The sequence below is a fragment of the Cupressus sempervirens genome, chromosome 2 (assembly GCF_028749045.1).
Source record: "Cupressus sempervirens isolate cs-2001-9-10 chromosome 2, ASM2874904v1, whole genome shotgun sequence".
Taxonomy (NCBI): Eukaryota; Viridiplantae; Streptophyta; class Pinopsida; order Cupressales; family Cupressaceae; genus Cupressus; species Cupressus sempervirens.
This window is the reverse complement of record NC_143119.1, coordinates 279,621,797-279,693,885: the sequence shown is the minus strand read 5'-3', so window position 1 is coordinate 279,693,885 and position 72,089 is coordinate 279,621,797. Positions and strand designations below refer to the sequence as shown.

The window sequence follows — 72,089 nt, the reverse complement described above, 5'->3', positions numbered from 1 at the left end:
TGGCCGCGAATGATGGAGGCTCTCTATGGCTAGAACAAGGGTGTAACTAGGGTTAAAACACCCATCCAAAGCTAATGGCGCTGAAAATTTGATGCCAAGATCAGAAGTTTTAAAGTTACGCAGTGATGCACCTATGAATTGAGACACATTGCAAGTTTTGGCATCAAGCGAGATCGTTGTGCCAAATTCAAACATAATGTGATCTCTCAGAAATGAGATAAATTATTATAGGCCTCAACATGACCATCTTAAAACATTCAAAATTTCATTGATAGCCCCCATGAGCTCTGAGTTACGACCCTCAAAAGATCAACCTCAAAACACACTTAGAGCACCTTGGAGACTCTTCAGTATGGGGTGGCCACGAATGATGGAAGCTCTCCATAGCCAGAATAAGGGCATTATTAGGGTTCACCTACCCATCCAAAGATAATGGCACTGATGACTCAATGCCAAGATTAGTAGTTTCAAAGTTATGCAGCGATGCACCTATGAACTGAGGTACACTACAAGTTTTGGCATTGAGTGAGATCACTGTGCCAAATCCAAACAGAATGTGATCTCTCATAAATTATCTATGTTATTGTAGGCCTCAACATGAACTTCTTGTATCATTTGACATTTCATCGATATCTCCCAAGAGATTTGAGTTATGACCCTTGGAAGATTGACCTCAAAACACACTTAGAGAACCTTAGAGACTCTTTGGTCTAGGGTGGCCGTGAACGATGGAGGCTCTCTGCAACCAAAACAAGGGTGTCACTAGGGTTCACTCACCCATATAGAGCTAATGGCACTAACAATTCGATACCAAGATCAACAGTTTCAAAGTTACATAGTGATGCACCTATGAATTGAGACACACTGCAAGTTTTGGCATCGAGTGAGATCATTGTGCTGAATCCAAATGGACTGTGATCTCTTAGAAATGAGATAGATTATTGTAGGCCTCAACATTTATGTTTTGTAGCATTCAATGTTTCATTGATAGCCCCCACAAGCTCTTAGTTACGATCCTTAGAAGATCGACCTCAAAATGCACTTAGAGCACCTTAGAGACTCTTCAGTATGGGGTGGCTACGAATGATGGAGGCTCTCCACAACTAGAACAAGGTGTCACTAGGGTTCACCCACCCATCTGAAGCTAATGGAATTGATGATTTGATGCCAATGTTAGTAGTTTCAAAGTTATGCAGTGATGCACCTATAAACTGAGGCACACTATAAGTTTTGACATTGACCAAGATCACTATGCTGAATCCAAATAGAATGTTATCTCTTAGAAATGAGATATTTTATTGTAGGCATTAGCATGACCATCCTGTAGCAGTTAACATTTTATTGTTAGCACCCATGAGCTCTGAGTTACGACCCTTGGAAGATCAATCTTGAAACGCACTTAGAGCACATTGGAGACTCTTCAATACAGGGTGGCCACAAATGATGGAGGCTCTCTATGACCAGAACATGTGTGTCACTAGAGTTAGTATGAAGTAAAAATATTATTTTTTACCTCTCTCAAGTTTTTGGCATTGGGCACAGTGCACGTTTGGTGCTAGTATGTATTAAAATCATCATTTTTAAGGTCCCTACACAAAAATTGCATTAAGTAAAAATATCTTTGTTTCTTACATTAAATCAAAAAGTTTACATTTACAATATCTCAAGTGTTTCATCATTATTACATCAATACACATCTATCAAAAATCGTAGTGTTAAAAATAGAATATATTATCTTCATTTTGCTCCTTATTTAGTTTTTTTTATCTTCATGCATGGATACTCTTCATGATGTACCTACATTCCAATATCATAAAAAATATTAGTAACTTATTATATTAAACAAGATAATCATCAATTCACTGAATCATTATGAACAAAAGAACATAAGAAGTAAATCTACATAGTCGAGTGTTCATGTAGGGTCTCCTCTCTGTTTTAGGGTCTCCAATAGGGCTTTATGATCAACATTAGTAATTGTAAAAAATTCTCTTACTTTTGGTCTTCCTCGATGCTTCAACAACTTCACATTTGTTTCTATAATAAGATGTGAATATATGAGAATTTTTTTGTGCTTCTGATAGTCTTCAAATGCAAGAATTCCATTCCTTCTAAGCATGTATGTCCATCACCATGTTCTAGCAAAAACAACTGAACCAGTAAAATATGTGAATCCATCATCATCTGTGATCAGTTGTGCAAGATTTTGTTGACCTCTTACACAATGTGCTAACCAATAATTTGATTTCTAATCATTCCCCTATGGTGCAACCAATGCAAAGACATGTCCTGGTTGAAGAAGATCTGATAGATGGTTATGCTCAAGTGAACTTTCCATGTCATCATTTTTGATAGAGGGTATGACAGACAATGGAGTATGATATTGTGGATCCCATGTGTCCACCCACTCACTTGATTCACAGTGATCCCAATCACACTTAAAAAACTAGGAAAAAAGTAAGCTAGTTGTTGTGTCCAAATGGTCCATATACTAGAATCAAAGCTCCAAAATGAATGCATTCTTTATGAGTCTCTAACTATAGCACAATCTAATCTATCACCTATGGACCCATCTTCAACCAACCAAAAGAACCTACGTACTACTGAATCAAGAGTCCCGCCCCGCTCCTCCCCCCTCCCCCCCTTAGTGATAATGTTGAACTGCACCAATCAACAATGCTATGAGCATCAAGAAGCTCTGCTTCCAAAATCTTCAATTTCTCCTTAACTAGAGCTCTCTTCACACATGCCACTACTCCATCATGTTATCCTTTCCCATGGCCGAACTCAAAAGCCTCAAAATATGAGGCACCCCCTCTCTACGTGCATCCTACACAACTAATAAAATATGCAAGCATTCTTGCATTTACCTATGCAATTATTTGACCAAATGATATGTCTATCCATAGCAATGTCATGCTCCAATGAGAAATCAAAATAATTCTCGAAACAATGTTTCACAAACTCATGAGAGTGAGATCTATCATCACTCATGTAAAAATGGTACTCTCTAATAACATTTTAATTATCTTCTACACTATCAAGGACATGTCTATATGTTATGTGGACAAAAATAGCAATTTGAATAGAATTGTAATACTAAGATTGTGTCTTATTTTGAGGCTGCAATATGTAGTTCTCTGCAAAGTCAACAAATGATATAATAGTGTTAATGGGAAAAGTCTCCTTACACATTCCAAATTGTTGATCCAACCACTTTAAACCTGTGACTATGCCTTGCATACTTGTAGAAAAGATTTGTCTTGATATCTGAAATAAAGCTAGGCACATTGATTTCTTTTGCAACCAATTCACATCTAGAGCCTTCGCCCCCACTCTTCAATGCGTATTTCACCATTTCATATGCCATTTTTTTTAATATTTTCCTCTCAAGATCTTGCTCACACCCATTATGGAAACATGTGTCAAACTTGGATAAGCAACCACATTCTGAACACTTCTCATTTAAGCAAGCATTTCTATAAAAGAAAAAACCATAAACTCTATGATATAAAAATTGATCTAGCAAGTCTCTTGATGATTTTGGAAGCCCACTAACACCACAATTATCTAACATTTCTTTACTATGCAAAGTAGAATGGATGGAGCATAATAGTTCATGGTGCATAGAAAATTCGACATGATATTTGCAACATGTATTTCAAATTTTAAGTGGCACACAATAAAATGGCTTCAAAGATTCAAAAGCCCTTTGTGATATATGCAAACTTGGATGACTCACTCTAAATTATTTTAACAACATAGTTTGGCTTACCTCCAAATAATGTTTAGGATGTGGCGTGCGGTCTTTGATGCCAATTCTCAATTTCAACACATCTTTAGCATTGCGTGATACTCTTGAGCTAGAGTGTCAGAACTATGTAATTTCTTCCTTCACATCATCGGATAGCTTCTTAGCAAAATATGGAAGTCTCCCACCAAAAGTCCATGTTTTATTTTGAAGAGGATCATCAATTCTCTCTTGTCTACAAAGTGATCTACTCAAAGTAGTACAATTTAAGTTCAAGTCAATACAAGTTTGTCTCATATATCTACCCTTTCTCAAGTGATGACTTACCAAAGAGGTTGTAATAACCCTTCAAGAAGCTCTCTTATCCTTCTCCCAACTATTTTTCTCAATTCTGTTGAGAGCACTAAAAAGATTCTTCCCAATAATGACATTTCTTTCCAATTTTTCATTAACACAAATCTTCAATTTGGAAAGAATGGGTTGCATATTTTGCATCTTTAATAAGTGCATAACAAGTTGGCATTGCTCCACCACTGCCTTGTTGTCGAAAAATATCTTATATAGTCTTCAAGCCCATAACTAAATGGTTTTTTGTGATTTTTTTCCCTTCAAAATTGGTAATAATCATTTCATCAATTTCAATTATCCACTTTGGTGTTCTAGGACCTTCATGTTGATTATAATTAGGAGATATGTAACGTTCATGTGCATTTTCATTTTTGACATGGTCAATCATGACATTTACATTATAAACTAGTAAAATTTTATTCTCCAAATTTTCAATCCTGACATTATCATTATCAATTGATACATTTCCAGTCCCTAATTGTACATATTCATTATCTAACTCTATGATTTCACCTTCGATCAATACATCATCAACTTAAGTCACATTTAACATACCTTGTCTCTTCTTTCAATGATTTACTTTGTCCCTTTCCCTATATGTTGCAATGTCTTCATTTGATACATTCCTTTTGTGTTTAGCCTTTCGACGACTACTGCTCCCCATTTAGACAATAATATCGGACACTTAAATCATACATTATAGCAACTTTTTTGATTGTATGGGCCCCAAGAAATCATTTTTCTCCAAACTTGTGAAAATGGCCCCCAAAAAATGTTATTTTCAAGTCTGCATTGAAAGAATATTTTGGAAAATGTGTGCCAGTATTTTGGGTACCCGATCCCATATTGGGTATCTGATCGAAGATTGGATACCCGATACGATATCAGGTATTCAAAATGGACGCCGAAACTTTGGAGGGAAGTCAAAATTTGGCAAGCGTGGGCAATGTGAAATTTTTTTTATATTATTATATATTAGTATTTTATGACTATTATTATTATTAAATATAATATAGTAATATATATTATTATTATTAAATGTAATATAGTAATATAATAATAATAATTATTATTATTAAATATAATATAGTAATATATATGATTATTATTAAATATAATATAGTAATATATATGTTTATTATTAAATATAATATAGTCATACATTATGATTATTATTCTATTTAATATATAGTCATATATTATAATTATGTCCCTAGGGGTCCTATGGACCTATTTGGTTTGATTGAATGAGTCAAAAGTGGTCATAGGATAACTTATGACCCCTTTCGACGCATTTCATGACAACATATGTCCCTGGGGGTCCTAGAACCCCTAGGGACCTATTTGGTTTGTTTAAATGGGTCGAAAGAGGTCATAGGTTATGATGCATTTCATGACACCATATGTCCCTAGGGGTCATAGGATAACCTTTGACCCCTTTTAATGCATTTCATGACAACATATGTCCCTAGGGGTCTTAGAACCCCTAAAAACCTATTTGGTTTGATCAAATGTGTCGAAAGGTGTCATAGGATAACCTATGACCCCTTTCAAAACATTTCATAACAACATATGTCCCTAGGGGTCCTAGGACCCTTAAGGACCTATTTGGTTTGTTTGAATGGGTCAAAAGGGGTCAGAGGATAACCTATGACCCCTTTCAATGCATTTCATGACAACATATGCCCTTAGGACCCCTAGGGATCTATTTGGTTTGTTTGAATGGGTTGAAAGGAGTCATAGGCCCTTTCGATGCCTTTTTATAACAACATATGTCCTTAGGGTCCTAATGTCAGAAACAATAGTCCACCAAGATAACTAAGAGGAGGGAAGGGCGAATTAGTTATCTGCCAGTTAAAACATTCATCTTCTTTAAACAAACTTAACCATTCAACCAAAGTAAACAACTATAATAAGATGCATATAGACAATTACACTAGATATGTCAAGTAGGGAAACCTCTAATGAGAGGGAACATCCTGGTGGGAATGATGCCCACAAGATGATGTACTAATATAAATATTCCTTGTTAGAGGATGGACCCTATTAGGAGTCTATTACAACATTTAGTACATAGAGCCCCTATTAGTAGACTTTGAATGACTGGTAGGAGATTCCAACTCTATTAGGAGTTGTGCCAAACCTATTATGAGTTGTAGTACAATGTATGCAAGATGAGCTTATTGTCCAAACATGCAATTTCAACTACAAGAAGAGCTCAGTGCTCAAATATGTAGTTTACTGTTATGTTCTTCTTTCCTTTATTCAGTCAACTGAACCAATCATTGGCATGCCTTGTATACCATGTCACAAACCTCAAATCCAAATGTCAAACCTCGGATCACTCAGCAAAACCTCGACAATGAAGTTTCCTTCACTTCCACACTGCTCTACTCAACTTTGCATTTCACTCTGTCTCTGCTTACAATCTCTTTGCATCAATACAATTCATGTCATACTTGATAAAGGAAAATGTCCTTCCTTTATACCAAGTCCTCAAAAAAATTCCTTGAGTTGGCTATTAGACCTTCTCAATTAATTATTATAGGACCACATTACAAACACATTACACTTATCAATACCATTAATCTTCCATCTTGCAACTTGAATAACTTTTCGTACACACAATATTATGACAAGCGAACTTAGCCACATCATCATCAACATGTCTCCTTCATGTCCTCAACCTTGATCCTCAAAATATGAACTTTACTAAGAGATATAACAAGTTTACCAAAACATGCCTTTGTAAACTCTATCTCAGAACAGACATCACCAAAACTTACATAACTTTTTCTAGACTTATTGTTTCTTCTACTAATGTTAACTGCACATACAAATATCCTGCGGATGCTATGGTTGTGGATTGTGTTCTCTCCGCGTCGGTGGTTGAGGAGGATGCTTTGGTCTCTTCCCCTGCTTTGGATGATCCTCCTAGGGATCATATGTAGTCTGATTCTTACAGGGAGTTTGATCTGGCTTCTGTATCCCTTGGTTTCCTCGGGTCTTTATCTTCTAAGGATTGGGTTGCTGAGGCAGCGAAGTTTGAGGATGGTTGGATTGCGGTTAAAAGATAGAAGACTAAGTCTTTTCCTCCCCCTTTAGATATGATCATTCGATCGCATAAGGACAACTTCAAATCAAAAGGAAAATCTTATATTTCCTTATGCTGACTGGTTTTTTAGTGATGGTGAACTGGCTAAGTTTCTGGTTTGCTGAAAATTGGTTTGGAAGGTTTGTCAGGTTGATTTGTTCCAGTATGTTGACTTTTCAAGTTCCAGTGTTCTTATGGTTGATTTTTCTGGTCACATCTATTGGTATCAGATCCCTATAAAACTTGGTTTAGTTGTTTTGCTGGTTTCAGGTCCTCTTATAACCTGGGTGTGCTTAATGGTTTATCTTTCTTTTTGTTGTAAAGAATTTTAGAACCCCTTCAAAACCTACTTTTACCTTAATCTAAAACTACATATACCAAATACACAAAAGTACTCAACTAGTCATCCATACCAACTTGATCTTTCCACTATTCTTTTGTCAGATACCACAAAAAATTGCTATGTTGACATCAATAACAAACTCAGTCATGAATGTAACATATCATCATAGTAACATATCTATGATACTCCTTCATAGGAATATCATCAGTATTCTTGGTTGCAACAATCTCCTCCTTTGGCATTGATGGCAACATAGATGAAAAACATCTAGTTCCAAGAATACCAACAAAAGATTGTTCATCTTTTCAAATCCCCTTCTTCAATCATTCTCCCCCATTGATATACCTCAATGTACTTTCTGTCAAACTATAATTTCATGTTGTACTTCTAAACATACTTTACTTATGTCGAACTTCTCCAACTATCGTGCATACTATTTTTCCATGCCAAACTTCTCCTCCATTGACATCAATGTCAAAGGTTTTAGCAACCAATTTTTTTGCACCAAACTTTGCAACAAATGATTCTTACTTAGCTTGAGCATCAAAAGACACTATTCAAAAAAACATTCAGCAAGAGTCCTAGATGACTCTGTCCATCACAAATACTCCCCCATAGAAGAAGCGTCAGCATTCAGTCCAGACAACAATTGTGCTCTGTTTCACTGAACTGATACACTCTTGCATCTTCTACTCTGATGGAGGAAGTGGCATAACCCCAAGCATAACTCGCAAATACTCAAAAGTCTCTTTGGGAGGAGGCTTAGTGAATATATCTATAATCTGCTCTTTAGGGCTCACATACACCAAACTAATTTCTTTTTCTGCAACTTCCTCTCTCAACATATGATACTAAATAGAAATATGCTTAGTCTTAGAATGCAACACTGGATTCTTAGACATATTTACCGTGCTTGTGTTGTCACAATGTATAACAACAGGTTCATTGATTTCTATCCTTATATCCTTTAGCATTTGCTTCATCCAAATGACTTGATTGCAATTTTTTTCTGCTACAACATACTCTACTTTTGTTGTACTTTGTGATGTACAATCCTACTTCTTGCTTAGCTAAGAAACCAATCTTCTTCCAAGAAAGAACGCACCACCACTGGTGCTCTTTCTATCATCCATATTGCCTACCCAATTTGTATCAGTATAGACACTTAGAGTAAAGTCATTATATGTTTCATATGACAATCCAAACTCAAATGTTCCTTTTAGATATCTAAATATCATTTTGACTATTGCATAATGTGCTTCTCTGGGATCACCTTGGAATCTTGCAACAATTCCAACTGCATTTTCTATATCTAGCTTTGTGTGATTTAGATATTGCAATCCTCCAATCATAGACCTATACTTTTTCTGCTCAAAAGTAGATGTCTCATCTTTTGTAGATAACTTGTGTCTAGTTACTATAGGTGTTCCAATGAGTTTGTATGTTTCCAAACCAAACCTTTTCAGTAAATCCTTTGAGTACTTAATCTAAGAAATAAGGATTCCTTCTTTATTCTCTACAATCTACAATCCTAGAAAATGTTTCATTTCTCCTATCATACTCATTTAAAATTCTTTCTTCATCTCCTCTACAAACTTCTCACTTTCTCCATCATTTCCTCCAAATATGGTATCATCAATAAATATTACCAAAATCATCAAACCATTATCAATTTTTTTCCAATATTAATTATTGTTTTCCATACCTTTTCTATATCCAAGTTTTGTCAAATGTTTGTCCAACCTTGCATACCAGGTTCTAGGTGCTTGATTCAAGCCATACAATGCTTTCCTCAATCTGCATACTATGTCCTTGTCATCTGTCAAAGGACATCCTTCAAGATGCTCAATGTACACTTCTTCAAGTTATCCATTCAAAAATGCTGATTTGACATCCATCAAATACACTTTGAATTTCTTCTATGTTTCATAGGCTAAGGATAATCTTATTGCTTCTATTCTAGCCACTCGAGCATAAGTCTCCTCATAATCTATCCCTTCTCACTATGAGTAACCTTTACATACCAATCTTTCTTTGTTTCTTACAACTTCGCCTTGTTTATTTATTTATTTTTTCTAAATACCCATTTAGTTCCTATCACATTCTTCTATGTTGGTCTGGGGACCAATTCCCATGTCTCATTCTTTACTATCTGATCCAATTCCTCGTTCATGACTTGTTTCCAATAATCATCTTTACATGCTTCATCTGTATTCTTAGGCTCAACTTGAGATATCAAGCAAAGTTCTTCATTTACTCTGCTTCTTGCCATCACACCTTTGTCTTTGCTTCTGACAATTTGCTCGGATAGGTTGTTCTTTATCATATTCTTTCCTAAAGTAGGAGTTTCTATCTCAACTCTTGACTCTGTTGAATGTTCTAAGCTTTTTTCCTACCTTAGCTCTCCTTCATTCTCCAAATCATTGTTAGCCTCAAGAAATACCTCATCATTCCTTGGCTTAGTAACAACATCATCATCTGAATTGTAATCAATTATTCTCTCTTGTATCCTAAATTTCTCATCAATTCTCACATTTTCAGTTTCCAAAATAGTCTTAGTTCTCTGATTATAACATCTATAAGCCTTGCTTTTCAATGAATAACCAAGAAACATACCTTCATCACTTCTAGCATCGAACTTACCAATATCATCATCTATTTTGATATAACACTTACTACCAAAATTTTTGAAATACTTAACTGTAGGTGAGTGACCAAACCATAGTTCATAAGGGGTCTTGTTTGTGTCTTTCCTAACTTGCACTATGTTCATAGTGTAGACTGTTGTATTCATAGCTTCTCTCTAAAACATCTTGGATACATCATTCTATGCTAACATAGCTCTTGTAGCTTCTGTAACTAACTTGTTCCTTCTCTCTACAAGGCCATTCTGCTTAGGGGTTCTCAGAGTTGATAACTATCTTTTAATTCAATTTTCTTCACAAAACATGTTAAACTCATTTGAAGTAAAATCTCCTCCTTTATCTGATCTTACATATTTAACCTTCATACCAAATTCATTCTCAACTCTATTCTTGAATATCTTAAACTTATCAAATGCTAAAGATTTCTCTTTAAGAAATGTAAACCACATCATTCTAGAAAAGTTATCAACTAGAATCATAAAATACCTTTTCACTGTAGAATCATTTAGTCTTTGTAGAACCACTGAGATTTGTGTGTACAATCTCCAACGTTGTTGTAGTGGTAAACTTCTTGTTGGGAAAAGAAGCTTTTTTATGCTTTGCCAAAACACACTCCTTGCAAATTGTGTTAGTAGGCTTTACAATCTTTGGAAGATCTTGAACTGTAAATATTCTACTATTCTTCACAATACTATCAAACTTTATATGACAAAATTTCTTATGCCATAACCAACTATCATCTACCTTTGCAACCAAACATGTCATTTCAATAGGATTCAACTGAAATACATTACCTCTCGATCTAGTTCATGTTCCAATTATCTTTTCCATCTTTATCACTGATAGTACATGTCTTCTCTATGAACTGCAACTGATAACCTTTGTCCGCTAGTTTTCCAACACTCAAAAGATTGTGCTTTAAACCATTAACAAATCATACATCCTCAGTGTTATTTTTACCATCAAGAGTTATAGATCCAATACCTTTAACTTGGCATGTTGCATTGTTTCCAACTGTGACAATGCCTACATTCTAACTTTTGAAGTTAAAAAACTTGTTCATATCACCCATCATATGATGTGAACAACAACTATCAATTATCCAATCAAATTTCTTCTCAACCTGTGACACCAAAGCTACTTTCTCTGGACTTTCTTCTTTAATTGCCACAATCCAATCTTATCATCACTAGCACTTTCTACTTGTTGATCAGAATCATTGTCTTCATTTGCATACAAACACTTTGTCATTTCTAAATTTGCAATTTCCCTTATACTTTTTTATCTCTCTTAAGACACTTAGATGCATAATGACCATATTCATCAAAAGTCCATCACTTAAATATTTTCATACCTCCTTTTTCTCTTTTTAGTAGAAGGGCTACTCCTTCAATCTTTCTATCCTCCTTAGATTTGTTGCTGCTAGAAAAATCTCCTCAAGCACTTATGCTCCTTAATAGACCAGGTTGAATATTCAAGGCACTAAAAGTTGTTTATGTTTTGGTCAATTCTCTGAATTGTCTGAGCTCATTCTCAACTACTTCAAGTCTTCCAAGAAATAACTCCTTTGTGAAATCTTTGGTACAAGATATCAATAATTGTATCATCTTAATTGCTGATTTAAATGGTGGTGTTAGAGTCTTCAATATCTTCCATATAACCTCATCATCTTCTTTGGTTCCTCTTTGAGATTTGATACCTATAGTGATCCTACCTATATATATTCTTACAAATTCATCTTGCATCATTTTAGCATCTTGAAATTCACAAATCCAACTGTGTAGCCTCAACCTCTTAGAATATGCATCACCTTCAAAACTATTTTTCAAAGTTTTCTAAATCAAATGTGAAGTAGCAAGTGATTTTACCTGATTGTACTCAATTTCAAGAAGTGCAGTCAATAGTGATTCTCTAGCTCTCATGTCGCACATCAGAAGATCTCTTTCTACTTTGGTACAAGTTTCTAGATCCTTCTCAGCAATTATTGTCTTTTTTTATTTTGTCAAGATCCAATATCCCAAACCCATACACAAAAAAATGTGTCTTCATCTTTTCTTTCTTGTTGTCATAATTTGTTCCATCAAACTTCAGACTATCTTTCCTGAACATGTTTTCCATGGATCTCCCAAAGTTGTTAAACTTTATCTTTAAGGACCTGATGCTTTGATACCAATTGTTAGAAACAATAGTCCACCAAGATAACTGAGACAAGGGGGCGTGGGTCAGTTATCTTACAATTAAAACATTTGTCTTCTTTAAACAAACTCAACCATTAAACCAAAGTAAACAACAACCATGAGATGCACATAGACAATTACCCAAGATATGTTAACTACAAAAAACCTTGATGAGAGAGAAAACCCTAGTGGGAATGATGCCCACAAGATGATATACTAATATAAATATTCATTTTTAGAGGATGGACCCTGTTAGGAGTCTATTACAATATTTAGTACATAAAGTCCCTATTAGGAGAATTTGAATCCATGTTAGGAGATTCTAGCCCTATTAGGAGTTGAGCCAACCCTATTAGGAGTTATAGTACAATGTATGCAAGAAGAGCCCATTGCCCAAACATGCAATTTAAACTACAAAAAAAGCTCACTACTTAAACATGCAGTTTACTGTTATGTTCTTCTTTCCTTTGTTATGTCAATTGAACCAATCACTGTCAGACCTTGTAGACTAGGTCACGAACCTCGGATCCAAATATCAAACCTCAAATCACTCAAAAAAAATTTGGCAATAAAGTTTCCTTCACTTCCGCACTGCTCTGCTCAACTTCACATTCTACTCTCTCTCTCTCTTCTTACAATCTCTTTGCATCAATACAATTCATGTCATACTTGATAAAGGAAAATGTCCTTTCTTTATACCAAGTCCTCAAAACAATTCCATGAGTTAGTTGTTAGACCTTCTCAATTAATTATTATAGGACCTGAATAATGACCTAATAGGTGATTAATGACCTGAATACTTGTGATTTATGCTTTTATTGGAATACTTGGATATCATGTTTAGATGATGTTAGTTTATTTGACGCATTCCCTTATTATGATGTTTAGCATATGTTAGATGATGAGTTTGATTGGTAGGATTATTGTATGCTTTACTTCTAGTATGTTAGATTTTCTTATTCTTATGTTGTAGTACATTTTAGTAGTGACATCCTCATAAGATAACACCAACAATCTGGTTGGTAGTTTGGGATGTTGTGTGCGAGGGATGGCTAGAACCCATGATGGTCTTTTGATGATATTATGGTTAGGAGGAACCACATACTTAGTTTGGTTGTTCTGTTCATTACGATGTTGTTTCAGTTTATTGCAATGTTGTTTGAGTGCATTGCAATGTTACCTTCTATTCTTTCCCTTCACTACCATGATAGATGGTTAGATGTAGTTTCCATCTTGTAGCTATTGTTTTGAGCGTCTTTGCCTCAACTATGGATTTGGTACTCCCCGATGTGGAGGTTTGATTTCTTGTTTCATCCATTGTTTTGGTCCTTAGAGTAATTCTTTCTTTTACTAGGCAACAGTGCATCAGCATTGGGCTATACATTAAAGTATCACACGCTCAAAGGAGAAGAATTGCGCGATACTGGAAAGTATCGCATGCCCTTGTAAACTTTATCGTGTGATACTTTGTTGTATCGCACGCCTCTTGGAGAAAGGTTGTACGATACTGATAAAGTATCACATGCCTTCTTGAAAAGTATCGCCCAAACCCTAATTATATCGCATGCCTTCATTAGAAAGGTCGTACAATATTGGAAAGTATCGTACTATGTTGATTTAAAGTATCGCCTAGGTTCTGGAAAGACCTGTCTGAATGGACAACAGGAACTTTTCAATTTGGCCGAAAGTTTTTGGGAGGTATTTTAGCTACCCTCTACGGTGTCCTTGAATCCCTTGGTAGTGTATTTTGAATTTGGAATGTTTTGGATGCAAAATCATTTGCGTTCTTCTGTAGTTTGTCATTTTTGTTTGGTAGTGGCGTTTGGAGATTCATTGGTTGCTGGGATTGTTGGTGAAATCTTCCATTGCGATTTTTATGATCCCTATATGATGTTATCATGTGCATTCATTCTTGTTTAAAAAAAATATATCTTGGCTTGTATTGAATCCTTGTTCCAAGGATCTTCGGGTGAGGCATTACAACTACCCTCAAGGTAATGGTTTGGTTGAGCCATCCAATAAGAATTTGATCAGAATCATCAAGACGACTATTGAAGATAATCAAAGGTGTTTGCATCAAAAATTGAGGATGGCCCTGTGGGTTGATAGAATAACGCCTAAAAGGGCTATTGGAAATTATCCCTTCATGTTAGTATATGGCAGGGAAGCTAGACTTCCTATCTCATTGGAGTTTCCTGCCCTTAAGTCCGCTCATCAATTAGAGTTAATTGAAAATGACACTATGACAATTAGAATGGAAGAACTAATGGAGCTAGAAGAGAAGAGACATCAAGCAATACAAAGCTTAGATCAACAACAGATGAAAAAGAGCTTCGATAAGAAGGCTAAGGTCAGAAATTTCAAGGAAGGTGATCTTGTTCTCAAATGGGAAACAGAGAGAGCAAAAGTAGGGAGACACTCAAAATTCGATACCTTATGGAGTGGTCCCTATGTAATTATCAATTGTAAACAGGCCAATGCTTTCTAGTTAAAAAAACCTGATGGTGAAATTCTGCTTATTCTAGTAAATGGAATATATCTCAAGCCTTATTTTTGATGAAAAGATGAGGTCTCTTGTACATAGTTAGAGTAATTTCTTTCTATTTTTTCATGTTTTCCAAGAAGTGTCGAGCATATGTTTTGTTGTAGAGAATTTTGGTTCCAATTTTGCAGAGTTACAGAGGTAGAAGGACATGTTTTATGGCTCAAAATGTGGTAGAGGTGATGAATTTGATGAGTTTTGTGGTTTTAGAGACTCCATAACCCAATGGATTTTTTAATGGTCACTGGTCATATGCCAAGCAAGCTTGCATCCCCACTAAGTCGCCAAAAATGTTAACCAAAATGCCCTTCTGCTAGAAAATCAAATTTAAACGATAATCCGTTCAATGGTCACCTAGGGTTTTTTATGAAATAATTTAACATTGGCTATATCCTTTATTTCATGTTATGCCTTAGAACATTTTAAGTCACGACCATGCGATTTGCACAATCACAGTAGGTTAAGCGTCAACCAAGGTCAGGGTGGCGAAGGCGTGACTGCCCTATGCTTGCATCATTGCAGAGTTAGTTGGCTCAACCAACATCAGGGTGGCAAAGGCGCAATTGTATTGTTTTTACCTAGCCGCAAGGTTATGTTGACATACTGTGGTTTAGGTTGTGATAGTGCGAAAAGGGAAACTCTTCAGTGTTTCAAGGATACATCTTGCACTGTTAGATCTTTCAAATCTATCACCAATGCATGGTCGTAGCAGGTTAAGAAGAAGTTAAGGTTAGAGTTGTGATCAAGCAATTTCCTTTGTTTTGATTGGTCTCAAGGTTAAAAGGTGAACTTTGAGTCAAGATGGCGATGGTGCAAATACAATCAGGATCTCAGCCTTCACAAGGTCATAGCGATTAAGGAAGAATGTCAAGGGTAGGCTGCAAAGCAGTGATAACCAATTGGTTGTGGTTTCACAAGCAAGAAGTGTCAATAAAGAAAGGTAGTGGCGAAGTTGCGATCATGGATGGTCAAAGCAGGAAGACTTCACATAGTGGCAGAATGGTAAAGGATGATTGGTCCACATAGCAGGGCTTGATGGTTTGACTCTAGTTGACCAATGACATGACTAATTTGGTAAGTTGGTGACAGAGGAAGAAACTCTTCAATGATAGATTCTATCTTTATGATCTCCTATAACCACTTTCATCATTCCCCAAGTCTGATACATGCAGAGGAGCACTCTATCGCTATTGGTTGATCCATCTACTCAGTCAGAAGTTAATAGTCATTATTCCTAACCTCTCAGAGCTCTATTTGGTGTACAAGTGAATTTCTAGCATCCAATTTTGTACCATGATTAGATTTTTTTGGATTTTCAATAATGGTTGGATGTAGTGGTTGTGAAGTGGTTCACAGTCAAAAATATCTAGTTATGCTTAAGCTATAAAAGTACATTTGGTAGCCCTTCTAAGGTAGTAGATTCTTCTTTTTTTTCCTTGGCATGTTTTGCATGTGCATTGTAAATTCCCTTTACCTTTGAGCCACTGTAACTCTCTACTGTATCTCTTTCTACCATTAACACACTGTGCAAGACTTCTTTTCTTCTGGTTAATGTTCTTGTCTATATTCTGCAATTTGCATGATTGTATCTATTTTGACATTTGAATGATATTGAGTGAAGTTTCTTCCTATAGCATTCCTTTGTTGTCTAATCCACATGTGGTTGTTAGATTAAACAAGGTCTGAATATGTATTCTTTTGAGGTTATAACGGGTTAACTATGCATATATGGGCAGAGGTAGGAATGAACACTCTATTTTGGTGGATCACCTCCTTAGAATAGATTGGGTAATTACTTTCATGTATTCCTTCTCCCTTTTCTCTTCAAGTGTAGTTTAGGTGCATCCTGATAGAAAAGGAAGTCAGCCTTCTTCGGAGACTCAACCTCATAGTTCAAGTCTCATAGCTTGGAGATTGTTTCCATGTTTCACAGGGTTGTCCTTAGGTAAAAAATTTGGACAAGGGTGCAAGTTTTTGTGACAACAATATCCACGATACATTTGGTGAACTCCGAAAAGTCTTGAACAAATCTCCTAAGAAAGTTTACTTGACCAAAGAAAGATTTGACCCTAGTCTTATTTGTAGGCAGACTCAATCTTTGTATAGCTTTGACTTGTTTTGGGTCGATTCTTATACCTTCCTGAGATATTATGTGGCCAAATAGTTTTCCTTCAGTCACACAAAAGATTGACTTCTTGGGATTCAAGGAAACCCCATGTTTGCAAAAGAGAGTTTCATTCCTTGTTCGAAAGTAGCGCCATCATTGATGAGGCCAAAGGGCATTCTATGATATGTGAAAGTTCCCCACGGGGTGATGAAAGTGGTTTTATGTTGATCTTTCTTCTCCACTTCAAACTGATTGTAGCCTGAGAAGCCATCAAGCATAGACATCATTTCTACACTTGTCACTATCTGTAATAGGTGATCCATATTCGGAGGTGTGTAATTATCTTTTAGTGATTCCTAGTTCAGGTTCCAGAAATGTACGCATATCCTTATCTCTCCATTTTTCTTCCTAACTGGCACTATGTTACTTACCCAACTGGAATGATGGATTGGGTATATGATTCTTTCTTTAAGCATTTTATCCACTTCTCTAAATATGGCATTAGCAACCTTCGGATTGTAGCTTCTTCGTTTCTGTCAAAAAGGAGCAGCATCTGGTTTTAAAGGAATTTCATGCTTGAAGTTTTCGTTCATTTTAAATCTTCATAACTCCATGCGAACACATCTTGGTAATCAAGAAAATATTTCTCAACTTCTTCCCTTTCTTCCTGTGTGCAACATTTTTCGTCATTAATCATTTTAGGGCTCTATTCACATCTAATGTTTGCTCCATATTCACTAGTGGTAGGTCCTTTCTCCGCTCTTTTATTCTTAATATAAGTATCATGGTAATTGAACAATTTTTCCAATGATACGAAGTAGGGGGGAATAGTATTACCTTGTAACAAGATGATGCCAGATTCCTTATTTTTTTGTTTTTCGTGGTGACCAAATTGACAACCACTTAAATCATTTTCACTAAAATTTCTAGCATTCTCTAGAAATAGTTGTAGGCTCTTATCATCTTCAAATAATTGTCAATCTTTTGCATTATCAGGCACAAATGGTCTATATATGACTTCCACATGATACCTTTTATCCTTAAATTTTGGGTAGGACAATAATAGGGATGTAGATACTGCTACTGAGTTTGCCTTTGAATTCAACTCTCTTGGCAAAAAACTCTATTGAAAGAGCATCCAATCTTTCAATCTCATCCCACACTCTGTTGCGGTAGTTTTTCAATTTATGATTTTTCACAGGATATTGACCCTTTACCTAGCCAACAATCAATTCAACATCCCCTCGAGCTTTCAGAATTTTCCCTCCCTTTTCTTTCGTGGCAATTATTCTGAGGAACGGGGCCTCATATCAGCTGTGTTGTTTGCATTCCCAAACTCTAGTTTGAATGCCATTGGTTTGAGTTCACCTTCTAGTGGTATCAATATGATTCTTGTACTTGAGCTAGATGAGGAGCAACTCCCATCAAATCCCAGTGTCCAAATTTGCGGTGTTTCTTTTTCAGCGAAGGTTAGGTTTTCTTCTTCATCATCTTTTTGTTTATCAACACTATCATCAGTAAATAACATGTAGTTGCCAAATTCTAATTCTTGATATAGGATTTGGGCCTTGGGGTCATCCAATTTCAGAATAGTGAATTTAGCCTTCTCTTCAGGTTCTAGCTTAACTTTCTTGCTACCCATCGAAATTATGGCTTGCGATCAGTCTATTTTTATTTATCTGCCTAAATCTCTGCAAAAACTTCTACTCAGCAATAACCCATAGCTAGTAGGAATATCATCAACCAAGATAGTCAACAATAGTTTCTTCTCCGAATGAACAGCTAGGGCTACCTAAGTATCTTTGATTTGTCCAAGCAATTGGACTTGTTTGGCGTCCATAGAGTAGCATTTACCATGAACCTTGGTGAGTGAGACCTAAGGCTTTAGCTACAGGGTAGGGCATAACATTATCAGAAGCTCCTGAGTGTATAATACAGTTGTTCAACTTGCAACCATTTATATAAAGGGATACATAAAAAGGCTCAAACTTTTGACCAGGAAAGGTGACTAGAACCGTAGGTTCCTCTTGTTCAAAAAGATTGGATGTCAAGGATTCATCTCCTAAGGTTGAGGCAACATTATGATTCAAATTTATATCATTGCTTTTACAATGGTTTATGAATCTCTTTAATTTAGCGAGGATTAGATTTAAATAATTAATAGGAGAAATTTGAATTTTGGAATCTTTGTAAAATTGAACGAAATCAAAGGGACCTTGTTCCTTACTCGATTGAAGAATTTGTATTCTTTGACTGGCATCTTTAGTACCTAAAGTAGATGGATCTATGGGTTCTTGAAGGAGAAATAGGAATCATGGTTTTGCCTTTTTGACTTCTAGTGAGCATGGCATATGCAGTACCATCTATAGTAGCATAGCATTCTCTATGCCTTTCTAAGTCGGACTTGTACTCTAAAAATAAATTTGCAAAGTCGCCAATCTAGGATGAATTCGTTTCAGCCCCTGACATTGAGGTACTCAATTCGTTAGTCGTCAACAACTACATCATGCGGACTACTTTTGGGCAACTTTCTCCATAATGGTCCATTGTCAAATGAAAGACACACGTTTCCTTTTTTACGGTTTGCTTTTATAGCCAATCTTGGTTTTGGACCTGTCAATTGTAGGGTTCTACCTTCATTATTTCTTCCATCATTATTCCTTCCAGTTTGGTGTTGGAAATTTCGTTGATAAGGGTTATTGAAGCACGACCCTATTCCAATCTAGCTTCTTCTTCAAGCAATTAGATAGCGTGTCTATAGTGTTCAATATTCTTTCTATATCTCCAAATGGATGTATTTAAGGAAGAAATTATGTCTTCTTGGTCGTCTCGAAAACCCAGGTTAGGTTGAAGCACAGGGAATATGTTTTCATGAGGTAACACCATCTTTCCTCATGATATATTTCTTCTAGTCTAGCAACTGTTCAAATCCCCAGTAGAGTCGCAAAAATTATGTTGGTAAAAAGATTGTTCTTTCTTATAATAACTCTCAAAGTGCCCAAATGTATAAAGAACAATAGAATACAACAATTGGAAAAATGTTATTTGATAACTAATTTCCCTCTGAATTATATGTACAACTCCCTTGTCTATGATTTTCAAAGAATTTGTTTATTTCTAATTCTACTATAATATGTTCTTGACTAGATAACAGAAGAGGCAAACCAAGTTAGGCCTAGTCAGGGCTAACTCAGACAATGGATTGGTCTTGGGATGAGATCAATTCTGAAAATTCACACATCTTATGAATCCACATAATTGACAATGCAATTGTGAAAACTTATAATGTGAATAAAATGTAGGATGAAATGATATGAACCTAAGATGTAAAAACTATAATTTACACATCATAGCAAAAGTATTTCTTTTAACTTTAGTAATTCTCTAATTACTTGTCAGTTCGTTAAATTGAAAAGAGAAAAAAAACTCTATTTGTCTTCAGATTTCTAATCTAACTTGAAAGAAATACACAGACTAACATATGCATGGAACAATAAATCAATGGTATCAAACACTTCTATTCGTCTCTGCAGCAAAGAGTATTTCACACCAAAATTTGCCAACCTTTCTATTCACTCAAAAAATTAAATATATAGGCCCCCCCTTAGGGTTCTTGGCCAGTTACAAATTCATTAGTTATATTAACAGAGCACTTGAATTGTTCAGAAATCCAACAGTCATCGATTACAATTCAATATATTAGAGAAGGAAAGCAGAAATGATTATAAACCCTCAAAATGGTTCATATTCTTCTTTGATCTGTAACAGTCACCTTGGCGCCAAAACTTGTATTTCATATCTTAACAGTCACAACAAGTTTGAATTACCATCGTTGATAGATCTTTCCTATTGCCTGATGGATGGTCACGATGCATTGATGATCTAGGTTATTGTTCGTAGCTTCGCAACTTGAAATATCTCGAATGTCTTTTAATCTGCGATGTTGTGATTCCTTTTATTCACCACTTCGCAACTGCTCACTGCCTCCTTTTACTAACCACAACAGAGCAGCGATTACTACACACTAACCATGTTCGCACCCTCGCAACATTAGAACTAATTGTTATTTCAAACCTACAAAAGAGTAAAACCTTTTGAATCTAACCATGTCGCTTCTTCGTAGTTGTTAATCACTAACATCTTTAACTATTGTGATGTTGCAATCACTATTTTGATTTACAGTTTCTTCACTTCGCAGCTTCACAACTAAAGACTTCAATTTTGACTGAAACCCTATGACGTCGCACCTACATTTAACTTAATTGTTCTGAATACTTTTCATAGCTTCGCAACTTGAAATTCCTTAATTGCATTACCACATATGATGCAGCGTCAGTTCAAACTTTGACTGCCATTTTATGCTCTGTGCACCATCACAACTTAGGAACCTTCAAACCAAGAATAAGTTGCAACCATGCGATCACTGTTTGATTTACTACCTTGCAACCTTGCCACAATCTAAGGCTTAACATTTCTTTCATTCACGACGTTGCGATGACTTCACACTTAACTGCGCAAGTCACTTTTGTAAATTTTGCTTTATCGAATTAACAAGATACTACTTCCTTTGATCACCTAACTCATTCGACCTTTTTCACAACCTCAAGCCTTAATATATTAACTTATTATCATTCTCTGCAATGGTGCGATGATAGACCTTTGCTGCTTTGCTGTCTTAACTCCTAGTTAACTTTAACTACCTGCGAAGATGCAATAACTGTTATGCCTTAACTGTTGTTGTCTCTCGCACCTTTGCAGCCTTCTTTGACTTAACATTTCTTTCATCTGCGATGTTGTGATGGTTTCACACTTAACTGTTAGATCACCTTTTGCAGCTTCGTGACCCAAATTTGAAAATCAGCTTTAACATCTATGACACTATGAAGAGTTTAATTGTTACCTTTTCGCACACTCGCAACTTAAAACTCTAACCCATCATGTAACTCTACAAAGCTACGAATACATGCTTTTGCTTTGTCGCAACATTAACCTCGAGTCAACTTTAACTGCCAACAATGATGTGATAGCTTTAGATCTTAATTGTCATGTTCATTCTTCGCATCCTCGCAACCTAAAAAGTCTTAACTATTTTGCCACCCTCAATGTTGTGTTAACTGTGTGAGATTGCCTATCACCTTGTGCACAACTTCGTAACTTGAAATTTTAACTTTTTGTTCAATTGTGCAGTGTTGTGATGACTACACACTTAACCACCCAGGTCGCTTTTCACAGCTTAGTGACTTATCTTACACCATATGGAATATCAATCAACACATTGTGAAAACCTTTGATCTAATCTTCATCTAACGATTAGGAATCCATCTCTGAGGGCAATTGACTTTTCAACATGTGACATGGATGTTCCAGTGTATTTTGCATTGTTGATTTGATTTCAACCCTTGTTCTCACCACCTTTAACCAAGGTATTCGCCATTGTTAAGTAGATTGAGCATTTTTGAAAGCTTCTATTACCTCTATATTTGATCAAATTGTACTCACTTCGACCTACTTCCACCACCTCGTGCTTGATTCCAATGAGCTCAATTTCATCTTTGCGGGAAATCTACCTTCATGGGCCGAAACTTGCTAAGGAGAAGGCAAATTGGAAATTCCCATAGAAGTTGCAATATGAACATTAGGAATTTGAATTTCATCTTCGAAGAAATGCATTAGGTTGTGAGTAAAATATGATCCTGCGAGACATGAATTTAGGTTAACCCACCCAATTTGCCAGAGAAGGAAGATGAGGGAAACCCGATAAAAGCCTGCTAGCCTATGGAAAACTAGACCTAGACTCATCATAAGATAATCAGAAGAATACCACTTTTAACTTGACATCTAAGGTTCATTTGCTTTAACATGTGGAGAATAAAAGTGGGGACAACACAATGAAGTTAGTATTTTTCTTATGGGATGGCCTAGGGGCCTTTGTCCCTTAGTAATTCACTAGCCTCCAAAAAATATTCTTAAAAACCATAAATCCTTATCAATAGAAGCAAAACACATGGAACACATTGTAGAAGTTATAAGTTAGATCCACATTAAAGACCAAATGTTTGGATAGAGAATCCATCCAGATCCACAAATGCGACCCAAGAAAAATAACAACCTCTACAAAATCTGAAACAAACATAATCAGCATAGATTTACTTCCAACCTTGAAATATACGAACTTAAGTACATCACAAATTTATAAACATCATCAAATACAAATCTTTACAATTATTTTTTAAGGTAATATTTATTTAAAAGTAACCAATATTTACAACTCAAAATATTTAACATAGATAAATTTATTGTGCTTAAGTTAAATACATTCAATTTGATTCAACCAAATTAATATTAACAAAGTTCCTTTCCGATACGTACAATATATCTGATCATTTCCTTAAATTAACTATTCTTCATGCCCCCCATAAGTAAATCTTTGGACAACCGTTATGCCATGCTAATTTGGATTCTCTGCCTCATTGAACCTCATTAAAAACTGAATCAATTTTCTATGGAGAGACCAAACCAAATAACACGTGACCTTCGAATGTTTATACATTTTTCTCCTTCAAATGAGAAGCTGAAAAGTTTCACAACTATTTTAAGCGTAAATAAAACAGGTAGAAATTAATGATATTGATGAAGATGGTGTGTCAAACTGTGATGAAAATGTGATGACGATGGTATGTCAAACTATAAACAGAAATTGATGAAGACACTGTGTCAGCCTATAAAGATAAAATGATGAAGATCGCAAGTCACACTATAAAGAAAAATTGATGTAGATGAAGTCTCAAACTATAAATAAAAGGTCAGATTTGATTCATGGGTCCATTTGAACTGTTTTTGCCAGCGCAACCATAGACTTCCGATACAAGTAAAGGCACATTCGACTCTAAATAATAAACCATTTAAAAGCAGATACCAGCTAAGTCACAAACTTCTAACAATAAAAGGATTATTCAATAATGATATAATCCAACAGCTACGCAAGCTTCTATCTACATTCATCTTTCGAGACTCCTCCTTCAAACTTACTTTCAAAATTTCAATCTAATTCAATGCAAGCTCAAATTTATTTTCCTATTTCGTACAAATTGTTATTTACAATGTAGCTTTCTTGCAAATTTTCAGATAAAAATGCCTCATTTTCTTATAGTTCAAATGATCTGATTTTGAGTAATTTAATTATTCGTAGTTATGAGTATACAAATATAATACTAATTAACTGTATAAATTAACTTAACATTTTATTTCTCTCATGATAATGGTGTGAACAGACTTCAGGATTCAGAAAAAAATTCCAAAATTAATTCCAAAAAACCCATATAATCGTTCTGTGGTTTAAAAAACGAAAAAAGCTATTCAAATGTCACAATATTCATCCCAATAATTACATTGGTCCCACAAACAGCACACCCTAACAGAACACCTGAGAATCACTACAAACCACCAGACCACTGAAAATTTACCCCAAATTTTCCCACTGCAGATCTGCAAACCCTTAAGCAAAAAGGCACAAACCAAAATTGCAATGATTTAACGAAATCCGTCCTCACAGAAACAAGGTTCTGTAACACAAGAATTTACAAGATTATGAACATGCCTGATTTGCGACACGAAAGCGCGTTGCCTGAGCAGAGGCGGCTTCCTGAGAAACCAGAGACTGTATGAGCAGCGTCTTCACTCGCCACGCCGTGAAAGGAAACCCTGGGCGACCGTACGCATTTACTAGAGCCGCAGAAGACTCTTTAATCAGACTGCTGTAGCCATCATTTTTCCCCTCCTTCATTGCCATGGCCTGCAGCAAAGTTAGGGTAGGGCCATAAGCTTCCAAGGCCTGAGACCCGAAAACCTTCGCTACGCTGGATGAAACAGGGACCATTCGCGGCCAGGTCTCCTTCCGATCACTCATCCCCCAATACCTTTAGCAAATTTTTAAAAATTCATGCAAAGATGAACAGAAATCGTGAAAATGAGCACAGAAATTGTGAAAATGAGAACACAAATCTTGAAAATGAGAACACAAATCCTGAAAATAAGAACACAAATCCTGAAAAGATGAACATAAATCATGGAAAGGAGAGCTTAAATCATGACTGAGCCGGGGAAATCAGTTTTCAGATTTGCTTACTTTGCAGTGCATGCTGTTTTTGCAGTGCGATTTGCTGTGGCTGTAGGCGGCGTGTGGGGGATCGTTTTCCTCGTGTATGCGAAGCCCGGAGCCGCAGTGGATTTGAACCCGTGACCTGACGAAACCAGGGCTGCCATGCACAAGAAAGCCCCTGCAACCGAAAGCGTCTTCATCGTGAAACCAAATGGAGGCACCTGAGTCCTAAGCAGTATTGTTTAAATGTGTCATAATGTACGGCAAGGCAGCACACCTAATCTGCTGTCTAAGAAATGTTTAAGAAATGTTTATGGCCATTAATCGTCTCCAAATATCGATTACGGAGAGCGTAATCAGCACTCTTCTTCACTGGTCTTTCAGGCGCGTTGGAACATCATTACGGTGTTGTTAGAGTGGGAATAAGTGCCTAAATTTGATGTTCTTACGGTTGTATAGAAGTATGTTTATTAAATATAATTAATATTTTAAGAAAGTAGTATTATAGTAGTTATTAAGTGTTCGTATCACATGCTTTGTGATCTAGAAAGTAGTATTATAGTAGTGTGTTTGTATCATGCTTTGTCTTCTATTATTAAGATTTAGCGAATAGGAAGAATAGGAAGAGAATGTATTTCTAATTTTCTTATGGTCTACATTCTTGTGATAGACTAAAGGCTTGTTTGGTTGTTGGAATAGGAACTCGGAATTGGAATTGGAACTAGAACTAGGAATAAGAATTGGGAATAGAAATTGTGATTTGTTATTCTTGATATGTTTGGTTCGCCAAATTGAAATTGGAATTAAAATTGAAAGTGCAGGTCACCCCCCCATATCCTCATCTACAAATTAAGCGGACTTCTTTCTCAAAACTATCATTGCCAAACATTTTTCTCCTGAGAGGATGGCTCTGTTTATAGTGCAGATAATGTTATTATTTCTGTCAGCATTGGAGTACTTTAGACAAAGCTTATCGAGTTTCAACCAGACTTCTACCCATATTAACTCAGTCCATTGCCATTTGATAATAATTTTTGGTGTTTGAATGATATATTTTCTAGAGTTTTGTGACTTCCAAATGTGGAAACTGCTTGCAATAGACAAGTGGCATATGGTAGACTAGTGTAAGATCTACATGAATTTCCTATATGAATTTTGGCCAATTAAGTTGGGCACTGAGTTCTCCATGTATCGTGTACATTCATCAAAGAAGAGGGTACTTCAATTTCAGGCAGGTAAAGAAACAATTCAGATCTTCTTGCAGTTAAAAGATCACGTCAGTCATAGACAATGAATCTCAGAGAATAGAACAACAACCAAATGAGGAAACTATGCTAAAATAATGGCAGTTTTGAGAAAGATGTTTGGCAGTCGATTAAGCAAACTTAATTTTTTAATCAAATAGTCAAAAGCAAAATGAGAATTGGAATAGCAATTCCAATAACATGTATTTTGGAGAATTGACACATGCTCATTTTGGGGCCAAAATGGGAATACACATTCCTATTCCCAATTCCAATTTTAAGTTATGTTCTAGTTGTATTCCAACAACCAAATGGACCTAAGAGATTGAGAAATCAAGGACTATGATTTGAAATATTGATGGAGAAAATATCGCATTGTTAGTTTAAAAACATTCAATATCCAATTTACGGGTTTTGAAACTATGATGCCTTTAACACATAGGGGAAGAGTCTTAGAAACTTAGTAACTACCCAAGCTAACTTTGCATAGCTAGAACTCCTAATTTGTATGTCAAACTTTGCCAATTATTTTGGTGAATCTCTATAGGTGGTTGAAGAGCTTAAAATTAAGTTTTAGGTGTTTCTACATTTACGAAGCTCTTTGTAGAGATCATGAAGTGCAAAGTGGTAAAAAAGTGTCATTTCAAAGCGTTCCCCTGATACTTGTTACTTTCACCCCCTCATAGCTGCTCACCAAAACAAATACTATCTTTGGCACAAATGGACCAATCAACAACCAAGAAAGCTAAAAAATGATTAACTATTAGTACATGTGTGATCAATTATTAATACATGTGGTATCAACTATTAGTACATGTGTTGCCACTTTTTAGAGCTTTTTAAAAGTGGTAATTGGGGGGTATCTATAACAATACTATTATACTCATTAGACCTCAAGATGGATACTGGGTCTCTTCCCCTGGTATCATATGGAAAAGCAAAGATTTTGGACATTCATTTGTTTTAATAGGATTAGAGCATATCAAAGGGAAGATTTTGGACACTCAATTTTTTTTGTGATTGTGTGTGTGAGTGTATAATGGTGGTGGGATGAACTCACATTTAAAATTTAAAATTTTTAATCTTCTACTCTGAAAATTGTAATTCGAGAAATGCAAAGATTGCAATAGTCATTTCATGGCATAATATGTGGACAATATTATCATGTAAAAAAGGTACAATTGATTTATTTTAATTACCAATGATCATGGAAGGTCATAATTATTCATTAGACTAAACAATGTATATACTATGTCTTACATCCTAGCATTAATATATGATTTGACCCATGGGGATCATTAGGTTTGTGCTATCCACATGAACTATTAACACCAAAAACTTGAAAGTTGGCCTAGTGATGTCTTCTTAATTAAGAAAAAAGACTAATTCAATAAGAAGTAATTAATGTACTATGAACCCCTTTAATTAACACATGCTTTGACAATCATTATAAAAATTAGTAAGACATCTTTGATTCAACAAAAACAATAATATCCTATTAAGAAAAAAAATAGTAATCTAATTTCAAAGTTAAAATAAATATTTTATTTATTTATACAACTACTAAAATATATAATACTAAAAAATCAAAATGTTAATATCATATTCTATAAGAATAAAAAGGTGGATGTGTGTATGGTCTCTCATATGCATGGGATTTATAGATTTAACCCTAATTTTTTTGGTCAAAAATAGGTAAAGTGGGGTTCTCCCTTTAGAGAACACTTTGAACTAAACTTTGATGGGTTCTCAAGAGGAAGCCTAAGGAAGTATGACATAAGGGGTGTCATTACAAATAGTAAGGGCTCTTTAATTATAGATAAATCTTTTAGAGAAACTAATACTAAAGAGAAGGTTCAGTTAATCATCCTAAGTCTACATTTTTTCTACTAATAAAATATTAGTTGAATATTTATTGACGGAAAAATAATTAATTGTGATAAATAATCTACTCAAATTATCCTCCCCCACTTTCATTTATATTGATAATCTTTACAAATATCTTTCTCATATGAGCATCAATATGTGACCAATACAAGCTTTTTCAGCACAACAATGTACCAATATTAAGTCATGTCAAACAATCATATTAAAAACCAACTACAAAAGATAAAGAGTCACAATTGAGAATTCTACATTAAATGTCATTTTGACATTTGAATTTGGAATCTCTACAACACTTACTCAATGTTTCAACCTACAAAACTTAATCCCTTAGACTTCCTCAATTATATATATATATATATTTTTTATTTTTTTATTTTTTTTTTTCTGGGACAAATTAAAGAATTAAAGATTGAATATTGATATAAAAAAGAAAATAATATTACTGATCTATTACCCAATATGACACAAAACTTAACAAGATGTCATAATTGAAAAAAGAGAGGAAAAAGAGAAGATGTATTGTGGTACGTTCTTTAGGACATGTTAATGAAAGATTTCCAATGCGAATAAATTTCCTCTGATCTTGTGCAGCATTACGACAAGCGAATCTCCCTCAATTGGCTCATCTTCCCATTACTATTACTCTTTAAGATCACAATGGCCCTACTACATTTCTTTTATAAACAAGGGACACAATGCATCACAGTCCCTGCCATATGCTATAAAGCTAATGGACTAAGAGTTAAAACTAATGAACTGGGCAATGAGAAATAGTAATGAAAACAACTTTAGGAAGAAATAGATATCATGAAATATAGTGGAAGTTAATTGCTATTATAAGAACAATCCAATTCAGAAATTTTGCAAAAACTTTTTGAAAAATTAAGAAATTAATTTAGAGCCCTTTTATAAAGTGGTTGCTAATCAATGCATAGCTGATCTCAACAACTTTTAGTGAGCTATTAGAAGCCAAAATAAGACACTATTAATATGACAAATTGTTCAATTGAGTTTTTCCTTTCGCAGCAAGCTACGGCAGCAAGTCCCAACAGAGGTAGAAGAGCATCATAGCAAGTGCTTGAACTAGAAAAAAGATGATCACAGTTTATCACCACAGATATAATTCTGAGAACTCAAAGCAGATGACCATATGTATAAATGGTATCTTGCACAGCTACAGTATCTTTAACACAACACATCACAAACTTTTAATTTGCCAAGTGAACTTGCTGACTCTAGAATTACCCCTGATCGAACTAACAATAAAGCTGAATAATATCAATTCTCACCTATTACTACCTTGCAAAAGGGCAGTCCCTATTTACTCTGGCATCAGCTGAAATTGCGATTAGTGTTTTATATGTCTCTATAGTTTATAACCAATTTAAGTATTGCAAAAAAAATGTGAAGAAAAAAGCAAGCCCATCTATTGCAGAATGAAAACAGATAATATAAAAAGAAAAAGACATGAACAAGCATACAATTTCAAACATGCAAGTTCCAAACTCGCAACTGACTAATGAGGGCTCACAATATGAGATTTCAGCCATGAGTAGAATGAGCCACATACCTTAAAGACTAAACTGTGTAGAAATAACCACTCCATGGAAGGAAAGGCTTACAAAAATATTAAAATTCCATTTCTTAGAGTTAGAGGCGAGGTGTAATCAACCCACTTTTTAAGAAACAAGAGATAACCTATATGGCATTCCCTTCAACGTCAGAAAGACAAAATCTGAAAACATAAAACCTCAAAAGCCTGCCATCCTTGTAATAAAAAATGAAACATAAGCTAAACTATATTTTTCTGTAGTCCAGGACTCCAAAACGTATTTAAAAGACCCAATGCTCTGCTAGTCACAGTAGCAAGTGTCTTGTAGCTGGTGGTTGAACCATTGTGTCTATGATACAAACCATAGTTGGAAAACTCGTCAAATGCAAAAACTCGCCAAGCCCCCCAAAAGTTTAATCGAGAAAAACTCGACGATTTAAAAAAAAAATTCGGGAACCTAAAAAATCGCTGAAATTTAATTAAAAATACATTTATTTTGCAAAATTTAATGAGAAGATGCATCTAATAAGTTAATTAAAGACAATACAAAAGAAAGAAACAAAGTTTAGATATATATAAATGCATAATGCGTACAAAATTGCATTCTCATGCAGAATGCTCATGGTAGGAAGCAAAATAGTAAATTACTAAATAGTTTCAATCTGTCAAACTAGAAGTAAATACTAAAAGTCTAAATACATCAATACAATGTGACAATGCCAATCACATCTTCCTCTTTCCACTTGCACTAGCAGGAAAGCGAGGGGGTCTAGTCCTAGAAGAAGTGCCCCGCATTGGGATAGGGCGTGAGCTGCGTGACTGTGAACTCTGTGGCTGTGCCCCCTCGCTCGACGTCCCTACTGACTGGCTCGACGTCCTAGAAGAGGATGCATCTCCTCCTAATGGTAATGTCTGATCCTCGCCTAAATCATCACCATCCTCGTCCTCATCCTCAATGTCATCCATAGTGAACTGAAAATCAGTGTCAACCTCCCCCTCCATGGCCTGCCTCTCCAAATCAGCGATCTCATCTGGTGTAAAAAATGGACTTGGCTCCTGTGCTGTCCAATCAGAATAAGGATCTATCTCATCTAGATCAAGCGGACCAGGTAGTTCTAAGAGCTGTGACTTTTTTATGCACAACTTAAGATTATAGTGCACATAAACAAGGTCATTAAGCTGTTTTTGAGTCATTTTGTTTCTTTTCTTTGTATGGATGGACTCAAATAAGCTTCAATTGCGCTCACAATGGGATGAGCTACAAGGTTGGGATAGGAATCTGAGAGAAAATTTCCTTAAATTGGGGGTATTGCCACCCCAACTTGCCCACCAAGCATCTGCAAAACAAAATTTTAAAAGTTATAAAGCAATAAAAAATAAAATCAGAAGCACAACTTATCAATTAGCAAAAGTTTTAAAGTTTGACGCTTTACTTGGTGCTTGAGTAGATCTTGCTCTCTTTGCTAGCATACAAGAGAACAAAGGACCCCTTGATTCCACATAGATTTGTTGTTTGGTCACAATAAGGTCTCTCTCATCTTCACTTGATATCATTCTCTCAATGCATTTAGAGAGACCTTCCATGACCTCTCCATTAAGATCTGAGTAGGAATCATCAGCTCTAAAACAAATAGAAAATGATGTCAAGTCTTACTACACAACCTTAAAAAGTAAAGTAAAATAAAGACTTATTAAAATCCCAACTTCAAGGACAATCAATTATCATAGTACCTGAATTTGGGATTGAGGAAGTAGCTTGCTGCATGAATAGGTTGGTGGAGCATATTGTTCCACCTCCTATCAATTATTTCCCAAATGGGGTCAAATCTGAGACTGTCCCCGTGATAGTAACTTCTAACAGCCTCTTTCGCCCTATCCATGGCCTCATAAGGACCTCCCATTGGGGGTTGCTGCCCATCACATGTGCGCAAGACTAGAACTAGGGGCAGAGACATCTACATTTGAAATTTGAAAAATACAAATTAGTTAATAACATAGTAAGTTATGAATTGCAAATGAAACTTGAATAAACTAAAAATATAATGAAGTTACCTCCACAATCTCCTTAGCCTTTGCAAAAAAGCTATCATCAAAGACTATTCGTGCCACAGCTTCTCCTTCGGGCTTCTTTGAGTAAGGTGAAGCAACCCAATTAGCACACACAAACATTTGCTTCAAAGCCAATATGTGGTCAAGAATACTTTGCAACGTCAAGAAGACCGTTGCAAACCTTGTCATAGCAGGTCTCATCAAATCTTTGCCTTTAGTGGCTTTTCTCATTAAACTGAGAACCCATGGGTGATTATAAATATATTTCGTGACTCGCCTAGCATCTTCCACAACTGGACTCACCCAATCAAGTTTTCCTATGTCCTCCAAAAGAAGGTCAATGACATGTGCTGCACAAGGTGACCAAAAAAGTGTGGGATGCCTCTCTTGGAGGATTCTACCTAAAAGATTAGCAAAAAATCAATAATTAGTAACAAACTTTCCATATTTAGTATTTACAAATTATATCAAATCTAAATTGAATAATACCATAGCATTACATTCATGATTCATATTGATTCAAATATAAAAAATTAAATCTACCTGCTGCCACATATGTTGCTGCATTATCTGTGATTATTTGCACCACATTCTCTATTCCCACCTCCATGACAACATTCTCCAACATTAAAGCCAATGTGGCTGCATTTTTCACTTTGTTGGAGGCATCGACAGATTTCCAAAACACCACATCATCTTTGCAAGCAATCAAGAAGTTAATAATGGTTCTACTTCTTCCATCTGTCCACCCATCAAATAAAATGGTGCAGCCATACTTCTTCCACTCTTTCTTTTGGTCTTCTATCAACAATCTTGCCCTACGAACCGCTTTGTCAAGCAACCTACAAAATTGAAGTGTAATATTAAATAAAGTGTAAGTGTTAATAAAAAATTAGGAAATAAGTTATAACAATTAAGATTTAAAATATAACAATGAACTAAAGTGAATCTCAATTATTTACAATTACTAAATAGTAAAATACTAACCTTCCACTCATATCCTTGCGATTAGGCGGCTTGTAGCCTTTGTCTGATATTGTCATTGCATTCACCATATTGACCCAATAGGGACTATCAGCGGCATTCATTGAGATATTGTTGAAAAACCAAAAATCAGATGCTGCAATATCAGTTTGCTCATGCACCTCCTTAAACCATGCAGTGCCCTCTAATGATGGTTGTGCTCCAGGTGTGTTCCTGGACACAAAATAACCACCTATCCTTGATGGGGATCTGGATAGTGATGATGAAGAAGTAGGAGATGTAGAAGAAGTGGAACCGGTAAAAGAGAAATTTTGTTTGCGGATCCGTGGGCCACAAAGAGATCCTGGTATGTTCTCAAGTGCTTCTTCTTCCTCTTGCATATCAAAAGGAGCTCCTTCAGATTCAGCTATGGCTGCCCTCATAGCTATTTTTGCCCTCTCCCTATTCAATTTTTTCTCTTCAGCAGCTGCAAGTAAGGCATTGATGAATATTTTTTCTTCATCAGTTACCTTGAGACAAGGATTTGAGTCAGGTTTCTTTATGCCTGCAAGGTGGTATTTGAGGCGGTTTATGCCTCCAGAAATAATTCTCTCACAGGGAATGCATATCACCTTCCCAATATCATTTGGATTTGGAGCTTCATAGGCATACCGCCATGCCTTATCTCTTGCATTTTTAGGCCGAGTGCCTATATATCCAGATGGGCATGGTGTTTGTGGCCACTCTTCTTGTGGGTTTGTCATTTTTTTAATGGTTGACCACTGCCCTACACATAAATATATAGAGAAATGAATAAACAAAGTTAGAACTTAGAAGCTAGGGTTTCAAATGATTCAAACTTCAAACTTGAACCATATCCTTAGCAAACAACAAACTTCAACCATATCCTTAGAAGCTAGGGTTTCAAATGATTCAAAATGATTTTAAATGATTTGAAAACATTTACAAAAAACAACAAAAACAAAAGAACATTTGTTATAAAACTATAAAAAGTTTTCAAACTATGATAAGATGAACATACCTGGAAAGAAATTTGTCTTCTAAAATCGTTTAGAATCCTCTACAATCCACTCAAATCCGCCTTGAATCACTTGCAATCAGCCAAGAATGCCTCCAAACCTTCTTCTCTTCACTCCTCAAGGTTCTAAACAATGCAAATACAAGAAAGAATGAGAAAAAACACACTCACTGCCGCTTAAATCTATCACAGGCCGCGTTCACTAGTAAATCGCGAGTTTTTAGAAAAAACTCGCCAAGTTTTTGCTGACTACTCGTCGATTACTCGGCGAGTTTTTACTAGATTGCCGAGTTTTTAAATCGGCAAGTTAACTCGTTAAAAACTCGCCGAGCTAGGGAACTCGACGAGTTTTCCATCTATGATACAAAGAACTCTGTGACATTGTGCAATGGTTGCAGCCCATTGTATGATCTTTTCATTCCGCAATAAATCAACTGCAAAATGCCGAGATAAAAGAAAAATCATAATAAGATATGTACTAACTATTGAAACCTAAATTGAACTAGAATAATTTACACAAAAAAGAGGCATATTGGTCTCTATTAAAAATTATAGATGTGCAACATACAACAAAAAAGATTGTATTTAACCATTTAACAAACATTTAAACTTTACAATGTTTGTTAATAAAAGATATTACTTGTCAGTTGTAAGTAATGTCAGAAGTCTCATAGTAAAAGCTTATATTTAACACTGTTGTCTAATACACTGGTTATAATCTCAGGTATACAAAACTTCAACACAATTATTCATGCTACTGACAAATTGTAAGCTAGGTTTTATAAAATTGCTAGCTGGAGTTGGAACAAACTTTCTATAATGTGTTGCTAAGCCACAACACAAAAAAAAGCAGAGACACAGAAGAGAAAATTTTTTGTGTACTCACAAGAACTCGGAGCGAATTTCAGGTCTGGTGATTAAACCCTTGAAAAGAGAAAATTATGGAATTCAGCATTTAATTTGGCACAAATCTTTGAATTCTTGGAGAATGATAAAAGGAAATTATGGAATTTTCTAACATTTATGATATTTCATTTTGAGTCTTTGACCAATCATGATGTTGACTATGATCAGAGTCAACATTAATTAAACATATTGATCTTGCGGAATGCAAGAATATGACTCATTTTAGTCTGCTCAAATTAAACCATCATTGTAAAATGGGACCTGTGATTGATTAATTCAGTGCTATAAATATCCACAGTACAGCTGACATAAATTTCCATACATATGTGCGAAACAACACACCAGCCAAATGGAGTTTGGTACAACACTGAATAAAGAATCCATTCACACTAACAAGCATGCGCAATAAAAACCCCAACGCTAATGAAAGCTATATCCTGCCGATTCGGAAATGTTAGATTATGGACAGGAAAAAATTTCGACGAATGACATAGGCATGCCCAAATACCCCAATCCAGTAAACCAAATGCGTACAAAAAATTTAACTTACCAAACTCATAAGCACAGTGAAGAATTAATGTGAACATAAAAACCCATTAAAAGATGCTACTAAATCGGCGATGACAAACAAAACTTACAAATACAATGAAGTTTTCATTGATTGAGAATTTAAAAACAAAGAAAACCACACTTACCCCAAAACTCCATTTCGTTCTTCTTTAGTCCAAGTAAAGAAGACAGAACACACCAAAAATCCCCCAAGCCCTACACTCACCATTTTAGAAATTAGACATCTATAAAAACATTCTCTCAGAAAATCATCATGTGTTGAACTTGTATGCGAAAACACGTTTCCAATACAGTTAAGGAGCCGCAGATGCCAAAAATAACTAAACGCCAATGAAAGGAAAAAGAGGAACAAGGAAAGGAAAAAGAAGAAGTACAGTTCGAGCTGGAACAACTGAAGCAATCAAGCGTCAGGGATTTGAGAACAGGAAATGAATCGAAGTTGTTCACCTAATTTACAATCTTTGCCTGAATCCTGCAACCCACAATTTCACAAAGAAAAAGATGAAAACTATCGTTCAACAGTTTTACGGAACGTCTATACACTCAAAGATGAATCAAGAATTCGCTTATTCAACCAACCACTCGTTTTTGCAATGAGTTGTAGATAAGAAGAACACTAGTGACTATTTATTAGACATAAATATTTCTAACAAAGCTTTTATTACACATAAATATTTGTGACAAAGCTTTTTGGCACCACTTTATCTAATTTCAGCCTAATTTTATTGAAGACAAATAATTTTTTTCTTGCCTAAATTGCTGACAACCAATGACATGGTTGAAAAAACTGTATTTTAATATGTTTTAAATATATTTTAATTCATAAATTTTTAATAGAACTTAAGGTTAAAAGAAAATAATCAAAATTCATTGGTTCAAAAAGCAAAACTAATAGCATCTGAATGAATGCATAAGTATTCCTGCCTTTAAGGAGGAACTAATAAAGGTGGTTTTGAAATTTGGTGTCCTTTATCTACTTGAAATATAAATGTCTAAATGTCTACCATTGCTATGAAATCTTAAAAAAATTAAAGACTAAATAAAGTTGACATGGTTTTTCATGGGTTTATATTAACGTAGGGTTTGGTTTTTTCTTCCATCATTCAAATCTAATGAAGACAAATATAAAATAGATTATCAATTTAATTATTTGGAGTTTATATGAGAATTTGAGTTGATTTTTCATAGTTGGTGGTTTGAGAATAGTGGGTTACATCTTTTTACCAATTTTAACACTAAAATGAGAATTTTGAATTTTGGACACCTCTTGTTGTAAAAATATTAGGAATTGAAGATGATGTGAACTTGTAAGTTTTAGAATTTTTTTCTAGATTCAATTTATTTTTTTCAAATTGTTTTGTATCCATTTTTTCATCTCTTTCAAAAATTATTTTTAATTGAAAATAACATTTTGAAGGAGTAACATTCACTTACTATATAGTGTGAATTTTTTTCTCAAATGAACAAAAAGTGATTCTTTTGAATTTAGATTTGAGACACTAATATCAAGTGATTTAAATTGGTCTCATTTGATAATGATGACTATTTCATATATTTTTAAATGATGATGACTATAATTTAGATATAAGTTCATTTGGTCATTTATAACTTGTATTATGTGTATCCAAATTCAATTATTATTTTTTTGTTATGAAGTTGACATCGATACCTAATGTAAGAATATTATTTATTTTGCTTTTCTTTTTTTAATAAGCATTCAAACATAGAAGTTGATAAATGGTTTTAAAATCTACATTTAGTAAAACTAAAACTATGAAGTCATAACAAACTCAATTGATATTAAAACTATAATCATTAGAAATATTTTTTGAGTAATACCATACTACATCTATGTTTGTCAAATGAATTCATTTAATCCCCCAAAAGCTAAAGTCCAGGTGTTTTATTTTCAACAATTTGATAAGGTGTGAAAGAGACTCAATTGCAAGCATGACTAAGGAGTGGAGAGGTTATATCAAACATGTTTTGATGTAAGAGGCTTTGATTTAACCATTTTTAATTAATTCCTTAAAAAGAGGCCTCTCTAGGCTTAAATAGCCATATTTTCATTAAAATGTGTGATTTTAGCAAAAATTAGGGTGCTCAAACAAGTGTAACCCACTATTCAGGGGTCACATCTTTCTATTAGTCAAATTTGCTTTGAAAAATGAAAAAAAAAAGTTGTGAAGAAAGTTACAAAGTGTTTAGTGAGGTCAAAGTTACAGATACCTTAGATGATTGTAACTACATTGAGAAATCAAAGTATATAAATGTTCCATCATATGAGTATAATTTATTGTTCATTTCAATAGCTTGAAAAATACTTTTTTTTTTGTAATGTGATGTGTTGAATTTATCCCCCTTATTTTGCTTGTCACATTAGGGAAATAGAAAGAAGGACCCTCAAGCGTAACCATTAAAAGTACTCAAATTAGATAGGCACAATCGAAGGAAGATGTAAGGGATGCCAATGTTAAATCTGATACTGGTTTTCTGATGTACATACTTAAGGGACTACTTTCTATGTGACATTATTTCAAACTTTAATTGTATTATATTGATAAACTCAATAAAGTGTTTCTTAAGTGCAAGTAAATTGTTTGGACGAGATATAAGAAATGAATGTACTTGTATAATAGTTGAAAACATGCATAATTACATTTGAAACTAATGGATAAATGTTGGGAATGATAAAATAAAGCACTAAACTCACCTTGCAAGCCAATGCCGAGGAGAATCTCATATATGTAAAATTGTTGTTAAAAATTATTAACATCTAAAAGTGTTATGGACTTGGGACATGTGAACTAATATTCATGAATTATGTGAAGGGATCATTGGATAGGGATGAACAAGGTAAGGGATGAGGTTTTCCCTTACCTCGATGAATCCAGGGATCACTAGACAGGGATGAACTAGGTGAATATAGGGATCACTAGATAGGGATGAACTAGGTAAGGGATAGGGATGAATGTTGGCAGTAAGTTATTATTTTCATTAGTGACAACACTTATCTATATCAGTATAGCTACCGAGCTCAGCACTTAGTTTCCTACACTCACCGAGCTTCATAGTTTACACCGAGCATCTACGATGTATACCGAGCATTCAGTGGTTACCTTATAGGTTCATCACTTAAGTAGTTCATACCGAGCATTCATGAAGCTACCGAGTGAATTGCAATCTAGTAGTGTCTACTGAGTTTACAGTGTTCACCGAGCTTCATAGTGTTTATCGAGTGATGGAAGTGCAGTGTTTACCGAGTAATGAAAGTATAGTGTTTACCGAGTGAAAGCAAGGTAAATGAAGGAATCAATTTTTATCGAGTGATACTATATCTACTGAGTCTCCAATGGTTACCGAGTTTAGAACTACGTCAAGTGATTAGTATGGACCGAGCCTTCACTTCTACCAAGTGCATGATGATGTCGAGCAATGCAGTGGATGCTGAGTATTAGAAGGTCATCGAGTCAGTTTAGTGAACTCGAGTTATTTATTGTTTGGCTAACTCAGTAATATTTTGTTCACTTGTGTTTTAGTCAACCTTGCAATTGTAATTATTGGAATGGTATATATGTAATGTATTATATCATTTACAAGGTATGCAAGAATGTATCAAGATAGACATATAATGTTTTGAGAAGAATAAAAGTGAATTAGCAAAAGAGTAGAGTATTCGGCAAGGTCTACAAGGAGCAGTAAAGATTCATCAGTCACAAGAGATGATCTATACTTTAAGGATCTACTCAACAAATCAAAGTTGTAAGTAGATCCAGTATTTCATCCTAACAGGTGAATCAATTTTGTAAATCCTTTAACAGGGCAGACTTAATAGTCTTTTGTATAAATCTCCTAACACAGTGCATACTTCAATGTATGTTTGTAAATCCTCTAACAAGGTGGACTTAGCAGTCCTTTGTGCTCCTAATAGAGCAGATCACCAAAAGTGGTCAATGTAAGCCTTAACAAGCCAACTTCATACAACAGTAACGAAGTTTTGTGGGTAATCATCCCCACCCTAGTTTTACTTTCTGTTTGGAAGGTTTTTGGGTCACCAAATCACTATGTACATGTGTTATAAATGTTTGTTCTCTCATATATGCAGTAGATTAGATGAATGAATGGTGAATAGTATATATGATTAAATTGTTGAATTACTTTAAAGTTTTTGATGTTACTGATTCACCCCTCCCCTCTCAATAACCTATCATATCTTGAATATTTCCAACAATTGGTATCAGAGCTTAGTTTGGTTCTCAGGACAAAGCTTGACAGCTTGAGCAAAGATCAAGGACAATGGAGATATTCAGACTTGACAAAGCAATAGAAAATGAAAAGCTAGATCTGGAAATGGCCATGACTCAACTCAAAGAAGCTAAGGAGCATCTTTCTCAATCCCTGAAGAGAAGGAAGGAACTTGCAAGAAAAATGAATGACCATCAGTATATTGAAGAGAATATTGAAGGTCTTTTACCATCAAGTAGCTCAAATGAAGCTAATGAGGCTATCAAGGAACTCCTAGCAAAGAATGACTCTCTGTAGGAAGAGGTAAGAAAGCTTAAAAGAGAACAAGAAATGCAATCAATTAGGCTATGTGAAGTTTTGGAATAGAGAAACAAGGCAAATGAAAACTTAGAGGCAAGAAATAATTAGTCCCTTCAGCATGAAGATCTTGTAGATCAACTATCTAATGCAAATGAAGAAGTTATGAATCTGAGATCTGAGAATGAAAGCCTGAGGAATGATCTAATCACTGAAAGACAAATCAATGAAAGCTTACAAAGCGACTTGAGATCTGAAAGACAAATCAATGAAAGCTTACAAAGCGACTTGAGATCTGAAAGACAAATCAATGAAAGTCTGGAAAATGACTTAATCACTGAAAAGCAAGTCAATGATAGAATGATGAAATCTCAAGTAGATATGACTCAATTAAATCAACAAAGTGAGCAAAATCTTCATAGACAAAAAGGTAACGCTAGACTTGGTTATAAGGAAGAAGGTGAAACCTCCAAACAAGGTGCCCAAAGGAATCAAAGACCTACTTGCAATCACTGTGGTAAGCTAGGTCACATATAAAACAAGTGTTGGAGCAATGTAAAAGGTAATTTCAATGGTAAATGCTACAATTGCAGTCAGCATGGTCATAAAGCTAATGAATGCAAGGAGAAACCAAAATTTGAAAGAAATTGTCACAAATGCAAGAAGCATGGTCACAAGGCATTCCAATGCAGATCCAAATCATTCAATCTAGCTGAACAACTTGTTAAAGAAATATTTGGATGGGACTACAATACCTAGTGCAGATGTCATTATTGTGGAGAATATGGACATATTGGTATAAACTATGCAAGACATCACCTAAGGAAGAAGGACACTACTGTAAGATGCTATACATGTACAGAACTTGGTCATATAGCTAAAAACTGCATGAACATAGGAAGAATTGAAGATGAAAAGAAAGCTAAAGCTGAAAACATTCGAAAGCAGATGAGGCAATAGTGGATTCCTAAATCTACCAAGCAAGATAGTTCAAATGATGGCAATGTCACTCAAGAAGTGGGTGACTCCACCATCTCTAATTAGATTCATAAAGGAGGATATGGAATTGCATCTTCTAGTGATATCTCAAGCAGTTCCAAAATACAAAGAAATCAAAATGATCAAATCAGTATTCCAAATACACAAGAATCAAAGAAAGCATATCTTTCGCTGAGTTGCATCTACCGAGGAAAGTCGGTTGAAGACCTTACTGAGCTAGGTCGGGAGTAACAAAAGTTTTGTTCGATCACCAAATTGCAAGCTTCTATCGAGCAAGTGAATGACAACGTATCAAGCACTATGTCATCTCAGCTACCTTCGTACCAAGCATTTATGGAGAAAAAAATTGTCAAAAGGGAAGAATTTGATTTCATTCTTTACCGCGATTACAGAGCTAAGAAATTTCCAGCGATTCCAAAGCAAATTCCAAGCGATTTCAAGTGATTTTCAAGTGGAGAATTTGTTCAAAATTTTCTTACACCTACCAAGCAGCGATGGCATCCGGGAGTAGCAGCAGCACCAAGGCAAAACAAGGTTCAGAAATGCTAGTTAAAGGTGTAGAGTGGAAGGCACCAAATTTCAAACTAGTTCCAGCAATTGCAGAATCACTCGACCCCAATGGAGCTCAATCACAAACTCCACCAAAGGTACTTCTTATAAACAACATTTGTACTCATTTCAAATGTTTTTTAAAGAGATTGGAAACCTAGAGATGGATAATGCCCTAGGAGAAATGAGTGTTGATGGTTCTTTGAAACCTGAGCATAAACATCTGGAGACCAAAGGGTTAACCCACATTTCACATATGCCATGAAGTTTTCAAACTAAGTGGATCAGGTACATACTCAGTTGTGTTCACAATGGGCAACTATGGTTAGAGAAGCCAGTGTTAATCACCAAGAAGATGATTCATAAGATTACTGGTCTCCCCATACTCAGCAAAGCAAAAACCATCAAAACCCTAGGTTGGGAGGAGTTGCAGAAGAAAACCCTAGCTGAGTGGGATGGGAGAGGTTTAAAGGTTAGCATTGTTTTTGACATTGAATTAAAGTTTGACATTCATGTCATTGCCCACAAAATTTATAGCTCCGTTCCTCTAAACAATGTGCCATATGAGGCTATGGACTTGGCTTTCAAAATTGTGAAAAAGAACCTTGAATTTGACCTGTTAGAATTATTGTTGAAACAATTGAACAAGAACATGGACACCATAAGGACTTCAAAGAATAATCCCTGCAAATTTGGTTCCTTATTGACTTGTTTATTTTTCTATGTTCAAAAATTCTTTCCATCAAAAGGAACTATAGTGTGGAGAAAAGATATTCCCATTCTTTATCAGATAAATGAGTTTGTAGCAGAAATGGGTGAAAACTTTGATAGCATCATGGATAATTATTTTGAAGATTTCAAGGAAAGGATGAATAATAGGTTTTGAATTCCACCAAAACTTGTTGAAGATTACAAAGATAATGTATGCTTCATGGTTGACTATGATAAAGTGTACATTTAGGCAGTTAGACCCCGATTTGCATGGGTAAAACCTCTTCCTTATGAGGTTAATATTGACGAAGCCAGGGATATCATTGAAGCACTAGTAAATGAGCTAGTAGACCCAAAGCAACCAATTTTTGAAACATATGATGAGGCAAAGGCCAGAATTGAGCTTGAAATCAAGCTACCCCAAGCCATAAGCAAAGGAAAGAGGAAGATAGCCAAATTGAAAATTGAAACCGGCCCTCTCATGCTTACTGAAGGAAAAGGTGAGGATGTAGAAGAGGAGCAAGAACCAAAAGATATAGAAGAAGAATCAGAAAAGGAGGCAGAACCAGTCAAAAAGAAGGGCAAGGTAATCATCACCAAGCCACCCAAAGCCTCCACAACTTTTTTCACAAGGAGAGAGAAAGGTAAGAACAAAGGTGAAGTAGTATTCACCAAGCCCCAACTGACCTTCCAAGATAGATTGAAACAATTGGAAGAAGGAGCTGGCATGACAAATTTTAAGGCATTGAAATTTGCAACAAGGATTGATGCGGAGAAAATGCAGATTGAGGAACTAGTACTTAATAAGATGGGAAAATGACTCCCCAGACCAGCTTGCCTCTCAAATCTCCAAAGAACTGTTGGAGAGATTGCAACCAAGATGGGAGTCAGCCACCCAAACGACCAAAGATATATATGAGCAATCCCTGAGGAATCTTCTACCGAGTCTCACTGGAGCAAAAATAAAGGCAACAATGAAGAACCATGAAGGTAAAATGATGATTAGATTTCACACATCTTTTATTTTAATTAAGGACATTTAGCATTTTGTAAGTGATGCAACAAATATGTGGAAAAACATCTATCATCTGCCAAAGCCTAGTGATGATCTCGTTGAAATCAAGGATGATGATAGTAGTGACAGTGATGATTTTGATAGCACTCCATCCATCACAGTTACTCCAAGAGAGCTACATGCACTAATGGAAGAAAAAGAGGAAGAAGACAAGGAGGAAGAAGCACATGAGGAAGAAATAGATGAAGAAGATCCAGTAAAAATTGCAGCAGAAGTTATTGCATCCCTTCCTCACTCTCCACCAAAGAAAGTTACATCTACTTTGGAGATAGCTTCTGCAAGTGAGATTGTGAGAACAACAGTCACATCAATTGCTCAATCTTCATCAACCTCCTCCCAGATCCAGGTATCTAAAATAGATGTGCTAAGCACTTCATCTACCGAGCTGTCTGTCACTTCTTCAGCCACCGAGACAGCCTCCTTAACTCCTTCATTATCAGTGAGTGTAACAATAAGTTCTACAATTTTGTCTCCATCAATTCTAGTAAGTTCTACAATTTTGTTTCTGTTAGCATCATCTATATCCACTTCCACTACAATCAGTTTAGACTCTACTATGGGTAGTCTACCGAGTGTGATTCCATTTTTGGGAAGTGTTTCAGTTCTTGATCCGATTAGTACTTCTATTGGCATTCAATCCTTGAGTCTTATCCCAGTTCCTACTGCTAGCCCTTCTATCTCCACTATTGTGTCTATACCTAAGGTCAAACCATTCATCACAAAGGTCAAACAAAAGTATCCATTAAAACTTTTGATCACTGGAAAAGAAATTGCAAAAGACATTGACCTAGACACATAGATAATGATTCCAAAGATTGACTATGAAAATGCTACCACTGAAGAGATGAGGTTAGCAAGTCAACTCATAGAGATGAAAGCTACACAGAAACAGTTAAGATCAGAAAGGGATAAGGAATATAGAATAATTGAAAATGCCAAGAATATACTTATAAATGCTATAAATGTTGAAGTAGATTCTACTCAACACATTTTGATTTAGTTAGAAGAGGCAGTACAAAAATTTAATGAGGATTCTTTCGAACAAGAAAAAAATATTGAGAAAGATGAAAATAAATTTGATAATAAGGTGCTAGAGCATATTGCTCAAAAGATAGCAATCAAGCAAGTTGAATTGTCAACATTTTTGGGAAATTTTGAAAATTCTTTTAATAGTGCAACATCACTTTTTGCTAAACTTTGTGATGTTTCTGGTTTCACTAAAGAAATAAAGGATAAATTAAATAAAATTGAAATTGATATTCAATCAAGTGCATCCAAGTTAAAGGTGGACTCCTCCTCCACAACCTCCCATCACACCAAGATCAGATATTTGGCAGAACTATTGAGAGAGGAAACTAGGATCCGGTCTACACTCATAGACATCCAACACATGATCCTTCCTATCATGGACATAATGCAGAAACATCTTGCTCATTGCAAAACATTGGTCCAAGATCAGAACTTCTCAGTGGCTGATCACTTGATCCAATTATCAGTAGAAGTTCAAATTGCTCTCTCCACCTGTCAAATTTTGCAGCAGACTTGGGATAGTACTTTTGCAACCATCCTTAAGGTACATCAAGAATTTCTATCTCACTTTGGTGTAGCCATATAAACTATATATATGTAGTTCTTTGGCATTATTGTCAAAAAGGGGGAGAGATTTAGTGATTTAGCATAATAAATGAGGAGAGGTATCACTATAAGTGATAGGGGGAGTTAGCACTCATTTAGAGTTAGCATGTGTACATAAGTATCTTTGTATATACATTATAAGTCATCAAGAAGGTATATAGAAATGTATATGCAGTAGTTCTACAAAGATCAATTTTAAAAAACCAAAATTCATTGAGTTAGGTAATGTACAAATGTTTTGGCTTATAAGTGTTTTTGTCACTAATGCCAAAGGGGGAGATTGTTGGCATTACCATTAGTGACAACACTTGTCTATATCAGTATAGCTACCAAGCTCAGCACTCATTTTCCTACACTCACTGAGCTTCACAGTTTACACCAAGCATCTACAGTGTATACCGAGCATTCAGTGGTTACCTTATAGGTTCATCACTTAAGTAGTTCATAGCGAGCATTCATGAAGCTACCAAGTGAATATGCAATCCAACAATGTCTACCAAGTTTACAATATTCACCGAGCTTCATAGTGTTTACCAAGTGATGGAAGTGTAGTGTTTACCGCATAATGAAAGTATAGTGTTTACTGAGTGAAAGCAAGGTAAATGAAGGAATCAATTTTTACCGAGTGATACTATATCTACCGAGTCTCCAATGGTTACCGAGTTTAGAACTACGTCAAGTGATTAGTATGGACCAAGCCTTCACTTCTATTGAGTGCATGACAATGTCGAGTAATGCAGTGGACACCGAGTATCAGAAGGTCACCGAGTCAGTTCAGTGAACCCGAGTTATTTATTGTTTGGCTGAATCAGTAATATTTTGTTCACTTGTGTTTTAGCCGACCTTGCAATTGTAATTATTGGAATGGTATACATGTAATGTATTATATCATTTACAAGGTATGCAAGAATGTATCAAGATAGACATGTAATGTTTTGAGAAGAATAAAAGCAAATCAGTAGAAGAGTAGAGTATTCAACAAGGTCTACAAGGAGCAATAAAGATTCATCAGTCACAAGAGGTGATCTATACTTCAAGGATCTAATCAGCAAATCGAAGTTGTAAGTAGATCCACTATTTCATCCTAACAGGTGAATCAATTTTGTAAATCTTTTAACAGGGTAGACTTAACAATCTTTTGTATAAATCTCCTAGCAGAGTGCATACTTCAGTGTATGTTTGTAAATCCTCTAACAAGGTGGACTTAGCAGTCCTTTGTGCTCCTAATAGGGCAGATCAGCAGAAGTGGTCAATGTAAGCCTTAACAGGCCAACTTCATACTGTAGTAATGAAGTTTTGTGGGTATCATCCCCACCCTAGTTTTACTTTCTATTTGGAAGGTTTCTGGGTCACCAAATCACTGTGTACATGTGTTATAAATGTTTGTTATCTCATATATGCAGTAGATTAGATGAATGAATGGTGAATAGTATATATGATTAAAGTGCTGAATTACTTTAAATTTTTTGATGTTACTGATTCACCCCTCCCCTCTCAGTAACCTATCATATCTTGAATATTTCCAAGATATATTATGGACTTGGGACATGTGAACTAATATTCATGAATTATGTGAAGGGATCACTGGATAGGGATGAACAAGGTAAGGGATGAGGTTTTCCCTTACCTCAATGAATCCAGGGATCACTGGACAGGGATTAACTAAGTGAATATAGGGATCACTGGATAGGGATGAATTAGGTAAGGGATAGGGATGACTTCTACCGATTTCTACTCAGCTTGCACTGAATGCTTGACAAGTCTTGGTAGAAACTTTTCTTACTTGATCTTCTTTTAGTCTTAACTTGAGTAATCTTTCATTTCAAACTTTAAGTAGATAAACAATACACTATAGTATCAATGTCTTACTTGGTCTTAGTACTCCTTTTATACACCAAATAACTCAACCTTTCTCTAGGTGCTCTTGTTATCTCCTCTTTTCAAATCCTCTTCATCAATCAAACACATGATAGCATTCAGACCAAAAAGAAATTGTCTCACCAGCAAGTAGTAGGTTTGACATCATTGAAAAAATAATGATTGTTCCATTATAGGTTCTACACATCAAAACAATCTCTTTTCAATAATCTCCCTCTTTGGCATCGATGGCAAACCAATACCAAAAAGAAAATAATATCTTTGAAATTTCTCCCTCTATCAGTATATGTCCTTCCTCTATATAGGGTAATGTCGGCTTTGTCAATATCCTTCAATGTATCTCTCTTATATCTCCCTTTGTAGGTTATTTTTCTCTTTCTCTATCTCCTTTTTTAGATTATCTCTCCCTCTTTGACAATAATACCAAAGACTTTTCATCCTTCCATGTAGATATAACCAATTCAGGTTCTCCCTCTATCACCTTGCATGTGACTATAAGTCTTCTAAGTCAACTCCTTCATTACTTTAGGAAACTCCTAAAGTAAGATCCACTGCATCAAGTTGTAAGATACAACATTCAACTCAATTGATGCAAGGCACTACCGATGCTTCTTAAGTAGCTTGAGATAAGGGTATCACCCCTAGTTTACCTTGAAGATATTCATGTACATCCTTAGGTAAAGCTTTTGTGAATTTATCAGTTATTTGTTCTTTTGTATTCACATATTCCATCCTCACTTCTTTATCTTGAACCAACTCCCTCAAGTAATGATACTTGATAACAATGTGCTTAGCTCTCAAGTAAAGATACTTGATTACAATGTGCTTAGTCTTTGTGTGCATCATAGGGTTCTTTGATATGTTTATAGCACTTGTATTATCATAATAAAGTACCATAAGTTCAATGATTTCCTCCTTCATACCTTTGAGTAGTTGCTTGATCCATACCATATTTGTACAATTTACTATAGTTGCTACATATTTAGCCTTAACAATAGATTGAGATATACAATTTTGTTTATTACTGGTCTAGGTGACCAATCTCTTTCCTAAGAAAAATGCTCCACTGCTTGTACTCTTTTTGTCATTCCAACCCAATCAACATATGTATAGGCTCTTAACTCAAATTTTTCATTTTCCTTGTAGTATGGACCATAAATTTCTAGTTCCTTTTAGATATCTCATAATTCTCTTAAAAACCATCAAATGATTCTCTTTAGGATTTGCAAAAAATCTTACAACAATCCCAATAGCTAATGTTATGTCAGGTCTACTATGTACTACATATTGCAACTTTCCAATCATAGACATGTACAATGTTTGGTTCACTTTAGTATAATCATGTCATTCTTTGAAAGTTTGTGTCTTTTGAATCCTCTAAACCAAATGTTTTCAATATTTCCTTCACATACTTAGACTAAGTGATGTATATACCATACTTCATCTAATATAATTGCAAACCAACAAAGAACTTGATCTCTCCAAACATAGACATCTCAAATTCTTTCTTCATTTCATTTGCAAATGACTTACATAATGCATTTTGACATCCAAATATGATGTCATCAACAAAAATTTCAGCTAGTAAAATACATTTACCTCCTTCTATCTTCAAGTACAAATTATTCTTATCATCAGTCTTCTCAAAACCAATCTTCACAAGATAATTAAGAAGCCTTTCATACCATGCTCTTGGGGCTTGCTTTAAACCATATAAATCTTTGTGTAGTATATACACCATGTTCTTGTTGTTTGGATCAACAAATCCTTCAGGTTGTTCTATGTAAACCTTTTCTTCTAGTATACCATTAAGAAATGTTGACTTCACATCCATCTGAGAAACCTTGAAACCTTTGTATGTAGAGTAAGAAAGAAAAGTTCTTATGCCTTCCAATCTTGCAACTGGGGCAAATGTTTCTCCATAGTCAATTCCTTCTTCTTGTGCATACCCCTTGCAAACTAATCTCACCTTATTCCTTGTGACTTCACCATTCTCATCTAACTTGTTTTTGTACACCCACTTGGTTCCAATAACATTTGTGTTCTCTAGTTTGGGCACTAGAGTCCATGTCTTATTCTTTTCAATCTAATCAATCTCTTCTTTCATGGATTTACTTCATTCTTCATTCTCTAAGGCATCTTTCACTATCTTAGGCTCATGCATGCTCAATAAATGTGTATCACTTCTCAACCTATTCATTTTCATTGGTCTAGCTTCTTTATCTCTAATAATTTGTTCAACAGGGTGATGTCTTCTGACATACTTTGGTAATCTTGGTTATGCTCTTCTTTCTTCAATAGGTTTGTCAACTTTAGAATCATTATGTACTTCTCTATCAGGTAGATCAACATTCCTTTCATATACACTTATCTCAGAATCAAAATGTACCTCACATTCTATCTACAACTCGACTCCTGAATGTAGCTCGATTCCTGAATGCAACTTGGTCCTTGAATGCAACTTGACATTCACTATATGTTACTCAATAGTTGCTGATACTTGTTGATTTACAAATTGGTTTAAAACACCTTCATCAAAAGACATACTTTCATAAAAGTATACAAAAGACTTGTATTCTTCAAGTTCCTTCATAGGTCTAGCTTCATGTACCTCTATATATTCATCAAACTTCACATTTTCACTTTCCACAACTTTGTTAGTGTTAGTATTTAAACACTTATAAGTTTTACTTCTTGTGGAATAGCCTAGGAATATGCTTTCTTCACTTTTAGCATCAAATTTACCATTCTAGTTGCCTTTAAGAATATAGCACTTGCTTCCAAATACCTTAAAATATTTTGCATTGGGTGAGTATCCATACCATAGTTCAAAAGGTGTTGAATGAGTACCTTTCTTGACTTGTACACGGTTCAAGGTATAGACAACTACACTTACAACATCTCTCTAGTATTTCAAAGCAACATTCTTCTCCATCATGTGTGTTCTAGCACAATCCATTACAAATATGTTCCTCCTTTTAGCAATTCCATTTTGTGGAGGGGTCCTAGGTGCAGAAGTATATCTCTTGATTTCTCTATCGTTACATAATATCTTAGACTCATTTGATATAAATTCTCCACCTCTGTCAGATCTCAGACATTTCAAGCTTTTTTTCAGTCTCCTTTTCAATTCTAGCCAAGTACCACTTAAACGTTTAGAAAGCATCATATTTTTGTTTCAAAAAGATAACTGTCATCATCCTAGAATAATCATCAACAAATAGAATAATGTACTTGTCACCTTTGTAAATTTGCACATTAATTGGTCCACACAAATCAGTATGAACTAATTCTAGAATTTCTTTAGAGGAGTGAGTCTTACTTGTAAGACTAGATTTTGTCATCTTGTCTAATTGACATTGTTTGCAAATCATATTGTCAGTTTTCTTAAGTTTAAGAAAACATCTGACTCTTTTCATGTTACTGATACTAACCAAGTTATCAAACTTAACATGACATAACCTATTGTGCCACAACCACACACCATTAAATTCTACAACAAGACAAGTAGCATCATTCATGTGAAGATAAAATAGATTACCTCTAGTTTGATCACATTTTCCAATTAGTTTCCTATTAGTGTCATAGATCTTTTCTTTCTTGTTCTCAAACTCAACTTTGCAACCTAAACTATTTAGTTGTGACACACTCAACAAGTTATAGTTAAGTCCTTCTATATAATAAGCATTGTCACACATGGTCTTTTTTGTCAGTTTGATTGATCCTTTACCTTTTATCAGGTAGGCTACATCATTACCAAACCTTACACTATTTCCATTGTAATAATAAAGGGTAATGAACTTACTTTTATCTCTAGTCATGTGATGTGAACACCCACTGTCAATGATCGATTTGTCACTCTAGTTCACATAAGATACTAGTGCAGTTGCCTCATCCTCATTAGAATCATCCTTTATTACAACATACACCACTTCATCATCATGATAATCACATTCATTTTTGGTTTCCTCTTTAGCAATATAGCAAGATTGCTTTCCTTTTTTCTTTGTAATCTTTGTTGTCCTCATCTTTGTTACTTCTATCTTTATCTCCAGTTCTATTGTTCTTCTTCTCTAGACATCTAGTAGTAATATGACCAACCTCATTACAATTAGAGCACATGATAGGTAGCTTACCTTTGAATTTCCCTTTGCCTCTATGAAATCTCCTTTCTAGCAATAGTTCAAGTTGTTATACATCCTCCTCATTTGTATCATTGTCACTAGAAACATATTTGACCTTTTTCTCCTTCTCTTTAGGTTCCTTTAATGACAGTTTAGCTTTGAAAGCAGATTCAACATTTTCACTTTTGAAATGATCAAAATTAGAGAGTTCAAAGCTGGTGAGTTTACCCATCAATCCTTCAAAGGACAGATTGCTACCAGGTATACATCTTAGTTATTGAATGGCAGAAACTCTAATAGCATAGGGTGATCCCACAATAGTGGGTGCCACTTTTCTGGCACAAAGAAATTCACTAAATGTTGCAAAAAATGCAATTTTCAAATTCCCTATGTTCACACGAACATATCTATTATGTTCGCGTGAACATATACGATAGATATGTTCATGCAAACATATATCAACAAAAAGGTTATGTTCGTGCAAACATAACCATAATATATGTTTGCACAAATGTATGTAAAAGACGATTTATGGTTTATATTCCTCATTTCTTGTTTTTGTTGTTCATTTTTACAATGTGGTGAAATTGTTTAAGACATGGGAGTGAACATATCAAAGTGTTGAGCAAGCTACATTATTTTCCTCTAGATTTTGATCATTGCGCTATTTCAAGTATGTTTATATGTGATTATTTGAATTTTTTTAATGTTTTTAACATTTTCAAAGAATATTTTTAATGTTAATTTAATATTTTTATTGCTTATAATGTTAGTAAATTATATTATTTTTTTGTTTATAATTTTTTATTTGTTAATTATATATTAGCATTATTACAAAATACATTAGAAATTATTTGAAAAATATTAGAAAATATTAGAAAAACATTAGAAATTACTAAAAAAATTAGTCTAGAATATTAGAAAAATATTAATTCAACATTAGGAAACAAATTTAGAAAAAAATAGTGTTTAATTAGATCAATATTAAAAAATACATTAGAAAATATTAGAAAAAAATAACAAAAAAAAAAGAAAAATATTAGCAAATATTAAAATTATATTAGTTTAGAATATTAGAAAAACATTAGAAAATATTTTAAAAACTTTAATCTAGAATATTAGTATAACATTACGAAAGAAATTTAGAAAAATTAGTCTTATTAGAAAAATATTAGGAAAAACATTACAAAATAGTAGAAAAATATTAGAAAATATTCAAAAAACATTAGTCTAGAAAATTAAAAAATATTAGAAAATAATTTAAAAATATTATTATAGAATATTAGAAAATATTAGTATAACATTACAAAACAAATTTAGAAAAAATATTAGTGTTATTAGAAAAATATTAGAAAAAAAATAGAAAATATTAGGAAAACATTAGAAAATATTTTTAAAAATTAGTCTAGAATATTAAAAAAATATTAATGTAACATTAGGAAACAAATTTAGGAAAAAAAAAAGTATTTAACATTACAAAACACAAAATACTAAGTTAAAATGTCTAACCCTAGTTCCCTAACCCTATATATAACCCTTGTTCTAATCTTAACCCTCACCCTAATCCAAAACCTAACTCTAGCTCTATCACTAACTCAAACTCAAACCCTAACTCAAACCCCAATTCTAACCCTAATCCTAACCCTAATCATAAATCTATCTCTAACCCTAACCCTAACTCTAACCCTAGCTCTAATTCTAACTTGAACCTTAACTCTAATTTTAACCCTAACTCTAATCTTAACTCTAATTGTAACCCTAACTAGGTAATGAGCTAACCCTAACTCTAATTCTAACCCTAATCCTCTCTCTAATTCTAACTCTAACTCAAATCCTAACTACATAACCCTTTAATTCTAACTCTAACCCCAACACTAGTCCTAATTCTATCTCTATTTGTAACCTTAATCATAATTCTATCTCTAATTTCACCCCTAACCCTAACCCTAAAACCCTATATACAACCCTAGTTCTATAACCCTAATTAAAATCTTAATTCTTACTCTAACTCTAGCTCGAACCCTAACTAGCTCTAACTCTAACTCGAACCCTAATTATAACTAATTACATAATGCTAACCCTAGTTTGCTAACCCAAATTTTAACTATACCCCTATTGTTAACCCTGGAACTCTAATTCTAATTCTTAACCCTAATCCTAAGCCAAACCCTAACTCTAAATAGCTCTAACTCAAACTTAAACTCTAACTCTAACCCTAACTCTAATTCCACCCTTAATACTAACGGGCTATATATAACCCTAGTTTTGTAAACCTAACTATAATCTTAATTTTATAACTCTAACTCTAACTAGATAGCTTGAACCCTAACTAGCTCTAACTCTAACTCAAACCATAATTATATAACTCTAATTATAATCCTAACCGTAATGCTAACCTAAACTTTAACTATAGCCCTATTGTTATTAGGATTAAACCACAAACAAAAATAACAATTACATTCAAATACAACCAATATCAAAAAATAATAGATCACACAAAAAAGAACAAAAGACACCAAGATTTAACATGGTTCATCCAATCCTTGGGCTACATCCACCAAACAACAAGTCTGATATTATTACAATCTAGTGATTAAAACTTGATTACAATCCGTAATCCCTTACAACTCAATAGCACCACAAGAACCAATTTTTGCATCACCACTATGAAAAAAACCCTAAGCCCTTTTATACAAGTATTTTTACTTCTTTAGGGTTACAATTAATAATAAAATGTCAGCTCAAAATCTCGATAAAATGGGGCCAAATTTTTTTCAAAGAATTTATGAAGTATGTACAATACTTTCCTGATCAATCACCACAATCTAACAATTGTTAACCCTAGAATTGTAATTCTCATTCTTAACCTTAATGCTAAGACAATCCATAACTCTAACTCTAGCTCTAGAACTCAAACTCAAACCCTAATCTAACCCTAACCCTAACCCTAATCTTAACTCTATCCCTAACCCTAACCCTAACTCTAATTCCACCCCTAACCCTAACCCTAATGGGCTATATATAACCCTAACTATAATCTTAATTTTATAACTCCAACTCTAACTAGCTCTATCTCTAACTCGAACCCTAACTAGCTCTATCTCTAACTCGAACCTTAATTATATAACTCTAATTGTAACCATAACCATAAAACTAACCCAAACTTTAACTATGCCTCTATTGTTAACCCTAGAACTATAATTCTAATTCTTAACCCTAATGCTAACCCTAAGCCAAACCCTAACTCTAACTCTAGCTCTAGAACTCAAACTCAAACCCTAACTCAAACCCTAATCTAATCCTAACTCTATCTCTAACCCCAACCCTAACTCTAGCTGTAACTCAAACTCAAACCCTAACTCTATTTGTAACCCTAACCAAGTAATGAGCTAACTCTGACTCTAATTCTTACGCTAACCCTAACTCTAATTCTAATTCTAACTCAAACTCAAACCCTAACTAGGTAACCCTTTAATTCTAACCCTAACCCTAACCCTAGTCCTTACTCTATCTCTAATTATAAACCTAATTGTAATCCTATCTCTATTTCCACCCCTAACCCTAACCCTAACTCTAACTCTAGCTCTAGAACTCAAACTCAAACCCTAACTCAAACCCTAATCTAATCGTAACTTAAAAAAACTCAAACTCAAACCCCAACTCTAACCCTAACCCTAACCCTAACAAGCTCTCTTTCTCATGTATGATATATTGATGTGTAGATTAGATGATGTACGATTTGTATCTTTTAAATATAAATTTGTGTACTAGACTACATGTATGTATATGTGTATTTACAATATATATTAGCTCGATCATTGTAGATATGACTTCACATGATCAACCTAGTCATTGGCCTAAGGATGATGAGGCTCCTGTTGTGACTCCTACTAGTGTGACTCATGGTGCAATTTGTGGTGTTTCTCATGGTGCCACTCATGGTGGGGCTCATGGTATGGCTTGTGGTGCAAGTCTTGGTGTGACTTCTACTGTGACACCTCCACACATTGATATTGATGCACTATTTTCATTTGCAAAGTAGGAGTTTATTAGATTAGAGTAGTCCATACTCTCCTTTGATGATACTGTATATAGAGACATCTGTGCAACCATATGTAGGAGCTTACAGGATCCGACTACTAGATTTAGAGTACATCATTATTTTACCCTTGATGTATTAGCTGCCACATCTAGGGAGTTTAAATATGAGATTTTGGGAGATGCATCTTTTGATGATGTTAAGAGGGTGGCCCCAAAAGATGTCATCAAATGAGATTTGTTTCCATCATATGAAGGTACCCAGGGCAGGGTGAGGGGCTATTGAGTGATAAGTTGCATAGATCATGTTGTCGCTAGTATGATCTATCCTCATTTTTTAGCCGTGCATGATAATTATCCTAATAAAAACACGATACCTCTTTATTTTGCACAAAAATAGTATGTCAAGTTCCACATGGGGCTCAATGTCAACTACTTAGATATTTATAGATAGTAGTTTTCCACAATTGATTAGAATTCTTTGTTGTATTTTCTAGGTAGATTGTGTTACAATTTTTTGCATCAACATTTTAGATCACACTCTGTGATCCATCATCAGGATGAGAGAGCTAAAGGAAAAATATCCATCATATTTTTCCTTTAGCTCTCTCATCCTGATGATGGATCACAGAGTGTGATTTGAAACATTGATGCAAAAACTTGTAACACAATTTGTTGAGAAAATACAGCAAAGAATACTTAGATATTCCAGATTATCGCACAGATGGGCATGGTCAAATTGCAGATCATGACCAGTATTTCAATGCACAACATCTGCTACCTCCAGATGCCAAATAGTTCATTGGGTAAAGAATTTCTCTAGTGACTCCAACACTAGCTCCTATTAATGATAGAGTTGTGATTGCTTCCTAGAGCGGGGCAATTGATCGTATTGGACACATTGCATCTATGGCTACCTGTATCACATTTGACTCTCTTGGTTGGTATATTCACACTCAATGGAATCATCTAGGTCAAGCATCTTCAAAGGCATGAAGTGGAACTTTAGTAACCTCCCTTAATGAGGCATATAAAGTTGCTGGACTACCATTACCAAGTGATGTTCATGCTCTTTGTAGACAACACACACACACATGGATCTAGCACTGTATTTTTTGGAAGACCTATTACAGGGTATCAGTTATATTTCTAATACAAAAGGGATATTAGTTCACTCAATGATAGACACCATTAGAATGCATTAGATCCATAGAGTTCCATAAGCACAGACCACACTAGTGACAGTCGCCACACAACATAGCTCACAATATTCTGCACCAGGCTTATGACACTCTATAGATGGCTCAGGCATATGAGGTGGAGATGTCAGGATCACAATTGAGGGCCTTGATGATTTTGGTGAGTAGTTAAGAGGGCTTTCTAAGATTGACACTAGTCAGAGCATGGGGTTTTCATCATACATGAACATGTTATTCTAGCCCAACATTGATTTTACACCATTACCTAGTTAGTTACACACACCACTTCACTTGTCATTACTAGCAATTGTAGATTGTGGCACTGAGGGTGCTTCAGTAGGTGTTGGAGCTTTAGGAGATGTTGCTGGTGTATTAGGATGAGATATTGATATTAGTACAAGAGGTGCATCGACAGATGATATGATGGAGTCTGATGATCATCCTCTAAATCTTGAGACCCAAGTACATATATAATATTTTTAAATTTAAATATATGAAATTTTAAAATAGTTCAGATAGATATTAAAAAATTATGATAAATTAAATAAATTGTGTAGGCATAGGTCGTTGAGTGCATTATTACATCTATTGTTGGGTCAGGGCATGTACGTCAGAGAGAGGACTCTACTAAGACACCCAATAGTGCTTAGGTACAAGTTTTAAATAGTTTGTAAAGTTATTTATGTTTCAAACTATATGCACTCGTATTCATGTACACATGTATATATATGTTTAGATAGTTCTAATGTATATATATATATATATATATATATATATATATATATATATATATATATATATATATATGTATATATATAAATATATATGTATATATATATGTATGTATATATATATGTATACATATATGTATATGTATACATATACATATATGTATACATATATGTATACATATATGTATACATATACATGTGTATATATATATATATATATATATATATATATATATATATATATATCTATGTATATGTATATATATATGTATATATGTATATATATATACATATATATGTGTATATATATATATATATGTATATATATATACATATATATATATATGTATATGTGTATACATATATATACATATATATATGTGTATATATATATATCTATGTATATGTATATATATGTATATATATGTATATATATATATATGTATATATATATATATGTATATATATATATGTATATGTATACATGTATATATATGTATACATGTATATGTATACATGTATATATATGTATACATGTATATGTATACATGTATATATATGTATACATGTATATATATCTATACATATATACATGTATACATATATACATATATATACATATACACATATGTATACATGTATACATACATGTATGTATACATGTATACATACATGTATGTATACATGTATACATACATGTATGTATACATGTGTACATACATGTATACATACATGTATGTATACATGTATACATACATGTATGTATACATGTATACATACATGTATGTATACATGTATACATATATACATGTATATATGTATATATATATGTATACATGTACATGTATATATGTACATGTATACATGTAGATGTATATATGTACATGTATACATGTACATGTATACATGTACATGTATACATGTACATGTATACATGTACATATATACATGTACATGTATATATATATATATATTGGCAAGTTCGGTTGTTGCACCTCAGCTATAGGATGTACAAGAAACTTGATCAGAGGGTCATTCTGTTTGTATGCGTCTTGAGGGGTCCCTCTAGTAGTACTAAATATATGTATATTTTGATGCATATATATATTTCAGACTTTGTATACAAGTTTGCCTATTCTGGAGACTTACATACATGTATTTTCGTACCTTGATGACATCTATTTCACTATTTATTTTACTATTTAGTACTTCAGTCATTGGATGCCATGCATTTCACTATTTATATTTTATGTATACATGTTTATTCAAGACTTACATGCATTTGTTGTTCACACAATTTGCATACATGCATTTCAGTATAGATATTAGATCTAGATGTTTGTTCTTGAGATGTACAAGTATAATTTTGTATTTTAGTAGAACATTCTTCATGAATTAGATTATAGATTTTAAACTTCATATTTGTTTGTGATCATTATAAAATAATCAAATTAACTTCTCTTTACCTACTTCAATAATTAAATATGAAGAAGTTCCAAATTGATCTATGAACCTAATTTATAATTCTCTATTAGAAAAATAAATAATAATATAGGGTGATTGAATTGAATTCATTACTTGTTTTTTTAAATTACATCTAATTAAAGTTGTACTATTATCATCACTAGCTTATGTTCAAACTGTGTGCCCATTTTATCCTTACAATTGCATTATTTTTCATGCCAAGTATATTAATATAGGTGCTTAAAACTACTAAATAAACCCAAATGAATTAGATAATAGATTTTAAATATTATATTTATTTGTAATCATTATAAAATAATCAAGTTAATTTCTCTTCAACTAATTCAATAGTTGAATATTTAGAAGTTTCCATTAGATATATCAAGACAAATAACTTTAAATTAATTCAAATAATTATTAAATAAATCTTAAGAAGAACTAATAGATAAGATAAAAGAAGAACTAATAGATAAGATAATATTATTAAATTAATATAGCATTCATCCCTTATAACTGTTAAATAAATTAGTAGGACTAAAGATACATATTTGTTTTATGTGGATAAAAATATGCTACTACATCAGCCAATACATTTTTTTAAAAACCTTTACAAAATATAATATTCTTAAAAACTTTCATCCATGGTAATTAATATTATTAAAATGTGTACATTTAAAGGTCATGAAATTTGATATATCAAGCCAAACAACTTTAAATTAATTCAAATTATTATAAAATAAATCTTAAGAAGAACTAATAGATAAGATAATATTATTAAATTAATATAACATTCATCCGTTCTAATTGTTAAATCAATTAATATTCACAAAATGTCTACATTGAAAGGTCCTAAAATTTAATTTAAATTAAATTAAACCATCTCAAAGCCCAGTTCAACCATGATGTACACTTATAATATGTAATATCTTCTCTTAATCTTCACTGTCTAGTCTCCACTTGTGATGTACACCCTTAAATTTGACTAGATGTAGACAAAGCTTGGTGGCAACAACCAGGTGGTTGTATTGTAAAACCTTGTTGTCAGGGTGATAATCAACAAAGTGTATTCCATGTTGGACTATTTTGTCTTGCTTCAAATATGTTCCTTATATTACAACAAAACCTGCACTGCAAATATAAATATTTTAAAATTTGATAGATATAAAGCTACCTAGATATATATAAATTCATATATGTATGTGCACATATATGTATAATACCTATGGCAGACAACATTTCATCACTTTCTTTAGGATCATATAGCTTTGTCCTCTTTGCAGTACATCACAATAAATAATAATTGACACCTTCATGATTTCCAGGCTCAACAATCATTGCAAAGACATCTTCCGCAGAACGAGTATGCATACATGTACATTATATAAGATAATTCATTGATAATTAAATAACAAGTTGAGATTAATTGGAAATGACACTTACCCACTTTTACCTATCTAGAGATATGATTATAATCATCAGAAATCAATGGAATGTCACCAAAATTTTCATTATCTTTATCAAATGTATCAGTAACATCAAGTGATACCAAAATCCATGCACTTGTATATCCATGTGTTTGATTAAATTTGCATTCTTGATGGTCTTCATCAATTCAATAGTGACAAAAAATGAGTATTCTCTTCTCTTCAATGTCCAATTCCGATTATCTATACTCATGATCGAATGTAAAGAATGCATCTTTTCTATCCTCTTGCAACCATGCATGTTTTTTTTATCAACACTTGAAAGTTCATTACAAAAATATGGAAAAATTAAATTTAAACTTCAATGAATCAAGATAAACCTTAAAAATGAAATTTTAAAACTTAATTGCATAAAATTTAAACAAATGTACACATCCATACCTATTATCTCCCAAAAGACTCTATATGGTACCTGTCGACTCATTCTTGATAATGTCCCAATGTCCTCTGATGCAAAATGTGTCTTACACCATTCAACAACATGATGTGCATTATTTATACGAACTCCCTTATAATTCATTTGATACTTTCATAGAGCACGTTTGATGCAAGCTCCAAATGCCCACTCTCAAAGAAACTTTATATGTGTTTTATATTCTCATTACAATGATATCTACATAATGTATAAAATAGTCTAGATGATTTGAACTGTGCAACATATCCATTAGACCAAACATAATGTTTACCAACATTTATGTCTCTTTCTTTCAAACAAGAAAAATAAATATTGAAGTAATGTTATACATAGTGAATGTCATGTTCTTTATCATCACTTATATAAAAGTGATATTCCTTTTTAATGACTCATGCTTCAAGTGTACTCTAAACACCATCCAAATCTAACGGTGCATGTCTATAACAAACATGTACCATAATAGTGATCTTCTTAAAAAAGAAATAATCTGATTGAATTTCTTTCTAATGAACAAAGGAATAGTTCTCTACAAAATCAACAACTGATACAAATGTTGCAAGCAGGAAATTATCTCTCAAAGTTTAAAACTGTTGTGCTTGCCATTTTGCAAAAAATGTGTGACCAATATAAGGTTGAATCAAATTCTTAAATATGTCCATAAATGTTAGAATATGTAACTCCTCTTCAACATATTCCAACCTTTTTGTGTCTTTCCCCAACTTTGTTTCATTCTTCACATACTTGTAACTTTTGCAATTCACCTTTTTTGTTATATCGATATTTTCAATTTTCAAAAGAAATATATCCAATTCACCACATGTTTCACATATTCCTTTGATGCAATTTATTTGACCAACTGGATAATCTATTTTGTCACATAAAATAGTTAATATAAACTCACTTCGCCTACTGGGAGGAGCAGTGTGAAAATCATATGTGTCTTCTACAAACTTTCAAAATACCTAATAGTGGAGATCAAACTTAATATGATGATGACAACATGTTTCAAACACTTTGTTTGACCTCACAAAGCGTGACTTCAATCTTTCAAACAATGTTTGCCTAATTTTTACATTAAGATGTTCACTACAAAATGACACATATAACTCATGTTGTGTTGTGTCCAACCATAGCTTTGTATGATGTTCATATTGACTAGATGCAATCCTATGCTTGATAACATCTCTATTGTTTGATGAAGGAGGAGTGTTATCAATCCAAAATGATATGATTAAATATTTGAATCCCTCATCAATCCTATGAGATTGAGGTTCTTTACACATGATTTCCTAATCACCTTCCACAGTACTGTCATCTAGAATTAATCTTCCCTTAACATATTCTCTCATTGTTTTCCCACTAAAATCCATTTCAGACATAATTGGAGATATTTGTCTATTTTGGGTCATATTCTTATTTATAATAGACATCAACATCACTTTTTTTGCCATGGAGTTATCTTTAGTTCGAGATTGCTTTCCTATGTTTCTGAAACCTTGTTTAATATTTTCAATCACATCAGTTTTCATGTTAAAAAAATTCTCTTCTTTGATATTGTGTATACACCTAATAATTTCAATACCTCTTGCAACTTCTTTTGTGTAAGAAAAAGTGATAGCAATCGAGCTTGTTCAAGTATTTCAATGTTATCAAATTTAGTCATTATTTGTCTTATCATTGTCTTATTCATTGACCTTTTCTTAGACAGACTTAAGGGTTGAACAACAGTTGTAAGTGTTCTCAATTTATCCACATCCATTTTAAGTAAATGGTCTATTTTTTAATGTGAAATTCCATTCTTTATAGATTGAGAAATATTTATGAGTTCATCCATACTAGTTCCTACACCTAATCCCGAACCTTCTCTGACTTTTGTTACTTGAATTTGTACAGTGAGCAATCTTGAGCCTTCTCCAACATTCATTGTTTGAGATTCTGTAGGGAAAGATTCTAACCCTTCTTCGACTTCTATTAATTGAACTTTTGTAGGGAGTGATCTTGAACCTTCTTCAACATTCATTGTTTGAAATTCCATAGGGAGTGATCTTAACCCTTCTCCCATATGCACTTCTTCTACTTTTGTTGAGCCTTCTTCAACATTTTCTTCACCTTCACCTTGTTGATTGTCTGCAACACATTTATAAATGAATCAAATTAGATAAAAATTAAGATTGATACATAATTAAATTCAAGACCATGAAATATATATATATATATATATATATATATATATATATATATATATATATATATATATATATATATATATATATATACACACACACACACACACACACACCTACCTTGTTTATTTTGATGATAATATGCCAAAGTTTTCGAAAGATTTCTTTGTTCCACTTCATGAGATAACTTCCTTTCATGTTTGATTTTTCTTTATTTCTTGTTTCCCATCAAAAAATTTAAAAAATTAAAAATTTGTTGTTTCCTTAGAAAATTTACATTTACATTATAAAATTTGGCTTCACTTTCAAACATTTGTCCTCAATGTGCATGTGACATCATCACATGTTTTTTTAACATGTTCACCCAAACATAAGCTTTTTTTTTCATGTTCACATGAACACATAAATAATTTTCTAATCACCAAATCATTTTGGCTTGTGTGTTCGCATGAACATTATGTTCACACGAACATATTAATCATGTTTGTGCAACCATAGTGTTCGCGTGAACACATGATTTTACAATTTTTTTGTTGTTTTCTTAGAATTTTTTTTAATTTTGTTTTGACACTCAAAATTGAGGTCAAATGATCTCCTACTATAAATAAAAAAATTTCAATTTGTGTTGCTCAAAGCAAGATTTCCAATGACTATAATTTTAATACGTATTATATTCATTAAGACTTTCAAATATGAATTTAACTCATTATAGGTTGATTAACGATTGAACATCAATTGACTTCAACACTACGAAAAAATTTATAAATTAGGTCAATTTTAAAAAATAAAATATCTAGGAAATAGGTTGCTGAGATAGATTTCTATTGAAAAATAAAATTTGATTTGTGATAAATCGAGTTCAAGTGATTCTTGTCAAAATGAATGTATATCTAAATTATGATTGATGTCACTTTAAAACTTCATAAATTATACAATATTCAACCAAATTGAATCAAACCAAATGCATCCTCTAGATATTGATGTTATAAATCCAACATCGAAAGAATTACCTCATTAGCATTTCCAAAAAAAAAATATAATGCTTGTCAAGTGGACTGCCACTCTTTAAAAAAATTGATTTTTCATATGTACCACTTTTTAGAGGAGAAGAAAAATTTGACTTAAATATTTTTTTTAAAAAATTTAAAAATATGGTTACAAAGTAGGAATAGAGTACTAGAAATCACTAGTTTACATTATCTTTAAATTATTCATAGTTTTAGAGATATTGTCACTTGAATGTGAGGTTTGTCTCAAAAATATTGATTCCAGTGTCAAAATTGGTCAAAAAGTGGCACCCACTATTGTGGGATCACCCTATAGATAGGAAGTAGTGTTCTTAGTACTTTGCTAATTACAATCTCATCATCAATTATACTATTAGTTCCTCTAATAGCATTCACAACATCTTTAAATCTTGTGCAATATTGGACAATGTTCTCACCTTCTTGCATTCTCATGTCATCAAACTTCCCTCTTAGACTTTCAAATTTGGCTCTCAAAACATTTTTACCTCCTCCATAAATTGTTTGTATAGCATCCCACATCTTCTTTGCAGTGTCACAATTTTTGATGTCATCAAACTCTAAGTAACTTAGGGCATAAGAAATCTCCAACATTGCATGATTGTTTTCTTTCTTATTTTTTAGATCATATGTAGTTAGGGATCCAACAAGATCAACATGCTTAGTGGTGATGGTAGATTGTTCATGGTCTCCAAGACCTCCTAGGTGTAGCTTCATCAAACTTTTCCATGCAAGAAAGTTTTCCATGTTCAGTTTGGGAACCTCCTTTTTATACATCTTTATCTTTAGCTCTTAGTACCTTGAAACTATTTCCTTTCAATCACAAGTGCTCTAATACCAATTGTTGAAATTCTTTAGAGTAACTATTAGGTGGTGGTGGGGGGGGAATCAATTATCCAAGATACAAATATAGAAATAAAATTTTTCAATGCTAATCAAATGCATATCCATAAAACCTTAACATGCATGCATCCTTTAAACCTTAACATGCATGCATCCATTAGATCATATAATTATTTAACTTTGTAAGTTACTATTGCAGGGTTTCAGAATAGATGAAGATAATCATACCATTTTCTTTCTCAAGGATACTATATCTATTCTAAAGACTACCTATTCTATAATGAAATACACTTGAATTTTTAACCCAAGGACATAGGACTTAAAATGGGTCAGCACGGTATGTTCACTAAGTTCCTTTAAGAGTCTTAACACCTATGTTGCATGAAAGCAAAATGCATGAAAAGAATCTATATTACTATTACAAAACAATAAACACACTTAGACTAACAATAGATAACTATAGAAAGCTTTGGAAAATGAACCTAAACTAGTTAACAACTCAAAACACCCACCATGATCATTTTCTACAAGTGTTGCAGGAACTTTTATAGTAACAATGTTGTAGGACTAATACAATAAATCTATCTTGAAAATAGGAAATTGAAAAGAATGAATCTACTCTACCTAAATCTATTCCACCTCCCAAGTGGGCCCCCTTGGTTGGTTTAAAATAACTATGAACACAACAAGTATTCCAAAATCACTCTTTCATTAAAATCCTTCTTGGATTACATCAATTGAATAATTCATGAAGAACAAAAAAAGAGTAATTTTTGAATCTTAAACTAGAATTGTCTATATTCTCATTAGCTTACTAAGATGATCCAAATCCTTTATATAGAGGATTGGATAAAAATTAAAAACATGACATAAAAGTCTTGAACAAATATCGCTAGAAAAGAAGGTGGAAGATCAACCATGACATAGTACATTTATTAGTAAGCAACATAATAACAACTTGTAGGAAATATAGCAAGTTTTGTCTGCTGGATTTTTTGGAATAGTAACTCCTCTGTAGGCATGACTTATCCATAGGAATTGAACTACACTTTTCTTGCCATGATTGGTCTCCATCATCCTCTTCCTTTAATGCAACAATTACCACCCTTTGTATTGCTCTTCATTTTCCTGAAAGTTAGAAACATTTGGAAGATATATGCAAGATAAAAATCCTACTCTTATTTAGATATTAGAACATAGCTTAAGATATTTATATGAAATACTGCATTCTATGTATTATATAAAGCAAAGTATGTCATACACACTACCCATAGGTTTAATAAGTTCTAGCTGTCTCTGGCATAAGTTCATAAGGTATTTACACAATTTTTTTTGAATTTTTTTTGACAAAGCACAAAGAGTAAGTCCAAACTATGAAACTATATCAAAATTAAGACATTAATATGCCTCATCATCTACGCCCCACTATTCAAATACTTGTCCTCAAGCATTATACTTCCTTGCCATAGCTCTGAAGTCTCCCACTATAGTTTTCCCTTCATTCTCACTTCTGAAAGTGTAGAAGAATCCTCTAGAGCACTTCCAATGTTCACCCATGTGTTCTCAACCAATGGATATGGTCTGGTAGCATCATTGCCATAAAGAGGCCAAAGAAGGGTAGGAGGTTGAAAAGTCAATGGCATCAATAGTTCCTTTCTAATTTGTCTTCCCAGTTGTATATACTTGGCCACCCTACTAAAAATTGCCTCATAATTGATAGGGCTATGTGGTTTTTCCTTTTTGAAAGCTTCTGGCAGTTGGTTCCATTGGTTCCTAAGCCCTGCAATAGCTCTTTGCTGTGTAAAGTTCGAAAGTATCTAGTAATCTCTATAAACCTTTTCTCTTTCTAAAATTTTTTCTCCTTGATCTCTGGTTTTGGTCTCCCATAGGTTAGTCTAAACTAGTCTCTTAGAAGGTCATCAGGCTTGCGTGATTCAGCCCATAGTGGTAATGGTTCAGATTTCTCAAGATCTCTATAGACATTTAACTGCCTATCATAATTTGCCTCATTGTGCATCTAGGAAATTAAAGATCTGAGGTGAACATCCCCTGTATAAAGCAGAGGGTTCCACTCTGTCTCATGTGGAATCATAAAATTATGTAAATAAAGTTTACACAACAAATTATTCTGCCATGAAAGTCTGATACACATTGTACAAATCTTTAGCATTTTTAAATTCACAATCAACATCCCTTATTGTCATCATTAGTTGAAATAGCAGAAATTGCTCCTTTAGATAAATGGAATACACCCTTGGTGGTGGTCTACAGGCCATTACCTGGTCAGCTAACTTTAAAGCCTTATTCATTCATTGTTTCTGTTTCTCAAATTGCTCTTTCAGTGACTCAATTTCCTCATTTTTGTAAACTGTTACTTTCTGCATTTGGTCTCTTTCTTGCCTCCACAAGGCCTTTTGAAAAATGAAGTGATTGTACAGACCAAATAATATAGATTGAATTGTAGATGAAGAGAATTCTTGAGCCATAGATTTCTTCTTTTGTTTTTTAACAAGTTGCTGGAAGTAATGGTTATACCAGGAGGATCTATAAGGCCTGATAGAAACATTAGAATATATAGACTTGTACAAAGTAGGTTGATAATTTTTAGGGACTTTTTCTGAGACAAAAATAGGGTTCGACTCACACATTTCTTGATTTCCCTATGGCATTTCATTAACAGGCTCATTTTACTTTGTTTCCACATTTTGTGGTTCCAACTGTACAGGAGAGTCATTTGGAATATTCTCAACCACTAATTCTGTATGAGATTTCTAGATTGAAGTGTTTATATTTTCATTGGAAACTGGGGTTACTTGACCTCGCATATGAGGGCTTTGAGACACAAGAACCTCTTTAACTTCTACTATTTTGCAAGTTTTCTTTGGTTTAGGTGCCACTGGGGTAGACACTGTAGGAGTGGTTGCTGTAGGAACAAACTTTTTTTGCTTTGTCACTTTAACAAAAGGGTTTTGGGATTCCTTTTCAAGATTAGGGTTCCCTTTACCAACCCTATTCTTGTCATTGTCTTTGGAAGAGCTAGGTATGTCACCCTTTGAAATAGGCTCAACAAGTTTATCAAGAGAGGGTAATGTCGGTTCTTTTTCTATTTCAACTACATTATGACTAGGCTCTACAATTTCTTCCTCATTCCCTAAATTTTGTGGAATAGGGTTGGCTTGAGGCTACAAGGTTCTAAATTTAACAAATTCTACCTACGATATAGGCGAGGAATCCCCAAGAGACCTTTCAACTAAAAGTTTGATGAGGGTATGATAAGAAATAAAATTTGCATTTCCTTTCTGAGTTTCTTTAGTGCTAATACACAACATATTATAAAGGAAATTGGGGACATTAACTTGAACATTATGTCTTACACAACTGAGCAACTTAAAATGCTGAGTGTGCAAGTTTGAAAACCTACCTTCAAAGGTCAAATACCTGATGATATGGGTTGCCAATTCTGAATATGGAGTTAGGAGAGAGAGTATTTTACACCCTTTCTTTGATATTTCTAGTAGAGGGTCACCCAGCTGAGAGAGTTGCTCACACGACAACTTGACATAATGTTTATTCAAATAATGTTCCCTATTACCTCGTAGTCCTATGAATTCTACTATCCACTCCTTAGTAGCAAATACTGTTAATCCTCATAATGTGGCTTTCTCTTCATAAAATGTCCTCATAAACTCCATTGCTACTTCTTCATTGAGATTAGTTAACTACAAGAAGTAGCTAAGCCATCAACAGGCATTAAATCATCGGACTGCTTCCATCTTTGCAAGTAAAATACTATGAACAACCAACTCATGTCTCAGCAACTATCCTCCCATATTCAAAATTCCTAGCCTCAAATTTCTCTATTCTCACCACCCTAATAAGTTTTACTCCTTTAACACTTCTGCAAATACCCTCTTCTCAGAATTTAAAATTGATCTTTCTGAGAAATGCTGATACCACATTCTCTTAACAAGACTCTGTTATGTTTGGAATGTAAAATAATGATGCAATTAATTATGAAGGACATCAAGGTTTAACAAGAAGTTTTCTCATAATAAATCATATTCTTTTTTAATTATGTCAAACATAGGAGATCTTTCCCAAAATTGCAATGAAAAGGTACGATAGATACAAAAAGTTTTTAAAATTAAAATTAGACCGCCACCAAAGTACAAGCTATAACATGGACATGATTAAAGTGACATGGAGATGACATATGGAAATTAACCACACTTACAAATTTTGTTAATAAGAATGAGTAACTGGCTTAAGGCTTATATAATACATTTGATGCAATACTCTATATAAATATCAAAACCTATGTGCTAAAAATGGATAAAGAGTAAAAATGTTGTACCTAAAAATTTTAGAGTGTACTTCCGCATGCAAACTGATGAGTGGCAAAGTCTGAGGACCGAAGAAAAGGTGCTAATTGTATGTTTTATTGAAAGCAGTAAAAATAGGATTTATGGGTGATGTGGAGTGTGAGTGGATGATAGATAAGGAAATGAGATGAGTTGATATGAAGAAAAAGAAAAATGAATAAAAGAATGGAGCTTAGATTAAATGAGGTTTTATTATGAGTGCTCATTGAAGGTTTGTCATGGTATGATTGTAGGAAGAAGGTTTGCACCCTCTACTGTAGGAACTGTGTCTGTAGGAGTTGGTAAACTGTTTAGTTGGAACTATTGTAGGAACTCATCTTTGGTCTATGGTTTATGATAGAGGTGCAATCTATGGCCATTTACAAGCATTTTGAACTAGACAATATCAATGGTTGTTAGCTAGAATGCTCCATTGTCAAATACATACTGAATTTCATAAGGCCCTAGATATTGAGTCTACAACTTTCTTGAATTCTCCTTGAAATGACAATCATATAGGAGAGCCCAATCTCCCACGTGGAATTGTTTATTACTAATATTTGCATCATGCCACTTCTTTTGTTTCTGCTAAATGATATTTGTTCTTTCCAAAGCTATCTTTCTCATTTCATCCAGTGAATTCAAGTAGAGAAGTCTCTCTTCTTGTGTTGTAGGAAGACTGATGTTTAACTCCAAAGTAGTGCACAATGTCTTATGTTCAAATTCAACAGGCAACATTGCTACTTTACCATACACAAGTTCAAATGGAGTGAATCTAGTTGTTGTCTTCCATGTAGTTTGGTATGCCCAAAAAACTTTAGTTAACCTACTACTCCAATCCTTCCTGTGTGTTTGCACTGTCTTGGTCAGAATGGCCTCAATTTCTTTGTTGGTGATATCTATTTTCCCATTTGCCTAAGGGTGATAAGGACTGATTTTTGGTTCCTTCTATTGTATTCTTCCATAATTTTAGTGATCAAGTTTGATGTGAACTGGGTGCCTTGATCTGTGACAAGTTCTCTCAAAACTCAACACATCATGTAAATATTTCCTCATATAAGAATTTAGCTACTTTGTCATCTCTTGCATTTTTCATTGCCCTGATTTGCACCCATTTACTTAAATAATTTATGCATACTAAGATGTACAATTTTCCATTTGATTGTGGGTCAATTGGACCTATGAAGTCCATACCCCACTTGTCAAAGGGTGTTACAACAATCTTATGGATTGAGTGACATCTCATCTGACTTGGTTGGCCAACCTATCCTCTGGCATTTGTCACACTTGGTTGTATATTTTTTTGCATCCTTATGTAATGCTGGCCAATAATTTCTAATTATAAGTACCTTCAGTGATGTTCTTTTTCTTGTAAAATGACCTCCATATGGTTCATCATGACAAGCATGTAATATGTCATATATCTCATCCTCCCTGACACATCTCCTCATAATTTGATCTCATCTAGTATAGAAGAGATTGTTATCTGTTCATTAATAATGAAAATTTTTCTCTAGTAGCTTCCTCTTGTCTTTATAAGAGAAGTGTGGGGGCATTCTATTTGCAACAAGATAGTTTGCTATGTCTGCGTACCATGGTGTATGAGTTGCTATGTGGAACAAATGCTCATCTAGAAAGGTATCTTCAATTGGAGTTAGATCTTCATCAGCAATGTGTAGTCTAGATAAATAATCAACAATTATGTTGGACTTTCTTGGCTTATCAACAATGGTAATATCAAACTCCTGCAACAACAAGAGCCATCTTGCCAATCTACCAATTACAACAGGTTTGTTCATTAAGTACTTTATAGCTAAGTGGTCAATATGAACAAAAATAAGATATCCAATTACATAATGTCTGAATTTGTTCAATACATAAACTACAATGAAAATTTATTTCTCAATTACTGTGTAGTTTAGTTCAGGACCATGGAGACTTTTACTAATATAATAGATTTCATTTTCAAGGTTAGTAGGCTTTTGTCCTAATACAACACCTACAACATAGTCTAATGCATCAATATGGATATGAAATGGAATTGACCAATCTAGTCCCTTCAGAACTAGTGCTATGGTGAGGAGTTTCTTAAGCTGTAGGAAGGCTTCATTACATGTGGGTGTCCAAATGAATTCAGCTTCTTTAGTCAATAGTGTATACAAAGGACTAGCTATTTTATTGAAATCTTTTATGAAATGCCTATAATAGCCAACATGACCTAAGAAAGATCTTACATCCTTTGGTTTTGCAGGCATGGGCAATGTTAGAATTACCTCTATCTTAGTCAGCTCCACTCGTATCCCTGCAGCTGATATAAAATGACCAAGCACCACTACTTCCTACATGAACATAAAAAATTCTCACTATTGAGTGATAGATTATGTTCTTTGCATCAAACAAGAACCTTTTCAAGATTCATCAAGGCTTCCTCAAAGGTGACTCCAAACACTATAAAATCATCCACATATATTTCCATGCAGTCATGCAATATATTAGGAAAAATGTTGATTACAACTCTTTGAAATGTCATGGGAACATTACACAGGCCAAATGGCAAGATAAAATATGCAAAAGTACCCCATGGGCATGTAAATGAAGTTTTATCCTGATCTTCTAGAGCTATACTTATCTGATTATAACCATTGTACCAATCAAAAAAAAAAAAAAGCCAGAGTGTCCAGAACTTGATCAATAAAGGGTAAGCTAAAGTGATCCTTCTTGGTTGCCTTATTCAATTCTTTGTAATAGACACAAATTTGCCATTTCCCTTCCTTTTTAGGTACTATAACCAGAGGTGAGACCCATCTACTATCAGATATAGGGTATGTAAAAACAACATCAAGCAACTATTGTAGCTTAGTTTTAACTATTTCTCTTAGTGCTAGATTAATCCTCCTCTGGGGTTGATGGAGTGGCAGGCACCCTTCATCGATATATATTCTATGAATGCATAATGTAGGACTGAACCCTTTCATATCCCTATAGTCCCATGCAAAATCCTTTTCATGTTTTTGAAGAAGCTCTGTTAACTATTTCATCTATTTGGGAGGCAATTTATTATTGACATGGAGATTATGATGTAATATCCTCCCCTGATTTGAACTTTGACTTGCAGAAATTTAACTTAAGGAATATTGTCAAACACTTTGTATGCAAACTCATAAAGCTGATTTCCTCAATAAATTGTTTTCCAATGAGTAGATTTACGAACAACTATGAAGTGACATTAAAATGCATAATACACATCATAACATTTTCACAAACACTTGGCACACATTCAATAGTATATGGAAAATTTGGAAACTCTTTCAATCTGCTAATAAAGGGTGATTTTTAAATGTAGATGTGCACTTACAGCTGCCTTAAAGGCTGCAACAACTATTCAGACTTGTATTCAACAATTATTATGCAAAATATCAAAATTTGACAGAAGAAACTTGGAATTAGTTGCCGTAGTATTTTGCAGATGTAGTCGGCCAGCCCTCCAAACTTCTAATCAGCCGAAAAAACAAATAAAC

The 72,089-nt window shown here is 33.9% G+C and overlaps 2 protein-coding genes across 2 annotated transcripts; both read right to left on the bottom strand.

Moving 5' to 3' along the window:
- Positions 1-24,287: 24,287 nt before the first annotated feature.
- LOC149572136 (pollen Ole e I family allergen protein) lies at positions 24,288-25,335 on the bottom strand. The gene is made up of 2 exons (XM_089813427.1): positions 25,133-25,335; positions 24,288-24,923 (listed from the first exon to the last, which is right to left on the bottom strand). Exons 1-2 carry the CDS (start codon positions 25,303-25,305, stop codon positions 24,593-24,595), a joined length of 504 nt encoding a protein of 167 aa, XP_089669553.1. The 5' UTR covers positions 25,306-25,335; the 3' UTR covers positions 24,288-24,592.
- Positions 25,336-29,334: 3,999 nt separating this feature from the next.
- On the bottom strand, positions 29,335-35,523 carry LOC149572135 (uncharacterized). Its single transcript, XM_089815778.1, has 4 exons — positions 35,441-35,523; positions 32,381-32,679; positions 32,019-32,238; positions 29,335-29,410 (listed from the first exon to the last, which is right to left on the bottom strand). Exons 1-4 carry the CDS (start codon positions 35,521-35,523, stop codon positions 29,335-29,337), a joined length of 678 nt encoding a protein of 225 aa, XP_089671904.1.
- Between the last annotated feature and the right edge of the window lie 36,566 nt (positions 35,524-72,089).

What these genes read in the sequence shown, in the direction of transcription:
- LOC149572136 (XM_089813427.1), bottom strand. Translation starts at nt 25,305, where the DNA reads ATGAAGACGCTTTCGGTTGCAGGGGCTTTCTTGTGCATGGCAGCCCTG. An exon ending in AAAACAGCATGCACTGCAAA is followed by an intron (nt 24,924 to 25,132) that starts GTAAGCAAATCT and finishes AATTTGCTAAAG; the next exon opens with GTATTGGGGGATGAGTGATC.
- LOC149572135 (XM_089815778.1), bottom strand. Translation starts at nt 35,523, where the DNA reads ATGGTGAGTGTAGGGCTTGGGGGATTTTTGGTGTGTTCTGTCTTCTTT. An exon ending in GAACGAAATGGAGTTTTGGG is followed by an intron (nt 32,680 to 35,440) that starts GTAAGTGTGGTT and finishes TCAATTTTGTAG; the next exon opens with GTTGCTTGACAAAGCGGTTC. An exon ending in AGCAACATATGTGGCAGCAG is followed by an intron (nt 32,239 to 32,380) that starts GTAGATTTAATT and finishes CTAATCTTTTAG; the next exon opens with GTAGAATCCTCCAAGAGAGG.